The sequence below is a fragment of the Empidonax traillii genome, unplaced genomic scaffold (genome assembly GCF_003031625.1).
Source record: "Empidonax traillii isolate 1590-97213 ecotype Southwest subspecies unplaced genomic scaffold, ASM303162v1 scaffold8:size5222938, whole genome shotgun sequence".
Classification (NCBI taxonomy): Eukaryota; Metazoa; Chordata; class Aves; order Passeriformes; family Tyrannidae; genus Empidonax; species Empidonax traillii.
The window spans coordinates 124,951-197,039 of record NW_020955201.1 but is presented as its reverse complement, the minus strand read 5'-3'; the positions used below and the strand labels follow the sequence as shown (position 1 = coordinate 197,039).

Sequence of the window (72,089 nt, the reverse complement as noted above, 5' to 3'; positions counted from 1 at the left end):
CTTGTAAAAAAACCTATAATTTTTTGCTTTTGATACAGTTTTCTATTTTCTGTCTTAAACACCACCAGAAATAGCCAGGATCATTTCTCACAGTGCAGAATAGACTATATATATTGCAAAAACATGCATTTGATTATTATCCTCTTTCATTCCCAACTGATAATCATGTCTATTCTATGAAAACACAAAAGTAAATTTTAGCAGCCATCTAAGAAGTTTTTTGCAAAAACATTTGGATAATAGCTGTATAAATTATGCACATAAGCATACCATGAAAAGGAGTAATAAATGGATGAGTAGGAAGAAGAGAGAATAACAAGAGGGCCTTTAAGATAGGGATAAGGTCTACTTCTTTTAGGACTAATTATTTTCTGCAATAATAAGTCTTCCCCCAGAAATTAATTTGAGGTACAATATCGGGGGCATAGGCTACCACTAAAAGAAAATGGCATGCATAGTAATGGGTTCTAATATTTACTTTCTGACAAACTGAATTGCATGCAACCACTCATATTACTATTTTGATATCCTAGAACACTATCCTCCCTTTTTCTCCTTTTTATAAAGCAGCAACCTCAGAAGCTGAAAGCACAGCTGCTAAAAGACAGACGGTACAACCTGTGGCTTGAAATGACATAGCCTGCTTTAGCCTGAACTCCTGTCCTTGCCACTGGGAAACAGACACTGCACGCCACATTAAGTCTCCTGTGCTCTTACCTTTTCAGACTGTACTTTAGGTTGCTGTGTATCTGATCCAGCATTTTGGACAAGAACTTTTGAGACCTATGCAGAAGTTTTGACCTAGAATAAACTTCATTGTGTAAAACATAAGATCACACTTCATTGCCTGGGACTAATAGGAAAAAATAGGAAAAAAACCCCTCCACACGACAATCAAGCAGCACACAGGAGCCCTACACATAGGTAGCACTACAAAATAGCAATTAAAGTTGTAAATCTGTAGAAGTATTGAACACCTTGAACAGAGATAAAGCATCCCAGAGATCCCCTCATTTGCCTGTTTGAATTGTAAGAAAGAACTCAACCGACAGCCAAACACCCATCTTCACAGGAGTCAGCAAGAAGATTCAGTAACTCAACAGCCTCAATCTTCACCTCAAACTACAGCTTAAACGAAGTACATTACAGCTAATGGAGTCTAGATTTAATTTCAAAACAAGAAAACACTGAAGCTAACAGTAAGGCGGGGTTATGGTCTACTTAAACTCTCAGCCTCTCAACTGTGTTGAGGCTTTTTTTTTTCTTATGGAGGTGAGATACTTTATGTAATACCTTTCAGAAAAAGCTAAACTCAAAACAATCAGGAAAGAGAAGGAGCTGTGTTGTTCCCTGTAGAGTCCCTTGCAGGCTGCCAGTGCCATTTCATGGGAGCTGAACACAGCAATAGCTTGGTCTTTATTTGAGTGAAAGCAAACTTCTAAGTAGAAGCCCAGGAGCAAACACTTACTAGAACAAACTTCCTTCTATGTGCCCCAGAGCCCTTGAGGAAGATGTAGGTTTTGTGGAAATTATAACAAATTAGGATTATACAATTATTAAATATATAGAAAGAGACAACCTTACTAGCACCTGTCACAGTTCCTTTGTCATTAACCAAAAATGCTAATAATCACTAACTCAGCATTTCAGTGTAGACTACCAAGTTTGGTCTTCAGCCTTTAATTCGCATTGGGCTTAAAAGTCTCTGTGAATGGCTTGTTTTCACGGTCACAAAAATGTGTTATGTATAAGTGGTAGTTAATTCAAATGCATAGGAAATGCCAGTCATTTAATCTTACATAGATTAAAACTTAGAATATTTTTTTACAGATTGAAAATATCATGCTGGCCCAGTGTACCAAGCCCAAGAAATAGCAGTGCACTCCAAGAAATGGCAAGTACTCTTCTAATGGTGTGCAAAAAAACTCAGGAGAGATCTTTCCTACTGATTGTACTGATCTTTCCTGCTGAAAACTAGTAATGCCAGTTATTAGTCCTTTCACACTTTATCCTGGAAAACACCTGATATCAACAGTTGGGAAGATGGAGTAATATTCAAAATATAGGATGAGGGAAGGTTGTTGTTTAGGTAGAGACCTAAATTTTTAATTTTTAAAATTTTTTTTAATAAAGGTCTATGACTGAGTACATTATAGAGCATTTTTAAAGGTATGGTTCTCAAAAGAACAAATCAAACCTGAGTGGGGGTAGATGGAGTTTAAAGAGAGAAATTATATTTTTTATTCAGTCATTTTTTAGCAGCTGCAACTGATTATCAAGTACAAGTTACTTAAAATACAAAGTAAAGACCTGCAGCCTAATTCCACAGAAGTCTCATAACGAAGATAATGTATATGGTATTTTCTGTAGTCTGCTCTTCACTTCAGTATCTACTTGCCTCCAGAGCAATCCAAGGTCACTGGATGGTCAGCTGGTGGCTGTTCGAGCAGCATGCTCAAATCTTGCCCACAGTTCCCCATAAATTTCGATAAGTATACCTGAATTTCAGCACTAAAGAATTGCCTAGAAATCAGCTGTTAGAAGAAATTACAGCTGTTAGAAGGAGCTGCTGGAGATAACATTATTAATTTTTGACTATTAGTGGATTTATTTGCATCTTCCCCTTCTTACCTTCCCCCTTTTAAACAAGTTTCTCCTCCAATTTTGCTGACATTTGATACTAAAAGTCCTTCTTTTAGAAAAACTAGGTTTTTAGAAAAACTAGGTTTATCTCCTAAGTCTCAGACCACCTATCATTATGTTTTTGGAGCAGGAACTTATACTGTTTCCTTTTTAAATCTCTTTTTCTGGCAGAACTGAACTTAATTTGGTACTTGCAAATCTCATTCTGCAAGCCAACTTGTGAGTTTTAACAAAGCAGGCTTCCATCCAGTCAAATTTCAGACATGAGCTAGTATGTGACTACAAGCCAGATACTGGCCAAAACTGGCACATAAAACAAAGTAGTCAGAAACAAAATTTCAGAAGACCCTGATAGTCTGCTGATAATCAAAGGTTTTGCTGAACATCAGCATTCCTTCCTGCTACAGAGCAAGTATAGGCTTTCATACTCCAGATCAGGACTTCCTCACTTGCTTGCTTTCTTTCTTCTACTTAAATGTAGATTAAAAAGTAGGGGGCTCAAAAACAGTATCAGATAGTACTTTTTTCAAAGCAAGTAATGCAGAACAAAAGAGTTGCAAAAGTGGTGCTGTTCAAAAATTGCAGTTTCACCATTTTCTTCAGTTAAAGAAATTGTTCTGCTTATGAGCACCCAACAATTTCTGTTTCTCAGTGCTGGCATTCAGATACCCCTACTGATCACTCCAGTAAAAATATCTCCACCTAATCCTCTTCCTTCTTATCCACCATGCATTTAGAAAGTCAGAGATCTGCAAATTCAATACTTGTTTGAAGCTGGACTTCTCAAAGGAAAAAAAAGAAACCTATCATATTCAGCATTTGTGGAATTCCTGCCCTAAAGAAAATGAAAGAGCAGAAGCTGTTTTGGTGTACTAACGAGCTTAGGTGGAGCTGAATTGCAGTACAGAAATTCAGCAAGAAAGGAGTAAGAACCACTATCCAAAATAATCCAATAGGTTCAAAGAATAATTTGCCACTGTGAAGAATTGCAAATGAAATACATTGAGGCTGTGTGTTATAGAAAGGACAAAAAGGTTTTATGAACCACAGGGCCACTGATACAAAATATTTTTTAAAAATATATATTAATTTAAAATGCATTTAACTGTTTTTGCAGCAGCAAGGCAACTGCCAAAGAAAATAAAGTCTGTATTAGCCAAATCTGGTAGAGAAATATTGATAACATGTTGATAACATGGCAGGTGCAGTAATAACAGATATCAGATAATGGTTTGGGGGAAAGCAGAAAAAGCACTATGTGAGGCGAAAGTACAATAAAGAGGTTACCACATATACTGTCTAGATGTAATTTGGTATTCTGAACACTAAATGAACCCTGCAGAAAGGTATTCCCAAATGGGCACTGCAAAATAGAGGCAAGGAGAAAATCTTGCTATGTTCTGTAAATTCATTTGTTTATTTATTCTGTAAATTTGTGAGTTGTTTCAAGCAGCTTGGGGTAGAAAAGTAGGTGAGAAAGGAAATATATCAATAAATAAAAGCTAATAGCTATACCAGTGTGCCCATAATTTAAAAAAATTTATGGCAAAAGAGGGCAAACCTAAAAGAACAATCTAAGGGGAAAATAAGAATGCTTGGCATTACCAACTGTTTTCCATTTAATCACCCAGAATTTACAAAAACTTGTTACTCCAGGTATACTTAGGACATAACATGGCATTGTTTAACAACAAACTGCTTGCAGCAGTTGACAGCTTAATCTTGTCTGGCTGCTGCTCAAGCTGCTGCCTTTTTATAGTAATGCATTTGTTAAACTTTTTGAAAGCTGTGTGTGTCAGAATAGCACATCATGAGGCTTACATTTTGTCATTATGCATTTGACCCCAAGTATATATAAAAGCAAGAAAAACTATGCCTAAATATTATGGGAGAGGAGAAGATGGTCCTCTAAATTCGGGAAATAAGTATTTTCCTTCATGTTTCTAAACCGAAAGATGAGATGAAGTGGATTAATTAGCATATTATTCTTTCTCCTTGCTTTGTTTCACAGGCTAACTGGAAACCGGTTTCAAGGCCACTGCTTCAGGCCCTGTCAGACAATGATACCACCAGTCTCTTTGTTATAGAGCATGAGTCAAAGGCTCCTGTGAAGCTTGGTCTCTTTACAGATGGTGGAGAAGACGACACATGTGACTCTTGCCAGTCAGATAAACCTAGCAATAACATAGACATAAGCCTGAGGCATGAAGAAATCTCTGCAGAAGCAGTTACAAGCAAAGAAGGTATCATTTCCCTTACAGCACCACTCCTGAGTGACTACACCAGCATGGAGATCAGTCAGAAAGCCCTGATGAGTCTGACACTGAAGCTTTCTGAAACAGCTGCTCATCCTCATATAGAAATGGAACTAAGCAGCAAGCCTACACAAACTGTGCATAAGGTATTGTTTGCTCCCCAGGACTACCTCAAACAAAGCCAGGTAGTACTATTGCCATCTGGACCAGCTTTCATGGGACAAGTCAATTTAATCTGAAGCCTCTTCATAATTTTCCATACCATAAAATCAAGTTCAAAAACTTCTGGTACTTGACTGGGGTCATTAGGACCATATAGGGCAGTGAGCTTGTGACAATAATTGTCTCTACTTCAGGAAAATTTCTTGTGAAATATACTGATTACACAATTAGATTAGCTATTTCACCACAGTCATCTTGTAGAAAGTCCTACCATCTTACAAGGAACTATAGGAAAAACCTTCCAGTAAGGTACCTGTTGCTAGATGCTTAGTCCCAGGGCACTCAGGAGCCATTCAAAGCTTCCACTCTAAGCACAGTGTCTTTGTTGCCATCAGCAAAATTTCCTAACTACTATGAGAATTTTAAGATCTGATTTTCAGATCTCATAAGTTCTTCTTAAGTAAAATTACATCATAAATAAAAAAAAATCAGCAAATCTACACTCCAAAGAAGTTCTCCAGCTGTTTGAAGCTGGCCAAAGAAAACAGTGTAAAGCTTTGAAATTATTAATTATGTTTATTAATCTGTTGAGTGCTTTACATCTTAAGATTTATATTGTAGGTAAGCAGTATTATGTAAATGAAGATGCTGATAGGTTTCATTAATAGTACTGGAGTTTTTACTTGCATTAAATTAAGGTTATTTCTTCCTACATTTACCTATACATACAGAGAAACCCATTCATGATGGGTTCGGAGAGGTAGTTCCAGATATGATCTCATTCTGCATGTAATGATAGTACCTGCTGAACAGACTTCAAGAGCTGAATAGATAGTTCAGTTTGTGATCCCTCCAAAGATTTGATGGAGGAGGATAAAAGGGGAATAAAAGGGTGTCTTTCTTAGTATGCTCTCTCTGTGACTCCATTGTGCATCTCCACAATGCAAGGAAGTCTGAACCATTTTTCTGCCTTACAAGAACTTCTCAGTCATGAACTCTGTGGGTATTAATCGTTTGCTGTTATTGAAGAAAGCCTAGATTTTTATTGTCTCTAGCTTAATTATCTGTTTTACTCACTTCCCTTATTTACATTCACTCTTTCTTTATTTATATATCTCAATATGTCTTAGGACTGGCAGGAATTAACTGGTCTTTCACTGTTTTTTTTCTGAACACTTAGAATTCATTGTTCTCCCACATAGCAATGTACACCTTTTCACTCATGTTTGTTAAACCTGGTAATTTAAAAAATGGGTAACAGGAGCACTCCACAGAGACTGCAAAGGTTTGGACAGTCTTTTAAATATCTTTCTTCTTTTCTCTCAACTTCAATCTGGTGACTTTGCCTGATGTGAATTTAGGAGAATGCAAATGATCCTGCTGTCAGTGGAGCTATTGTTACTTGTAATATCTAATAGTGAGGTTGAAATGAAGTCCTCAAATACAATCATTATCGAGTAGTTATGGTTTGTCCATTTCACAAATATAAGAATTATCCATGGTCCTTACTTACAGTATTTCTTTAATTTCTGGTCAGAGCAACTTTTTTTCCTTGTGCAGTCAGTACCTTCAATAGCTTACTCATTCCTGTAATTATTGAAATCTTCTTTTCTTACTCTGTGCCTACCAAGCCAGTACATATTCAGTTACGGATGAAGTAAATAAGTAGAATTAAACCTAAGATTTGCAAACAGTTTCAGTACCTGAAGCATGAAACTCAATAGACGGGGCTTTTGACCTAGTGAACATTAACTCCACGATATTAACCATTGTTCTGACATCCTGTTAAAAAAAAAGTATATATCAGGATAGAAGAATTGTCCTAGAAGCACAAATGGCTCTCAAATAGAAGAGATGGATGTATTCCAGTTTCAGTGATAAAGCTCACAGTATATGCAATTCTTAACTAATCTCATTAGAGAAATATATAATGGCTGTAACGAGTACACATGAGAGAATGAGAGATACACGAAAAACCCTGCTGTGAAGATTAGATATAAACTAAGAACTATCCCATCACGATTTATTTTTTGAGAGCAAAGAAAGAACCTTTTGTGTGAAGAGAAATAGAAGAGTACACTTGCTAAATAGTTTCATCTAGCCAAAAAAGGATGCTTTGTTGGAATAATGTACCTACTCAGAGACATGGGATTAGGAAGCAGAGGTTAGGGTCAAATAGTTTTCTTTGGTTTGTTTTTTTTGGTTGGTTCTTTCATGGGGATTTTTAATTGTAATACCTGACCTCTTCAGGCAGTTTAAAAAAGAGTATGCATAATCAGTGTGACTGTACAGTGACTATAGAAGCCTTCCTCTACTAATAAACATGTAAAATAGTTTATTCCACGTGCTATAGTACTGTTCGAGTAGTTTCAGTAGTGTTCTTAGCTTCATTATTCTCAACTTCAATATATGTTATATTAAGAGTGAAATTGCAGGTATGAAGGCTCAAGATCACAAAGTCCAAGGCATTTCATAGTTATTTTTTCCTTTCTTTTCCCAGTCAAATAGCTCTAGATGACTACTGTTAGCATTGTTATTGATCTCACTTTTAGTGAGAATCTAGATATGATAAAAGTTTAGATACTTAACTGCAGGCCTGGAGGCACATAAGCATAGTGATTTATAGAATTGGGTATTATAGTGCAAGGTTACAATGTGTTAGCATTTTATACTTACAGAGAAAGGAAAGAAATATTCAGTCTCTTATACAGACTCTAAAAACATGTACAAGGCAAAGTTAGTACACACCTATTTTTTCCTGCTATCCAGAGTACAGGTTTTTTCTTGCATGGACATGAAGATGTTTGGTGGCGTTTTTTTTTAATTTTTGGTTAATGTTTCAGGTTAAAAATAATTAGTGTTTAAGAGAAAGATAAATAGGTACTCAACCTGGAAGAGGAGATTGCAGCAACCATAATACTGAGGAGGGCTTCTCACTCTGTATTAGTTACCAAATGAGTAATACTAACTACCAAGCATCTACAAATCCCCCAAAATCCTAAGCCTTTGGAGTAATTTGACAACCCTGAAAGCCACCTTTATGGCACAATGGTGTCTGCACTCGAGCAGAGTCCTCTGGAAAGCAAAGAGCACAGTGGTATCTGTCCATCGAGTCAACCCCATTTACTGCTACAAAAATTGTAAAATAATAGAGCACTTCATGAAAGACTTCTGCTTACAGAATATACTTGTCTTAGAGCCCTTGACTCTGTGTCACAGGCTTTTGGTTTGCTTGTTTCACTCTCTCTCTCTTGGTGGCACTGTGTATCTGCTGCCTGAATGACTTAACTGTGTCCTGGCACTGCATTGACTGAATTGGTATGAATCTAGGTAATAAAACTTGGGACAGCTTACGGCACTCACTTCTGAGCAATGTTTACAGAAGACTGCTGATAAGATTAATCACTCCATGGGAATGGTGGTGGGGTGGGAATAATCTTATCTTGATATCTATTTCACTTCTACAACAGAAGGATCAGTCTGATTAATAAAACTGAAAACAACCTGCTATGCTAGAAACGATCATTTGCATCGCCAATCCTCAGAGACCCCTAAAGTGCTTCACACAGTCATTGATATTGGAAAAGACCTCTAGGATTGAGTCCAACTGCAAACCTAACACTGCCATGTCCTTAAATTGTCTCCAGGAAAGGTGACACTTACAGTTCACTGGGCAATCTGTTCCAAGGCTTGAAAATCTTTTCTGTGAAGAAATTTTTTCCAAATATTCAATCTGAACCTCCCCTGGTGTAACTTGAGGCCATTTCCTCCCATTCTGTCACTTGCCTGTAACAACATACCAAGCCCCACCTCACTGCAGCCTCCTTTCAGGTAGTAGTGAAGAGGAACAAGAGAGCCTTCTTTTATCCAGGCTAAACAATCCCAGCTCCCTCAGCTGCTCCTTATAAGACCTGTGCTCCAACTTCCTTGCACAAAGCGTTCCCTGGGTGAAGGCTGAAACTTACAGAAACAAATTAACCAAGGAAATAATCTGGATTTGTTGAACTAGTAGACACAGGTAGGAAAAAGGAAAATCCTGAGGAATGATAGGCACAGCTACCGACAGGCCTGTCAGGGAAACTGACATGGAATTGACTTCGGTCCTTACTGGAGACACTGGAGTCTAGGCAGGCTGGAGAGCAGTAGACATGCTGCTTTATCTGAAAAATTACAGACTGAAGTCAGTTTTTGATAGATTGCTACCACCAAAATGGATAGCAGAACAGTAAAGTTCTTATGGGTATTCTCTGTCCTTTTCCAAACAGTAATTGCTATTGTTAACTTTGCTGATAGTGGTTCAAGCCCTGGTACTCAGCAATCAGCAATAATCACCTCTCTTGTGAATTGTAATTAAATAACCATTCTGGCACTGATTTAATTCGTTACTGGGTATCACCAGAATTGGGATCCATAAGACTCAGTAACGCCCTTTTGGCAAGACACCTGTTGTTGCGTGTTCAGTATCTGGAGGTTTGACGTCTTTAAATGAATTTGGCCATTGTGAAATATGTGTTTTACATTCAAGATACATGCTTTTGGAAAGGAGGCTACCTGTGTTTCTGCAATTTTTAGTTATCATGGCTGTGTCCAACTAGCTGTAATTGCCAGTGTCCACACAACATATATGTACAAGTTATTCATCTAGGCAAAGACTGTACTCAACACATGGGTCAGTACCTCATAGTTGTAAAAGCAGTAGCATATAGTCACATTGAAGTTCTAACTGGTTATACTGGGTCATATAAATGTTCTTCCAGTGCTGTAAAGCATTTGTGGAAAAACTGAGATAAAATTTACATCAAATGCATTGGCTCAATAAAAATCACATTGCTATTAAAAGATCCCATTAGGAAAAAATACAGATATTTTCACTACTAACATAAGAGATTTTGTGGATGCTGAGAAAATCCATAGCTCCAAAAGCAGTTAAAATAATTCAGCGGTATGTCATTCTATTCATTCTGTTTCGATGTTCATTCAACCTTCATCAGAAGATGCTTAGTAAGTAAGAGAAGCAAAGGTATGGCAGCATACTTGAATTCACTTGAGGAGAATTCACTTGAGGAGAATTTGCTTGAGGAATCTGCAGTTCCAAAAGGTGTTGTGTGTGTACTCATAAACACATTATACAATTGCTTTGATGCCATTTGCACTAAGAATGTTTCTTACTCTGACATTTTTAAGCATCCTCTCTGCAACACCGGAGAACCAGTCACAAGCATAACAGAATATTACCTTTTCAATTTCTAAGTGTTTTATGTTGTTGTTGTTTTATATGGTTTTTGTTGGTTGGGGTTTTTTAATAACAACAGGTTATTTGAAAGCTTCCAGGGACAAAACAGATGGTTTGGATGCAGGGAACAAAGGTGACAGACAGACCTCCAAGCACTAGGAGCAAAATGAAAGATACGGTGCCTGTTTTTCCTTACACCCTTCCACTTGCATTGTCTGTCCTTCCAGCAGCCCCAAAATGTCTTGGAACTCAAAGCAGCCGTGCTGCTCAGGTGGCTCGGTTTTGCACACTGGCATCATGGTACTCTGTCAAATGCCATGTTACAGAATCCAACCTTACAGTTCCCATCTCTTTTCTTTGCTGGCAAAACTCTCATTGCAGTCATAAACTGCACTGCAGTAAGGACTATAGATCTCTAATTTACTTTATTTTCTCTTTACTTAAATAAAAGCACCTTCCTGCTTGCAGGCATTCTAATTTACCTTCCATCCTCCAAAAGAAACAGTTCAAAGAAATACATTTCAGCGGCTGTTTAAGCGCATGTAATCAAATGCAAAGCTCCAACATATATCAGACTCAGTCCCCAAGGGTTGGTCCAAGGCATCAGGTAATGAACTGGGCATAACATCAAAGTCAAAACAAACCTATTTTACGTATGACTAAAAAGGTCCTGCAACATACATGAGTATCTCCCATTAACATATAAATAGGTAGAACACATTCCAGTGCCTCTTAGCAGATAAATTCTACACTAGGGCACAAAAATAGCAGTGGTATAGTGCTAAAAACAGTGGTACTTTGCAGTAGGCTTGTAACAAAGCACACTCTATGTCTAAACACACAGCATTTAAATGCTATCTGAAATGTTACTGTGATAGGTCAGGAGGGGATGCTCCAGTACTGAATTCTATATTGCAGTGTGGCATAGTCTAACTTCCAGAAGATGCTCTTCCTACTCCAGATTATGGCTTGAACACTTCTGTCTCCGCATTGTAATTCCCTCAACACGCCTTCAGGGGCTTGAACCTTTCTTGGAGATTTCTCGCTTGGATCATACAACCAGCCTGTGTTCTTAGCAGTAATGGCAACATTTTCAAAATAAGGTACCGCTACAGCAAATCCAAGTTTGTGATTTGGAAGGTCTTGGTAAGTGATACACCGAACAATATCTAAAAAGGAAGTTTTCCACCTATTGATTTTGTATTGTGTTGGAAAGCATTATTTTCAAAAGCTCTATTCCACCCTGACATTGTCACAACTTCCCATTATCTAAGCATTGAGCAGTGGCAACAGTTTACATGGTATAATCACACCCAAAGACATCTGATCACTAATGTTAGGCACTTCTCAAGTGCGTGCCTCTAGGTAAGATGACTGAACAGTGCTGCCAGCAGGCTTGGACAACTAATCACCTCTTTATGACAAGAGACAGATCAGGAATGATGTTTGACTGCTTTTATAGAGCTCTCGAGAGCTATAACGTGGAAGGCTGACACAGCTTCTAAAACAAAAACTTCTAGTTTTATGGTCTTTATAGATCTCTCTTCATCCCTCTTGACAAAAAGCATAAAGGAAAATATTTCTAATCTTACAGACAGAAGATGACACAGAAGCCGTTAACACGATCACCTCAAAAGGGACATAATACTCTCTCCATTTGCAGTTATGAGCTACTATTGGAAAAGAGTTACACATCGGACAGAAGAAAGTTATTAAATAAAAGTACTAGGAAGTGTATGTTTTATTATCACCTGCTGAATTACTACATTCCTTAAAACTAGAGGTAAAAATGATCAAAGGAATCTGATTTATTAAAATGAATTAACTTATGCAATACCTGCCATCTTTCATCCAGTCAAAAAACCACAAAGCTCTTTCTAATGCATTCAGTGAAATGCAATGACCCAAGGTCTAACACCTTCTTCCATTTAAAGATTCTGAAGTGTACTTTGAGCTAATTAATTTAGCACTGACACACTTTCATTGAACAAAAGTATTCTAAGCCCTAATACAAAATTAGAGAGTATTAAAATGACTTAATGCATGTCCTTCATTATCTGAGAAATGGCCCTATAAAGCAGCCTCTAGCTCTCCCAGGCTTATACCATAAATGTACAACTGCCATCTGTCCATCCTCTTTGGAAATTAGGAAGCAAATCAAACATAACAAAGCAAACATATCAAAGGTGAGAAGATTTTAGTGAATCAAAGGATCTCTTTGGTGATACAAATAGAACTTGGATAAGTGAAATGCAAAATATCTTCTGGCTCAACAGTTTTACTGGGCACACCAAAACAAATCCAAAACCATTGCATGTTTGTTACTGGATGATATATACCGTCTTTCTATTTATCCTCTCTTATGACTCTTAGTTGAATAGTAAGAAGACTATCATCTCAATATTGAACAAAGCAGATGAACAATTGTGGAAAATGTTACATCTCATGTGGACTAACGCATTTACTTTTAACTCCTCAATCCAGTAATCCAAAACAACTGTTCAAAATATTGCTTCAATAAAAATTGAGGTTTTTCTTTAGCTTTTATCTTTAAAAAGAAATGTAAGATTTATAGAGTGAGAAACAAAAGGAGAAGCACCATCTTCCCCAGGTCTGATGTAGAAGAAGCACACAAAAGAGGAAAGTACTAACACTCAAGTCTGCCTGTTTTCTTGAAAAAAGGAGACAAAAAAAGCCATGCACACAAACCCTTGATTTTAAAAGACCATCACTATTTTAGTCAATTTTCACTCTCCTTCTCTAAAAGAATTTCTTTTTAGTAGTTATGTAAGTAAAGTAGGCAGTATATAACAGGGGAAGTTAATACATGTTTTGAACCATTGTAGTCATCTAAGTGTTTCCCAGATCAGTTTTTCCCTGTTTTTTTTTCACATTCAGAGCAGCACCATGGTGAAACGCAGTTATCCAGACTACAGATGTGCTAAATCCCCTGATCAGTGGGAACTTAACCAGCCATAAGTCTCCTTACAGACATGACTGATCTCAAAAATCTCAAGATCAGATCACTGCTGAGAAGCAAATCTCAAACTTTTGCTCCTTAATCATTCCTGTTTATTATTTCACATTATACAAAGCAATAGAGAAACTTAAGCATTGAAAAGTGAATTTTATTATGAAAATATCCATGACATACATTGGTATGACTGTTAATGCCAGAAGCTCTGCCTGAACTCCTGATCCTACTCTGACAACAGTCTTCTATACAGTCAAATTTTTAATTTACTGTATGAAAGTGAAACTATAGTATTTTCCTCTGCAGAAGAAAATCCCCTATTCGCAAAGGGGATTCAAAAGCCTCTTCTGTAACTAAACAGCGATGATACATTCAATTACCTAAACCCTTATCACGTTTCCTGTAACATTCTCGCCAGTGTCAGTACAACAGACTTAAGTTTCTAACACTTGATTCTGGGACAGATAAAGCCTGTTAAAAAAACCCACAAAAACAACAAAACGCTTCACAGTCGCTTGCTGTTATCTCATCCAAATGTATTGGAAGTGAGTTTATGACAACATTAAAACTTTGGGACATTGTTTATTTATGAAAATAACAACTACGTAAGAGCATTTAACATTTCTTTACATGTACCATTTCATAGTTGCTACATTAATGCAAAAATATACTATACCAACATAGTACAAGTTTGGTTACCTACTAATTGAACTTAGAATATCTACATTGTTACTAGAAATCCTGAACTTAGAGAAGGGAAAAAATACATTTGCTGCTGGGGTGCTCAGGTTCCCCAGGAACCCAGACTGTGGTAAGTGCGATTTGTGTGTAACCAAGGAGACATAGCTCCCGTATCAGTGGGGAAAATACCAGAAAGGATGTACTGACAGGCTACACAAACTGTGAATGTTAAATTACTCTCCTGCTGTTTCTGGAACAGATCACTCATTCCTTTGACTAAATTACATTATGTAAATGAGTTATATTATGCAAATGTGGGCTTTTCAAAGTATCTAAGTGGCCCATGATTTATTCATCAGTGCAGCAGTAGTTCTAAATCCTTGCACTAGGGAAGGAGTAAGAGCTGTAACTTCTTCTAAGAAAACTGCTTAACTTACAGCCTCATTAATGACATCAATGACTGAGTGAAAGGAAGATGAAATTATTGTTTTGCCATTGCTGATATATCTTTCAGCCCAAAGATGACACTTAATTTTTTCAATGTGAGAAGAATAATTTAACTATAAAGATTAGTACAGAACACATTTGGTACACCAAGAACCTCTAATCTCAAATTCGGCACCACATGAACATAAAAAATGCAACACAATAAAATTTAAAAAAGTGTAAGTTGAAGCTTTTTAGAACAGAATACATAAACAGCTAAAGCCTCACTTTTGCTGTCCACGTTCTCCTATATGAAGCTCAACAATCTTAAAATTGACTGTCATGACAATTTAAAAAAAATTTTTTTCCCTCTTGGATAATAAGAGTTCACGTGTTCAGAAAACACCAAAATTGAAGTTTGCATATAGCTTCTCAATTGTAGCATTTATTTAAACAATACAGAATTGATGTGTAAACAGCTTCATCTCCTCAAACTAGCTGGAAAGTAGCTGCCTCTCTATATTGTCAGACAAGATTTCCATTGAAGAGAATACAGAAGAAAGCGACACACTAACATGCTCAGATCCTGCAACAGAACTTACTTACAAACAAGGCATTCTTGATAAAAATAAATACTGCATGCAATGACATTTTTTAAAAATCTAAAATTAAACAACTGAAAGTATGATTCTCATACATAAAAAAAAAATCCCCTTTTGTGTTCTTAGTTTTCAATATAATTTTAATTACACTTTTCAACATATAAAAATAAACCTAAAGTACAAGCTGAAAGCTTCTGTTCTGTTTACATATTAGAAAACAAAATTAAATTTTAGATTCTCTTTAGGCACTAACACGATCTACATATTTCAACCCTCCACACTCCAATCTCCAGTGAGAAAACTGCATCTCTCTGAACTAAGTGCCTACTGATTGCCATGATTTTAGCCATTTACTGATCTCAGCATTTATGTCACTAAATCAGATTTTTCACATTTAAACTTAAGATAACACCAAAGGCAGTAACTGATTGCTATAAAATGGAAAATACCACCAAGTGGCAGATGGGACCCATAATATGCCCAAATTCATTATTCACAATTCACATCCTGAAGACTGTTTTACAATTATGATGCAACTATAACACTTTGGATTCTTTTTTTCCCCCCTCTAAAAGTACATGAACTCTAATCTTCTTTCATTACAAACCAACAAAAAGACAGTGATGCTTCAGACCTAAAAGCAGACAATATACACATCACTATGACATTACTGCTTGCAGTGGTCATACACATGAATGAAAAAATAACAGAGTAATAAGGACAGGTAAGGACAGGTAAGAACTATACAATAATTTATAACATACAAAGCAGACTTGACTTATTATCCCTTTCTTAGACCAAAAGAAAATCCCCCCTCTAGTAACTATTACAAGGTATCACTACAAGCTAAGGGCAACAAAGAAGCTACGATGTAACACTAGGGTTTCAAAGTAATTTCAGGTATTTCCTTAGACGTAAGTGGGCCAGAGAACACCAGCAAGCAACGCAAAGGGTATTATAGACTACAGAATTTTCCTCCCGTGCAGCAGAGTAAAAACATCCAAGTGTCCACAGCTTCTTTCAGAATCCAAGCTGTGCACAGGTTGCTGCTGTCAGCCAGCTAAGATAAGGCTAGTTCAGATGTATCTGAAAGTGCCATCAAAAAAATGAGCAGGTGGTTGAGTAGACAGAATCCACACCTCACCAGTTTCCCAGGTATTCTTCAGATATTTCTCATTTCTAACCCAGTGCTTTTATCCCTTCTTCTAGTTCCAAAATATGAAAACCAGTAAGTATTCTTTACATACCATACTATCAGTGTTTGCAAACAAAATTCCATCCCTCACACCTGTGTAAATCCATTGACTTTGATGAATTTATCTAAGCCACAGCCACCTCTATCTTGAGCTTGAAATCCTGTTTCATCCACCAGCAGTTTTCTTCTGCTATCTTCTTCTTCCAAAATCCATGTCTGTTATCTGGAAATACTATTGGGAAGTAACTGTGGGCACTAACGGGAAGCTTACGCATATGTGCTTTACATGGTCTTTGCAAAACGGCACCACATCGTCACTTTTCTGGGCAGCCGAGTTTTCAAATAAAGGCTGAATCACATGAAATTACACAAAAAAACCCCAATATAGCTATTGTGAACTACACCGTTCTCAAAACCTCCACCTGATTTACTCCCATTTATAAAGCAGGAACCCAAATGATCTGACATAGCAGCTCAGCATGCAAGCTTGTTAATAATGAGGCAATGGACTTCCCACAGAAGATGGGACACATTCAATGGATAATGCGCGCAATCCTGTAGGAGCAAGCTGAAACTTAATTACTGTGCTACACTACCAGTTTAAAATGAACTACCCTCTGCTGAGGTACACATTTTATGGAGTAATAGTTCTCTAGCAGTGGCTTTTCAGGAAGAGGGGAACCATAAAACATCCTAAACAAATAGACAGAACTTAACAACCTCACAGATCTGTACAGTATTTACAAAGCAAAACCAAAAAACAAAGGATTTGAAAGAAAATAACACTTGAGGTGGGGAGGAAATGTGTGTGTGTTTGGTGGCTGGTTGCTTTGGTTGGTTTGGTTTTTTCCTTTTATTAAAAACAAACAAAAACCTTCTGTAAGGGAGCCATAATTCTCATACAACATAACAATATGCTGCATATTGCCTCACATATGTGGTAAGTTAGCTAGTAAGTTAAGGCTGCCATCCTTAACTACCAATTTCCAAAGGCATGTTTCTCAGTTAAGTGTACACAATCCTTTACATATTCTATAACCAATACATCATAGGGTTATGCAATTTCAGAATAACAAAACTCATGATAACAAACTAATATCTAAGCTAAAACATGATACACTTCAAGAATTCTAATTCTTCCCAAAGGAGAAACTGAGCTTTTCAAAGATACCATAACTAATGCATGTATATTTTAACTAATACCCACATTCTGAATCAAAGAAGCTGTGTGAATAAGACCAGATGGTCTAAAAATATTCCTTTAATAAGTATGTACCAACAGAAATTTCCCTATAAAATACTTAATCTTATTAGTGAAATGGTACCAAAGATAACAAGTATAGAAACAATCTCTTTGCTCTATGCTAGACATCATAAATAAGACAGTCGATGTTGTAAGACACAATCCTTCAGTCTTCCCATAAGCACAGAGATTTGTTATTCTTTTATCAGAATTATCTGCTTACCAGCCAACAGCATGTGGCCTAAAGATCATCAAATCTTCTAAAAAATGAAGTGATTAAGCAGTTTCACAATCAAAATTATTTGATTACCTTAGGAATTGGACAAATTTTTGTTCCCTGTAACATGCTCTCCTTCCCCCCACTGAAAGAATTAACTATGCAAAAGAAAAGTTTAACAAATAGAAAGCAAATAGCCAATATATTATTATTATTTTATTTCAACTGAAATAACACTTCCCATGAGGTAAGGCAATTAATTCCATTGCATTAAGTTGTAGTAAAAATAATCTACTCCACTTTAGGTATAATTATGTCTTAGAAGTATGACTTTTATGAAATCTCATGTAACCAATTAAATTAGTTCAGAGAACACAAGCCATGTTTTACCTTGACAAAAATATTTCGCCATTCTCTTCTTACACGCTTTCTTCCCAAAGAATGAAAAAAAAAAATCTTTACTATGTAAGCCCTGTGTAAATTTAACTTTCTTCCCCAAATTATTTATCCCCAACTGCTTTGCAAACAATTCCTTCTACATCACCCTACAGGTATTAGAGAAAATGATCAAGAGGTAACAATTAAGGCCATCCAAATGTAGATTACATGTCTTAAGGGCTTTCTTGATGCAGGTGATCAGAATACGGTTTATGTTGAGCTACTACTTTTGTACAGTGGTAATCCCCATACTGCACCTTTGCTCTCATTTATAAATCTCCTTTAAGAATAAGAAATAAAAGTAAAATGGAGCTTCAGTATTTTAACAAATGAACCAAACAACCGTTCTGACAAATCACTTGCATCCTTGTCTACAGTATAGTGGTGGCAAAATAGCAAGAGAGATCATACAAGGTTTAGCTGAAAATGTGTAACAGCACATATACATTTCTAGAAAATATCACATTTTAAGAAGGCACTAAAGCTTCTGCTTGTGCTCCCATATTTTTTAACCAAAGAAAAAAAATTATTTCCTTAATGGCACCTGCAGCTTAACAGACACACTGCAGTACATCTCAAAACAAAGCTTTAAGTTCTGATAATACCATACTCATGTGCTCACTTCTCTAAGGACAAAGAAAACAATGAAACAAACCAATCCCAAAATAACCTAGTAAGATAACCAAATATCTGTATCATGGCAATGTTCCTTACAGGAACAGAAAAAGAGCATGCATTGTTCAAATACTTGAAAAGAAATATTAATTTTAGGGATATTAGTAAAAAAAACTGTTTTAAATAATAAACTCTAAGAATCTCAAGCAGTGAGCAAATAAAAAACATACTAGTTCTTGGGTATTTAACATAAGATAAAACTGTGTTTATGTTTAAATCCCTTTCCCTACAGTTGTCATTTACAAGGAAAGAAGGTGTGTACATTTATGCACCATTTTCAAGCACATCAAACATTACACATTGGGATTTTTTAACCCACAGGGCAAAACAACACAAAAGTCATCTACAAGCAGTATTTTAAACAACCTTCAATGCATATCTTCAGCTTTTTGGGGGAAGTACAGGTTTACATCTTTCAGTTTCTACTTATTTGTAACAGCTTATAGCAAAACATAACATATATCATTTTACAAGTAAGTACAGCCATCATGGAAATGTATGGATTTTCAGAGATGAATAGTTCTGATGGCATCTGCCTTTTCATGGTATAACGACTGGTCCGTGCTCTCTTGCTTTACAGCAAGAAGACAACAAAGCTATCACAAGAATTGTAGGAACTACTAGTACTATCAACACGGTCACATTGATTGCTTTGACATTTTCTTCCTCATTCTGGGAAATAAGATGCTTTGGATTTCATTCCTTAGTTGAATCACAAGTTCATTCTTTGCTTTAAACCTCTTCGATTTTAATTGAGAGGCTTTCTTCATTTGGTTGACAGTTTCCATTCTGTTGTAGTTTGACTTCATCTGTCCTTTGTGTATCTCTATTGTCTACTTCCTTGTCAGTTTCTGAATTCTGATCCTCTTTGTTATCTTTCTCCTACCAAAGATAAAATAATTTTACGAAAAAATTTTTCTTAGTATTCAACGATATGACTTCCAATCAACTCTTGGTGATTTTATTGTCTCAATTTTTACACGCCTATCCTGTCTCTGCAATTTTTAGAATAGCAGGTGTGAGCTTCTTTGCCACTTGTTTTTTTAAAATAAGCTTTCTTTTCAATTGGTTGAAGTTAGGCACTCATACCAACCCGTCATCCAAGAAATCACTGCCATAAAGTGATGTCTTTATTATCTATATTCTGAAAAAACAGAATAAGCAGCACCTATGAGAAACAGCTCCATAAATTAAGATTTCACCACATTTTTAAAATAAAACAGGACTAAATTTTTTCTTTCCTATTTTTTCAGGTATCTGATGCATTTTAACAGAGTTCTTGGGTAAGATACTTAAGCTTTGTAGAGTCACATAAATCAGCTGTTTTATATAACATTTGTATAATTCTGAGCACAACAAACTACTCTTTAAAGCATGCTGGTATTCAAATTCTAAGATTAAGCAGTTTGAAGATGTTTCTTTTCTTAACTGCAGCACCTTCTCTTTTGCAGGGAAAGATATCGTATCACTCTTCCCCAACCTTTCAACTCTTACTCCTGCAGAACCCAATCCATAGACCAGGACCAAGGCAATGAGGGACAGGCTGAATTGCACAGTGAAAGTTTATTTAAACAATGTTTTCAGCTTGACAGTCAAGCTGCCCCTGAATACTGCTTCTTAGTTACACGGTCTGCCTGCTCACAAAGGCAGGTAGCCAGCCAATTCCTAAACATAAGGAAAGAGATACAAAACCAACTGTTTCTATATTCTACTACAGGTCCAGTATAGTTCTAACATGGAGACTTATCAAACTGTCCCAATCACCCCCAACCGCAGGTCTCCAATTAGCAAAAACTAAACCCAAATAGTAATAATTTCGTAAGGAAAACAGAAAGAGTAAAAGAACGGTGGATGAAAACAAAGGAAAATGAGGGAGGGAATTTCAATAATGGCTTCACTGCCAGCACTTTAGTCTGTTGATTACTTGGGTGACACAAGCTTACCTTCAAAGTAGTGGTGCTTTTGTCAGATTTTTCCTTTCCCTCTTTTTCTTTACTACTTTTTTTCTTGGAGGTGGAGCATTCTCTTTCTCTTCTTTCAATATTTGTATCTCTTTCTCTTTTTTTTTCTTTCTTGTTTCTGCTTCAGAAAATTTTTAGTCAAATTAGGATTTGATCCAACTTCAAACTATTTGACTGTCAACCTAAACTCTCTGCTGTGCATTTAAAAAAAAAAAACACCTAAAATGTAACAGAAAAAACTTTCATAAAGGCAAGAGGATTTTTTGACTTTAAGAGAGGTTAAGAGTGCAAGTGATCAGTACACACTGGTATTTGCCAAGAAAAAAGTAAACTGATCTCTATCAGATGAAGGGGTTTTATCATTTTGAAGCAAATTCGTACTGCTGATTGATTTGAAACTCTCCCACTGAACGCATACCAAAGCTGAAATCCATTAAGGTTTTGGGTTGGTTTTAAATTAAAACTGAATCATATTGACTAACTGCAATCATGTGAGATGATAAGTGCAAAGGCAACAAAACAAGTATTATAAATCCTGACTTCTTTACTGATCATTAACTTTTATGTTTACATCAAACTGACCTTCTGGGGGAAGGAGTTCGTGAAGACTTTCTCTTTGCTGTTTTCGATGTTTTAGGAGACCTGGAAGGACTTCTACTCTTCCTTTTACGCCTTTCCCTACAGGACCAAGAAATTCAAGATCATCAAAATCCCAAAAAAATAAACTCAGAAACCAGATAAAAGGAGAAAGCTCATAAATGATCTAACATATCCACTGTGCAAATATCCCCAAATTTAACATTATAAATCTCCAACAATATAAGAACTGTACAAAGAAAAAACCGTTTCTGGTAAGTGCCAGTTTGGTGGGGAAGGTAAGGGCTTAAAGTAGAAAATAAGGTTGTACCCTTTCAACTATTATTTTTTTTAATCATCACATGCTCGATAACAATGGAAACACACTGAATTCACTAATCCTGTATTAACTAAGAGTTTCCTCAGTCAGGAAAATAATTCAATTGAATGAAGTGCCATATTAAGATAAAGGCATAACTTGAGCAATTTGAAACTCAAAATGTAACATTACAACCTGAAGACCACCGAAACTTCAGGTTAACCTGACTGAAATTTGATTTATGAATGAAATTTAATACATGGGCTAGAATTCCTGTTGGTTCAGAAGAAAACTGTTCACAATTAATCCCAAGCTGTTGTCAAAATCAGAATGAATGGGCAAATATTTATTGTTTTTCTAGTGCTTCTTGCTCAGCAAAGAGAATGCTATCATTCTATAATGCTCAGAAGAGCTTGTATGTTACAGAACAGCTGTTTTACATAGCTGGAGTTTGATCCTGAATAGAACAAAACCTTAAATAACTGGTTGCAAAATCTCCAGCACTCTACCAGCTGCCAAGAAGACAATTAACTCTCTCCTAGCCAAAACCAAGACAGAGACCTTCTGAAGCTGCACCAGGACCAGACTTCTTAAATATTTTGTTCAATATTTTTAAGTTTGATTTCCTCTCTGGTAAACAAAAATATAACGTTGCTGGGAACATAAAGCAAATAAACACAATCACTGATGAGTTGTTCACTAGTTAATAAACATCTCATTTTGAAAATTTCCATATTTATCATCACTTTTTTTCAAATAAGGATATCAGAAACTGATCATTCTGATAGTGTTCTCCCACTTTGGCGACATCAAGTACAACCCTGCTTTATTTTGCTTTCCAGCATACATAGCTGTGAGTAACCAAGTACTTCAGTAATTGTGTTCAAACTAGAAACTGTTTCTTCATGAAATCTAATTTAAATTTTCTGCTTTTCTTATTTCAAGTTGAAGAACTACAGCTGTGTCTCACCGCATTTGTTCCGACTTCTATTACACTTGTCTTTAAAAAGATTTTTGTGCACCTGTTTCATTAGTGCTCTTACACAATACTAATATAGCAAAATTCAGGAAAAAGCAAGTCTGAATACTTGCAGAGTGATACTGTGTCTCCTAATCATACACAGAAATAACACTGCACCTCCTCTGGTACTGCTGGCTCTGCTAGCCTGTCAGTTGGAAAGGCAGTCAGATCCTACTCTTCCCCTGGTCTGTCTCTTCCTTCAGCTAGGAATCACATCTTATTTCCAGTACTTGCACACTGTCAGCTGCCACCTAGTTCTTAAAAAGTTCTGTATGCCCTATACTTTCAACTCTTCTCCAAAAAGATGATGACTATTTGTCCAATATTTTACGCTCATCAACTAAATGATCAGCAGTCAGTGCTGTACTGTAAATCCAGGCAACTGAAATGCCAATTTCTGAATAATCTTCTCCAGAAAGGTCTGTAACCATTGGCAATGTCAATCACTAAAGTAAAGAGGGTTCTCTAACAGCAAGCTGTGACTCTGTAACCCAACCTATTCACAATTACTTTTCAGGGATCTGAAGATCACTGAGTCCAACCTATCCATCCCCCACCTTACAACAGGGTAAGTGAAGAGTAGGTTATTAAGACCCACATCCAGTCGGATTTTTACTATCTCCATGGATGGAGGTGTCTTTGCAATTCCTTAGGGTAACTAGTTCCAATTCGCCCAGAAAAAACACCATTTAAACATTAGAAAAAAAGCCTTTTTTCCCCATATATCATTATGGGCCTACCACCTCTTAGCCTGTCACATGCCTCCACAGAGATAACAGGCCCTGTCTCCTTCACACTCTTATAAGGTATACATACACACTGGGAAGATGCTCCTCAGTCTTCTCTTTGCCAGGCTAAACAATCCCAGACTCCTCAGTATCCTCCTGTATGACGCATGCTCCAAGCCCTTTTATCAGTTTCACTGCCCCTCACTGGACTCACTTCAGTACATCTGTATGTCTCCTGTACTGAGAAGCCCAGAACTGGATACCACATTTTAGATGTGCCCTCATCAGACAGAGAGGGAAAGAATTACCTTCCTTGACCTGCTCACAACACTGCTGGCCTTCTCAGCTGCAAAGACCCGCAGGTTCCTTGCTGCCAGCCAGCCTTCCAGCCAGTCAGTCCCCATGCTGTACTGCTGCAATGATGTCATTCCTGCCTGGGTGCAGGAAAGGTCCTTTCTCTTTGTTCAACTGCATGAGATGACTATCAGCCCATTTGTCCCATCTGCTGAGGTTCCTCTAAATGGCAGAACACTCGTGCGGTGGACCAGCCTCTCCCCACAGTTGGTTCTCTATTGTTTGCAATTTGCTGAGGGTGTAATCTGTCCCACTATCTAAGCCACCAATAATAGTGGTGGCCAGTTCAATCAGCACTGGCCTCAGTACTGATACTCTAAGGACAATGTTATGTCTGAAAAAAAAAAAATTGTACATCCATACTAAAAAGTGTATTTTCTCATTCTCCACCTTCAAAAGAACACTGTCCTTGTGTAGCAATATCTAGTATAAAAAATAGTAACTTCATACCAGAGTAGGGGTTTGTTCTTTGACTCCACTAGAAGAGATGCTAGATTAGAAAATTCTAATTTTCACTAGAATTCTTCGCTCAATTACTTGGCACTGTAGCCTTCCATAACAACTTCATAACCAGTAAGACGCTTAATTGTTGCAGAATTTTTGGTAACATCCAGCTAACATGCTACTTGATATTGGGACCCGGGTTTTCCACTAATGTTTTTATATAAGCTACATATTGTGAAAATCTAATTCAACTGCTGAGGCCTACAGACAGAAAATATGTTTTCAATGCTAACAGAAGCACCTCTACTCTATGTAGATCTTCAACCCATTAAAATAGGAAGCTGCATATGCTTAAAGAAACAGTATTTTGCCCATAATCCTCCAAAACAACATGGACAATTCATATAACAAAAACAGAATACTCAGAAAACACTACACCATTTTTTGCCTTCTATGAACTCTGCACTCATGAATTTTGAAGACTATAGGAATTCTGCTTTTGTTTAGTGAAATTATTATAATACATAGAACTTTTCCTAATTCATCCAGCATTTCAGTATCTCAAGGTAACAAATATAACTTGGTACTTAAATCTAACACAATAGTACTGAACTCCATAATTCCTGAGGTATCAGAAAGCACCTTATCCACCAACGCTTCTGAACTCAGCTGCAATATTTTTAGATTATGCATGAGTTTGACCATTTAGAGAGTGATTATAAAATCACAGCCTCCTTGTGCTGTACTGAATGTAACCACGCTTTCACCTAGTTAAGCTTGCCTCAGCTTCCCTGCAAAAGCTACATTATTGTTTTTCTGTTTCTTTTAACTTGAACCTGGCCATCTAATCAACTAAACAAGGTATCCTTATCTTCCAACTGAATATTCACCTTGTGAAAGGTTAGTCAGCCAAGTGACTTGCCTGCCTCCTGCAGTTCAGCCATCCAGCCAGGAAGCAGCAAGTACTATCAAACAACTGTTTGCACAATCTGCTGACCAACACCATGCTGTATGTACGTAACAAAAGAACTATGTAACAGTGACTCAAATTTTCATCAGGGCAAAGATCATGTGTGATGCTGGTCAGAACTTTCACCTGTTTGCAATACACAGAAGTGGCACAAGAATCACCTACTTACTTCCTCAACAACCATACTGTATGGTTATGTGAAAATCAAGCATCAGCAGCCCAACATGAAACCATGTTCCCTCAGGTATCATACAGAGCTTTTTGTAATAGATTTTACTTTAAAGGAAAATCAGAAAACCAGAAATAATACAAATTTATTCAGTAAGAGACATGGTGAAATCAATACATAAAATTAGGATGGTGCCTCACTGATCTGACAAATCAAAAAAAGCACGAAAAATTCTAAACAAACCTGCTGGAGCTACGAGATCTTCTTGAAGAGCTATAGCTTCTTGGGGGTGTTCTGGATCTCTTATCTTTCTTCTTTTTATCATCTCTCTCTTTTTCTCTTTCTCGCTCTTTCTCCTTATCCCCATCTTTTTCTTTGTCCCTGTCCTTCTCTTTGTCCTTATCTCCCTCTTTGTCCTTAATCTTCTCTCTGTCCTTCTCTCCTTCTTTCTCAATATCTTCTTTTTCTTTGTTCAGGTCTACCTCTTCCTTGTCTTTTTCCTTCTCTTTATCTTTTTCCTTTTCCCTGTCCTTGTCCCTGTCTCTGTCTTTGTCCTTATCCTTGTCCCTATCTTTCTCTCGGGCTCTCTCTCTATCTTTGCTTCGCTCTTTATCTCTCTCCTTGTCCTTGTCTCTGTATCTCTCTTTATCTCGCTCTCTTTCCCTGTCTTTGTCTCGGTCCCTATCCTTCTCCTTGTCTCGGTCTCTCTCTTTTTCTTTGACCTTTTCCTTGATCTTTTCTTTGTCTCTTTTCTTGTCCCTGTGAAAAGCCAAACACAAACCCATTAATTCATCTTTGAACTTTCCAATTAAAATTACAACTAACTTTTAGTATGCATTAAGACAAAGTCTGAGTCTCTGTTGAAAAATAGTAACTCTTCAATATTTTAATCTTCCATCCTTGTTTACCATGAGCAAAAGGTTATATAGCTAGGGTATTTTGGAAATCAAATTGGAGAAGGGGAGGCCAAAATCAAATCAAACCACTATCTTCCAAGAGATATGATGATGTTTGGACAAAATATGTCTCTTCACCTCACAGTTATGAAACTATAAATACATCAATTTTCTGTATTTTCTTAGGAGTAAGACAAACTCTACAATCTGTAAATCCATTCTTTACTTAAAAGTGTGTCCACATAAAATGGGCCTCAGATTAACCACTCCCAAATGAATAAGACCAAAGTCTTTATTCTACGTGTTCTTGCACACAGATATCCTTGAATTGTTTTGAAGTCCAACAACAATAAATATATAGAAATAAAAAGAAAACAGGGATAAAATTTCACCAGATTCCCTCAAAAAGAAAATAGAAGATCAAAACTCAATCAAGACAATTCAACCATCTGCAATGTCATTAGGAATTTGAAAAATATTGAGAAATTGATAGTACAGCAAAACCAGAAGCAAGGAAAATAGCTTCTCTGGGACAGGTAGAATGACAGACATTCATAAAAAGAACAGTGAGGAAAATTCCAACCCATGTTCTAGTCATCGAGTCAAACAAAAATTTATTAGCTCACAGTTTTGGCTAGAAGATTACATTTTAGTGTATAGGACTACTTGAAAGTGCAAGACTCCATCTTTCCTCTCTAGCACAGAGAGAAAAGAACAATTGTTCACACAGAGAAATTGGGAGAAAGTACAAGAGGAGAAGTTAACTAGCAGGCCTTTACATGTCAAAAAGAACCAGACTAACAGAAGTTGGTCTGTCTACTGGTATTAGTATCTATACTAGATTCTTATAGATTCTAAAGGAGATTTCTTCACACATGAAAGATCCTAAGTTCCGCCCTCACCTTCTCTCAAACTGAGGAAGCATTTGACTCTATCTTCTCAATTACTAATGAACAGTAGACTGTTGTATGCTCTGTGACCTGTCAACTTTGATTCCCATAAGGTTCTGGCAAATCCTTCTTCAGGAGTCTCAAAGAAGGAATGCATCATAAAGACAAAACAGCATACAGTTCCTGCAATACTAAAGAACCTCCCAAGAAGTGTGTTCCAGTTAATTTATTAGAGATTTCACTGGACTTGCTCCTTCCAGTGAGCAGATGTCTCAAGAAGCTCCAGACAACAGCAAAAGAGAATCAAAAAGACCCACCATTAAAACTCAGCTCATTTTCAGTGAGGTCCACAGATCTGCAGTTCTCAATTACCACAAAACTTCTTCCCTCAAAGAACAGTAGGCAACTGCATAATGCAACTACAAAGCTCCCTTCAAATGAATCAGGGGAATTACAGAGATGAAACAGAAAGAAAGCACCAAGATTTCCAGTCATAAAGCTACTTCCCTAGGCACTTTTGGTTTGAGATTATTCAGTACTTCATCACTCAGAAAATTATGTTATTATCTTGTTGGAATTTCACAGTCCAATAATTTAGACAACCAGACATAAAAACTAATAGGTTAGATAAAGTATAGACATATTACATTCTGAAATATAAATATGCCATATAACAGACACGTGCATTTGTTCCTGCTGTTTGGCATATGATAAAGGCAGAGGTGAAAAACAAAAGATCATGCACAAAAACTTCATACTTGTTCTCAGAATATGGGATACCAAGGTCATTTTGAATTCAATCTTCTCAACACATACATATCGAAAAAGCATCATCCACTTTTTTGTGGCTTACACAAGCTACACAAAATATTCCTTATCTATTGGTTATAGTTTGAATTAGAGTTACCTATTTTCAGTCAGCTGAGATGTTGATATAAAAGCAGACTAGATTATCAAAGTTCAGGTACCTCAGTGTGGTCGTTTAACTGCAGGCACCATCCAGGCTACTAGGAAGAAAATTATCCTAGCCAAGATCACTGCACTCAGCACTAAAATTTACTTTGTCATTTTTCCTACAGACAAGATTTTACATTTTACGATCATCTAAAAGGTTTGTTAATTTTTTTTTCCAAAAGCTCTATACTGCGAGCTAACAGTATCATTTCATGGAACAGAACTCACCGAGAACGAGAGCGACTTCTTGATTTCCGCCTTTCCGAAGATCTAGACCGTTTTTTCAGGGGACTTCTGGATCTGCGTCTGTCCTTGTGTCTTGAGAGAGATCTGTTGCCTGATCTACTTCTATATGAAGGATGTCAGAACAAAAATATTTTAATATTGGAATCTCATAAAAATGGGGTCAACCAACAAAGGAAAGTTTACATAAATCTTGCTTGACCACATACTACGATATAAATAATTACACTTTAGTAACATACGGTCTCAACAAACATTTTGCAAATATGGATGCTTTTTGCTTCACCAGATGCACATACTCTCCTTTGAAACAACAGAACATTGAAGTTATACCCATGTTTCATAACAATCTCCATGAACATTCTGGAAAATATAAATCAATATAATTTACAACAGCTGTCCTTGCAAAATGACACTGCATAAAAAGCTGCGATTTGCAATTTTTAACAGCTTGTAAAAATAATTAGTTACAGATTACTTCCTTTCCAGGCTCAGCCACTTATTGAAGTCTTTGTCAGTGAAGTAAGATGGCTTTGGCCACATCAGTGTTCTCCATTCTTACAACTTAAATTAATAAAAACCCCAGCAACCTGGGATTCAGCATTCAGTCAAGTCACTCTTTCAGTTAAGAGGATTTGTTAGCATGGATTGTAGTTGTAAGAATTTCCAGGGAAAGAGCACTTGCTACATGATAAATAAGGAACGTAATTAAAGTAGAGATACTCTGATAAAAAAACCCCACAATTAAAGTCTTCCGTAGATCTGATGAAGAAAACACCATTTTTAGATTTTTTTTCCAAAATACTCACTGTTTTAGGAAAATTGTTTTCCCCAGAAAAGCAAAAATAAAGAGCTGAATCTGCACATTAAGTTTCATAACTTAGGCAGATTTCAGCCTACTGAGAAGACTGGTCCAGAAGGTACCTTGGGAAACAGCCCTTGAAAACAGAGGGGTCCAGGAGGGATGGACATGCTTCAAGAAGCAAGTCTTGAATGCACAGGAGCAGGCTGTCCCAGTGTGCCCAAAGGCAAGCTGGCAGGGAAGATGGCCAGCCTGGCTGAACAAGCAGATTTTAAAGGAAATTAGGGGAAAAAAGAGAGGTTACTGATTATGGAAGAAAGGGATGGCTATTCATGAAGAGTTTAGGTACAGAGTTAGGTCATGTAGAAAGAAAATCAGAGAGACGAAAGCACAATTTGAACTTCATCTTGCCACTTGTGTTAGGGATAACAAGAAGTGCTTCTACAAATACATCAGTAGCAAAAGGAGGGGCAAGGAAAACCTCCATTCTCTGTTGACATGGAGGGGAACATAGTTATCAAAGATGAGGATAAGGCTGAGGTACTTAACACCTTCTTTGCTTCAGTTTTCAACAGTAAGACAGCTTGCTTTCAGGACAACTGGCCTCCAGACTGGCAGATAGAGACAGAAAGCTGAATAGCCCCCCTGTAATCCAGGAGGCAACAGTGATCTGCTGAGCCACTTGGATCCTCACAAGTCTATGGGACCAGATGGGATCCACCCAAGGGTGATGAGGGAGTTGGCAGAAGAGCTCACCAAGCCGCACTCCATTATTTACCAACAGTCCTGGCTCTCTGGGGAGGTCCCAGATGATTGAAAGTTGGTGAATGTCACGCCCATCCACAAAAAGGGTCAGAAGGAGGACCCAGGAAACTACAGGCCTGTCAGCCTGACCTCAGTGCCTGGCAAGGTTATGGAGCAGATCATCCTAAGTGCAATCATGCAACACACACAGGATGGACAAGGGATCAGACCCAACCAGCACAGGTTTAGGAGGGGCAGGTCCTGTCTGACCAACCTGATCTCCTTTTATGATCAGGTGACCTGCCTGGTGGATGAGGGGAAGGCTGTGGATGTGTCTGTCTGGACTTCAGCAAAGCCTTTGACACCGTCTCCCACAGCATTCTCCAGGAAAAGCTGGCAGCCCATGGCTTGGACAGGGGAACTCTGTGCTGGGTTAGGAACTGGCTGGAGGGCCGGGCCCAGAGAGTGCTGGTGAACGGGGCTGCATCCAGTTGGCGGCCGGTCACTGGTGGTGTCCCCCAGGGATCAGTGCTGGGCCCAGTCCTGTTTAACATCTTTATCGATGATTTAGATGAGGGGATTGAGTCCACCATTAGCAAATTTGCAGACAGCACCAACTTGGGGGGGAGTGTTGATCACCTGGAAGGCAGGAGGGCTCTGCAGAGGGACCTGGAAAGACCAGAGAGATGGTCTGATTCCAACGGGATGAGCTTCAACAAGGCCAAGTGCCGGGTTCTGCACTTTGGCCACAACAACCCCCTGCAGCGCTACAGGCTGGGCACAGAGTGGCTGGAGAGCAGCCAGGCAGAAAAGGGACCTGGGAGTCTGGATTGACAGGAAGCTGAACATGAGCCAGCAGTGTGCCCAGGTGGCCAAGAAGGCCCAATGGCATCCTGGCCTGCATCAGGAACAATGTGGTCAGCAAGAGCAGGGAAGTGACTTTTCCTGTGTACTCAGTGCTGGTGAGGCCACATCTGGAGTGCTGTGTCCAGTTCTGGGCCCCTCAGTTCAGGAAGGATATTGAGGTGCTGGAGCAGGTCCAGAGAAGAGCAACCAGGCTGGTGAAGGGACTCGAGCACAAGTCCTGTGAGGAGAGGCTGAGGGAGGTGGGGTTGTTTAGCCTGGAGAAGAGGAGGTTCAGGGGAGATCTCATCACTTTCTACAACTCCCTGAGAGGAGGTTGTAGCCAGGTAGGGGTTTGGTCTCTTCTCCCAGGCAATCAGCAGTAGAACAAGAGGGCACAGTCTTTAGCTGTGCCAGGGGACATTTAGGTTGGATATTAGGAAAAAATTCTTTACAGAGAGTAACACTGGAATGGGCTGCCCAGGGAAGTGGTGAATTCTGTCCCTGGAGTTTTTTAAGATGAGACTGGATGTGGCTTTTAGTGTCATTGGTCTAGTAACGGCAACGGTGTTGGATCAAGGTTGGACTTGATGATCTCAGAGGTCTTTTCCAACCCAGCTGATTCTATGATTCTTTATAAACACATAACTGGATACTCTGGCTGGGAGATTAAGGAGCCATGAAGTTTAACTTATGAAAGACAGAAAGATCACATATATTTTATAATATATAAATCCTGAAGAACTGGGAGGTACAAAAAGTATCAATTCTACCTATCTTCTGCAGCTTAAGACACACCAAGTAATATACAACAAGGGGAAGCCATTGTTTACCTACAGCTTTGTTCTGCTTATCCAACACAGAAACAGAAACCAACAAAAGGTCAATTAATGGCAATTGAATGAAAGCACAATCTTGAATAAATTTTAAGTCATAGAGAAGAAAACAATGTGTTTTATATAAGAGTGAAGAGGGAAGCAGTAAGGACAGATTATTGTTGCACTTTTAAAGCCTGTACTTGTGCCATATTTATTTGATAGTATGATTGATGATAACTCCTTCTGGCCAGCTTTTTTATACGTAAAAGGATCCTAATTGCCTTGTTAAAAGACGTATGAAAGGATGCAACAGAGCTACTGCTGCAATAAGGACAACACCTTTTTAAAAGTGTAAGGAGTCATTCCAAATGGAATCATTCCAAAATAATTTCTTTTTTAATACTTAACAAAGCCCAATATCTTTAGATTGATTACTTAAATGCTCAGAAGACATTCCTGACATTGCAAGGAGATGGATCACTTCAGGAAGAGTTTATAACTCTCACACAGGAACACTTGTTTCACTCTTAATTGGTATATTTCAACGATGATCTAATAATTCTCTCTTATCCCGTATTCCAAAGCCTGGAGTTCTTCAGATCTGAAGAAATTTAGCAACACCAACAAAATCTGAAGAATGAAGAACTACCCCTAAAGCCTTTTTCCTCTATTTTTACAGACCACAGTTTGACATTTACAGGATGGTAAATAAAACCACTGTATTTATTAACTCAGTGTTTAGAAGTTCAAGACAATATAAATTTTTTACAGCCAGCCTATCTACTCAGGGTGTTACCAGTAAACTACATGCCCAATCCACCAAACACAAGTTTCTTTTTAAAAGACAGGTCACAAAATAGTATTATGCTACATACCATAAAAAGAACAAAGAAACCACAGAAATTGTTATGTTACATGGCACAAAAAGTGTCTTCCAGTGTGTTTTAACTGAAAGTAATCCTGAAAATACCTATTTAGAGGGAAAGGATATCTGTTCAGAGACAAAGTTCCTGGTAACTGATCTGCTGAGTGCAAGATGGTAATCTTTACAGTCTCTACTTGTCCTGTAACTAAGAAACCTCAATAACCATCACCAAGCAAAAAAATCCCAAAATGATCTTAGTCTGAAACAAAAAACATACCTACCTGTGTTTTGAGTGTGATCTTTTTCTTCTAGATCGAGATTTTGAGCTAGACCTGGATTCTGAACGAGAATGGGAACGAGATCGACCACCTTTTCTTTCACTGCTCTTTCCAGACTCTGAGAGGAAAAAACCACTTTGCAGTGTAAGCTCAGAACATTTAAAGATCCCAGTTAACAATCTGGCACAAGTGGAATGTACCACATATAGTGCAAGGGGCCTACTCTCTGCACATCTTCCTTCTTTGCACATATCCTTCAGAAACATCCAAGAAAGTCATTGCATATACTCGTTGAGTGCAGCCATCCTGCAGCAGTACACATAAACCAGATAATTATAAACAGCTAGCTCTACTAAGAACAGGATTTATGTTGCTGCCACAAAGCACAAAACATAACAAGTCTTCCTCTTGGCCTATTATTTGATATAATTATTTTTTAAAAGAACCTGAGAAGAATAAATTTAGAGAGTATAATTTTAAAAACAAGCATAAAATATGTGATAATTAGTACTGTCTACACTTTTAGATATTTCAACCACTGTACAAAAGTTTTGTTCCTCAAACACTGTTTTATGCGAGGAAGGAATGAACAGAACAGGGTGAAAATGACCCAAAAACCAGGAAGTCAACAGAAACCTTAGCAGTGATCTCACCATGGTTCAGACTACAAGAAGACTACAGAAGCTGTTGCTTAACAGTGAAAAAATGTTAGAGGTATTTTTATTCCAACTCTAAAACACAACAGAAAACACTCCTCCCCAAAAAACCCTCAAGACTCCACCCCATCTAACCTACATAAGACAACATTTGGGTTTGCTACTACAAAGAATGGCAAAAAGTTGCTAATGAAAAGAAGTAGGATCTCAACAGCATGTGTAGTAAGTTGAGAGCTTTTATGCTACGGTTTTGCAATCAAGTTTAAGTCAGCATGAATCAGCACTGGTATGTCTGTCTAACCTCTTAACACACAAACACCTTCCTCTTTGACTCTGTGTCTTTGTCAATAGGGAAGGAAACAATCTGGATGAAAACAAGTCTTCTACAACATGTAAAGTTTTATTGCAGATTCATTTTCTGATCCCATCTCCTATGAGGATGCATACAGTCTTGAGCCAGCATGAAAGAGACAAAATTAACCTGCTGCAGATAAGGAAAGCACAATATTACTGCTTTCAGAACAAATGCTGATCATCAAACTATGGCACTTGTGTACTAGAGGAGAAGAAAAAAAATATAAAGCATTTTCTTTTAAAAGTTTCCAAGTACTCTGAACTTAAAAAGTGTCATCAGAGTATTGATTTGTAAAAATTTGTAAAAATTTGTATTTTTGAAAACATTCACTGAGCATGTATTTGAAAACAACATGTGATGAAATAAAAACCTTTATTCCACTACTTTGTCGCATGAACAGAATTTTGATTACTCTTCTATTTTTTACCAACACATACTGAATACCTTTGAGTATCCTTTTCCTGTGTCTGAAAATGCTCTTAAAAGTGTGTGCCAAGGTACACAGAGAACATGTCTGTTAGCTAATGAACACAATATACCTACCTGGCTCAATAGCAGCAGATATGAAAGACTGGGCTTCCCTTACTCTCTTCATCACTTCTTCCAGCTCCTTAGCAGCAGCTTGTGGTGTCATTTCGGGAGGTTTCACTATTGCATTATTGGAATGATTTATTCTAAGGAAAAATAAAAACATTTAATTCTTAAAACACTTGAAAAGAAAAAATGAAAAACAAGTAAGAAAGAAAAACATCTCATCTTCCATGTATGACAAAAAACTTTAAAGTTCAGCAAAACTACAGATTTGTGCTAATGCTCATTTTTTCCAAGTACCTGAAATATCTTTTATTACTTTCAAATCCTACCACTTTCAGAAAAAGGCAGCATAATATTTCTGTGTTACAGTATTTTTAGTAGAAGTCTAGGAAGCTATTTCTCTATTTCATATAAAATTTCTATGCTAAAACCTACTAATTACATACATATCATACAGAAAACTTAGTACTAAGGACTTTGCAGATTCTTTCACTATATATTCACTACCTCAGGATTAAGAGAAATATATTTTACTCAATGCTACCCACATTATTCTAAGGGAAATTTATGCCAAACCTTGAAATTGGAATTGATAAGAACGTTCCAGTTTAAAATTAGGTTCTACTACTGAAAAACTAGTTACAGCATTTTCCTATACATCAGAGTCCTACATGTATACGTAAGGATACAAAGAAATCTCTCATTCAGTAGTCATATGGATAACTAATTTCTTACTTCAGTGGCCTGTCTCCAAACATAACTCCATTAAAGGCAAGAGCTCGAGGTACAGAATTTTGGTCAGCAAATTCCACAAAAGCAAATCGTGTTGGTTGAGTCTCATCACCTGCCATTCGCACAAATTTGACTTCTCCAACTTGCTTGAAGAATTCAAGCAGTTGATCTGCTGTTGTAGTCTAGAAAGAGTCAAAAAGTAAAATATATAACAAAACCAGCTTATACCATATATCAGGTAGTCTAAGAGCTACAGATTTTGGAATGATATCTCACCATTATTACACAGATGGTATGAATTTAGTAATGTCACACTCTAAAAAGGATGTGTTTTTTCTTCCATTAATCTAAAGAGTATTCTATGATTTAAAACAGTACATCCACAACCCCTTAGTTCTTCATCTAGATTAAAAAAAACCACATTTGCACAGAATTTTGCACTTTTCAGGCAATTCACCTGAAATAACTGATGAGGAATTTCCTTATACACCTGCAGCCAAGCCGATTGTGACTTTGACTTTTGATCAATTAAAACAAAAATATCCAAACAATATTAAAAGACTTAGTTTTATCTGGCTTTCTATTATTTTTCCTTTTTTTTTTTTTATTATGATCAGTAGTACTTTTACACTCAGTAGTTACTTTAGCATCAAAAAACTCCAAAATGTAATACTTATACTGCTATAAGTCAAGAGTAAGTATTTTTCAAATAATTCAATCAAATGCTGAAAACACAAGTTGCTGACCAAAAGGTATTTATGCTAATTTTGCACTTTCCACTAGGACACATCACTCCATCTTACTAAGCAACTGCACAGTGCTGTGGGAAACAGCTACCATGATCTCATGACTTCTGAGGCACTGCTAACCTAACCCAACTGGACATTTGATCAGCACACACAACTGTTGAGTGTGTTTCTTGAATTCAGCTACAGTGTGACTTCTCTGACAGAACGAATTCCAGAGCCTGGTCTGATCTGATTGGCACAGGAGCATTCAAAATATCATGAAGAGGCAACAAAATTGAGGGGGTTTTGTTTAAATTTGTGTTGCTGTTAACTAATGTAAAATCTTAAACAGTTAAGATTAGAATTCATAAATTACAATTTCACACCTTCCATTAGTATTTCCACAACACAAAAACCCCAAAAAGCTACCTGGGAATTTAGGTTTCCAACATAGACCGTTCTCCTGATTTCATCAATTTTGGATGGATCCACATTTCCCATAATTGGCGGTTGTGGTATTTCTCCCAGTGCTGTAATGTTAGGGTCCAATGCTGCTGCTGGTATAGCCCCTAAAGTGCCAAGTGAAACACCAAGCTGGAAAACACAAAAACAGAATACAGTTTGCAACCACGCACTGGCTTCTTAATACTTGCCTGCCTTGACTATTTGTGTCAAAATAGATCTAATAAAAATAGGCAATACTTCAAGATCACAATACAGCAAGTTTTTTTACAGTACAAAAATATACCCATAAATAACCTTCTATAGTTAAGATTTGCTGTGGATTATCAGTTAACATCTTATCAAAGAGGTCTGGAAAGGGACCAGTGTATACGTAGTGCATCAATCACAAAACATATAGGTTTGAATATCTAATGCTTAGATTGAGCAAGATACCTTCAGACACTGCTAATGTTCTTGGTTTTTTTGACACAACAAGTATTTGGACTAGACAAGGAATGGCTTAGACCTTGCCCAGCAAGGATAGAAGGGAATTTGCAATGCTAGTGCTGACAGGTATCAGTCCATCAAAGGGAAACATAAGGCACTTTTTGGATAAATAAATCATGTAGGACAAGATTAATTACAGCTGAAATGCAAAGGATATTGCATCTAATTCAGTCTTCTTTCCCTCACTCCTAGAGGAAAATATATCTCTCATGTGTGGAACTGAAAACAGCAATCTCTCCTGGGAAATGTTAGAAAAAGCCTCTTAAAAATCACTACAAAGTTGGCCTACTGAGTTCCTGGTTTGAATTTTATTTTCACTACCCAAAAAGCAACTGCCTTTCCCATAAACAGATTTTCTAATTAGCCATGAGTAATTTTTTTTTATGTAACAGAGGAAAAACTACTCTAACTTGAAATTTTCCGTGAGTAAACTATAGGAGCTTGCTGATGTCAAGAAAGGCTTACAGAGGCAAAGGTGCATTGAGCAGAAGTAGCATTACCAAGATGCTACTTTTCGTAGTGAAAAGATTGTTAGACAGTTAAAAACTTTGCTGTAGAGGTATCAAGTAAAATCATCCTACTGCAGCAGTTCAATATTCTGAAAAATGGTGTTACTATAACTATTATGTTTTAATAAATTTTTAGGAAGTGGATAGCACTTCCACTTGACCAAATAAATGGCTCAAGGGTAGGACAACAATTAAAATGGATAACAACCAAAACCAGTATTTACCCACTGTTTTGCAAAATAATAATCTGAAAGAAAAACCCAGAAACGTTGTGCACGGACATCTGATGAATCCTCATCAAGCCTTTAGCACCACAGCTAAACCCTCACTGCAAAATCCATGGATCAGATAGTTCTTGTTCTCTGAACACAGGAAAGGCTATAGAGTACAGAGGAAACCAGAAATTAGACAGCTACTGAATTTTACTTACTGTAGTCAAAGGGGTTGGTGTAGGTATAGGAAGCAACCCTGCACCAGGCATCAGACTTGTCATAGTAGGAGCAGGCGCCAAGAGAGAGAGGGCTTTGGCTTCATCTGGGATTTTACCTGAAGAAGCAAATGACAGCATTACACAGAGTTGGAACACTAAACAGATGTTACTCTATGATTTTACAATTACCCTTGCATTTAAAAATGTAATAAATAACAATGAATCTATCTACCAGATCCTTACAAAGAAACAAATAAGAACTTAAGTTTTTCCTTTACCCTGCTCTACTAGGAAAAACAAAAGTGAGAAAAATTTCAAAGACTAGCAATCTCATTAATGGATTATTATTTTAAAAACTGAATAATGTATATAATTATTTAACACTTTGAGCTATGGGTCACCTGTACTGGAAACTTAACGTTCATGAACCAAACGATATCAAGCATGGACGCTTTCCCAGGGCGATGTTTTCGCGGTGATCGAAAGTTGTTTTACACATGACAACCGTTCGTGTTGGCTGCATCACTAATAGCACACAGAACATCAGATACAGAAAAGAAGAACATTTTTTAAAGTTTAATCCCCAGAAATGGCAAATAACCGAATCAGCAAAAGAAAGAAAAACAAAAAAAGAAAAAAACAAGTATGTGCTAACTGAAATTTGTGCTCTTCTTCATTCCTCTGGTGCTACCTACTTAGAATGTAAAAATAAGCAAAACATAAAATAAAAAACCTACTGAACTACAGTGACTGCATACAATACATACTACAAGTGAACCTGAAGGTGGAGGAGAGAAGAGCAGAAAAAATTTAGATTTGTACTGTCCACATTCTAGGTTACCTCAGTTTATGTGAAAATTACTTTAAATTTACTGAGACTGAAGAAAATCGTAACTGATCAGCTAAGTAAGCTGTTTTCCCAGAATATGTATTCCCTGCTATTTCAACCTGATTATAACCCTACTGCCACGTTTAAAGTTTAAGTAACAACTAATCTGAATTAAATGCAGGTTTCATTCAATGTTAGTCACAATTAGACTATTAAATGAACCCCAAAAATCTCAAAAAATCAAGATTTAATAGTCAAAACAATTAGGATTACAATTAAACGTACACTTTCAATTTGAAATGCAAAGGGATTTAAACTAGTACAAACATTAAACACTAAAATAAAAACCTACCAAAAGAAGCTCTAATTATACTAGATATCTATGATGTGTTCAACATTACTGGCATAACTGTACATTTGCTAATCAGCTAAGCCCTTCGCTATTCCCATATGGATTATAATACAGTAAATGCTCTTATTTAAACATTGTTCTAATCATCAAGGAACATACAAAAGCTGTGCCAGTGGTTTTCACTGCTTTGATTCAAACTGTGTATGTTTTAATTTATAAGACCTCTGAATTCAAAATTAAAAATATACAAATACTTTTATCAAAAAGTAAAACATGAGGTAAGTTTCAAAACACCACACAGTTTTAGCTATGTGAGCTCCAACTCACCCCGCAGCAACTTTTAAAAATGGAATGAAAAAATTTTTGCAAACCTGTTTTACAGATCTGCAGGAAAGACTGGGTTACAGTTGGATATGACCAAAGAACAGAAAAAAATCTAAATTAAATTGAATTTATATCTAGCATGGGTAGAACAGAAAAGATAAAGTAACAGTACCCATTTAATTTCGTGCTTCCTATTTACATTTATTTTATTTATGTTAAATTTTGAAACACCTTCCTCCTTAACATGTAAGAAACCACTTGATTTTGCTATCTAAAGAAGAAAAATAGGAAAATTGTTAGCACTTAAGAATTAACTGTGCAATAATGAATTCCAGGGCTTTTTAAAAAAAACATGCATGAATCTAAGCCACCATCACAATGTTCAGCACTCTTCACAGATCTCATTTTGAAGTCAGGCATGCAATGAGAGGTGTATCTAACTGCTCAAAAGGTACTTTGCTGCATACCCTCCCTGATATGTTGCTAACTAAAAGACTTTTGAATACACAGTTCCAGCAGCTGTGCATGCAAATTAGGCATAGAATTATGTACCAGTTCTTCTGCAAAACTACATACTGAAGTGTTTTCAAATGACTAATGAACCAGAATTTATCCTGAACAGTGAATATCTTGCAATTCGTGCACGTTTCTATGGATCATGAGACATTGCACAAGTAATGGCAGAAATGGCTCCTGAAGTGGTGTGTCTGCATGTTAATTGAGATCCTTGGTCAGTAATGTACATAAGCATATGCCTAATTCAAGTATGCACTTACATACAGCCAATTCAACACACACTTAACCAGATAAACTTACAATTAAGCACTTAGCTTAGGCAGTTAGCCCTTTTAAACAGGAACTGAGTTAGGCACATAACTAAGAAGGACAATGAGTCAAGACTGAAACAGAAGCCTAAACTTCAGGCATATGCATCACGGCATTGAAATAACTGGAACTACTAACAATTTGCTCTAATGTTGTTAAAGGAATCCACTGAACATTTCAGTTCCGTTCACCATTATAGCAGCTCAAAGAATGAATAGCATGCATATGAAAATTGTCAAGTTTGCAGCATTATACCCAAAATACTTTGGTCTTTAGCAATGTAAAGTTTTAGAATACAAAATCTCATCCATCAGTTCAACACCACAATAAAAGATTATTTATTTTGTTTTCAAGAAAGAGAAAGGGTCTATCTCTACAGACAGAACCCTGAAAATTTGCCTGTATATTCAAAGATACTGCCTTTTTGAAGTATCTTTTCCAGATTTTAAAACCAGGCCAAAATTCTATGGAACACTGTTGTGCAGAAACAAAAATCTACAATGTCTTGAAAATCTACTTCCCTGGTTTTTAAACAGTTTTGAAAAACAACCTAATATGCAAGACCAAATACCCTCATGAGTTACAGGCTTTAAATCTTGGAGTTTTATCTCTGTGAATTTATTTATAAAATGAAATACAAGCTCACAAAAATACAACAAAATACGTGGGCTTTGACACAACAGATTAGCATAATTTAGTTTAAACATGGTATTTAAAAGCTGACTTTTCCATTCAGTTCTGAAATGAGGTGAAGATATTTATTTCCTAATGAGGGAAACAGACAATATAAATATGCCACATCTATACCCCATTTCTTAGAAGCATTTCTGCTTAGTAAATTACAGGTTCTATGATCAATTATTTATTGATTCTTCACTTTGCAAAGGAATCTGAAAGCAAATGTAGATTAGCTCCATATTGCCTACAGACAGTTGTGATTGCTATTTTTTTTGTATCATCAAAGTCTTAAGAGCCGTAGTCAGCCTATTCTATACCAGAATCCATTTTGATGAAGGCTGAATAGAAGTACCTGCGTCAAACAAGTACTAATTACAGTATTGTTCCTCAAGCACTCAGAAAAAACTGATTTTCTACTCTTTTTAGTGAAACTACACAGTTAATCCTCACCCCAGAAAGTGCGTCTGCAATAAGTTTGCTCATTTTTTAAAAATACTGTTCACGTCTACTCTAAACATAAGAGTACTTATTTTCCTTCCATTTTAAATCAACGGAACGTGTACTCTTACAAATAAAATACTCTGTGTGATCCAGCTCATGAATCTTAGCGGATTTAGCAGAAGCGAATAAAGAGATGACAGCTACTGGCAATTACCTCAACTGCCAAATCCAACACAGATCATCAAGCAAAGCTCTTTTCAGAGTGAAACCAATAGATGCCAATGCAGCTGGCTGGGAAGAGCAACGCCTGAAGACTAGACACAGCACCTTGTTCACCACTTCTGTTTCAAGGTTTCCATTTCACAGGAAGTAAAAACATCATTTAGGGATGAGAACCATCTCAATCACTCCAGCATGAACTGCCAGGGCTTCTGAGACTGCGAGATGATGGAGAAAAGACTAATTTTCTGACTTTTTTTTTTTTTTAAAAAAACCTCTTTTTCAAATAATTACCGCTGCAGCATGTCAAAAATGCAATATATACACACAAACACACACACACACACACACACACACACACACACAGAACTGATTCAATCTTCTCACAAATAACAGTGTTTAAAGACAATGTGTCTCACATAACACATTCCAACCAAAATTTCAGGCTGCATTTGTACTTATGAGTGGTAAACAGTCTTTTCTGAAAATTACAAAAACAAAAGGATGAAATCTTCCTGTCACTGACCTCACTGCAGCAAGGTTTCATCAGAAGTAAACACATATTTCATGACATTCAATATTCATAGAAGTTGTTTCAGAAATAATTTTAATCTCATGGCACTAGACATAAATAATCAGCCTTCTTTTAAATAGACATTGCAACCTAAAATAAAACACTCTGCTGAGGAAAAATAGCAGAGAAATATTATGACTTTACTTTCTAAAGTTGGTTTCTCCAGAAGTATGAGTCTCAACTGTCCCTTTCCAAGAGGAACTCATAAAACACAACATATGAAAGACTGTACCTCAAAACTGACATATTTTTCACTGTTCCTGCCTTCTGACACGATGTGCTAATCTGCTGAATTTAGATGCTTAAATGTCACAGCATTGAAAATTAATCATATTCTAAGTTCTCTGTATACCATCCACCATTCATAAGCAGTTTTGGGTCAACTTCAAGATCAAACACTGTGAACCCTTTACAAACATCATTTTCACAGAACTGAAGTACTAGTTCACAAGTACAAGGGTAAGAGATTTAACGGAACAAAACAAAAAAGGGACAAAATAAAATAAAAATAAAAGAAACAAAGGAAAGAAATCAAAATAAAATAAAAACAGAGACAGGGCGTCCATCTTCAGCAGGCCAGACTTCGATCTCATTTCCCCCATGAAGGTTTCACTTGGCGGCAGGTTTAGTGGCATGGCAAACAATGCCTAACTCAGGCAAGTGTAACAGGTCTGCCTTGGCCAGTCTAGTCATCTAATAATGCACAAATATCACACAGAGAAAACATACAAAACCAAATTAATAGTCAAAATCCATCTACCAGATAATGTGGACATAAAATTTAGAATGAATAGGGTGGCATCTTTGTTTAGCTTTCAACCTTTGTGTTTTCAAAGTATATTTAAAGAAAAACCTACCAATACACACACATAAAAAGTCATAATTTGACAGCTTAGTAATCTTACTTCACTTACAATTACATTTGTGTTAAATTGTTCATTAAATCTCATACAATTAAGACTGATTTCATTCTGTAGTGATTCCTTCCTCATACATCCTTGATTTACCACTGTTTAAATACATTGTCAATTTCAGATTTTTTTTTTTTTTAACCAGGTTTTCAGAGTTCATTTTACCTCTATTCTATGTTCAACTTAGCGCACAAAATGTTTTATTATTGGCACTGTTGGACAATTACATAATTTTACCTCCTGGCAGAATAAAGCCATCGCTACTTTTAAAGCCTGTGATCCACTCCACTGGCTCCACTAACAATGCATCATATTATACATATTGAATCAAAAACCTTGAGCTGTGGTCTCCAAAGTCATATTTATTCCACACAATAAACTCATCAGAAAGTTAAATCTTTATAATTCACATATTTTTTTAAATGAGTGATTATAATAAAAAGTTACATGGAAACAGCATTCTCTCATTAAAAAAAGAAGCTACCGCAAAGCCCAATCATTTGTTCACCTAATTATACATACATTTCTGTGGAAATGGAGAATGATTTTGAAAAATGACATTTTAATACAGTTTCTCAGAAACGCCTAATAAGTCAGCTACAAATAGAGTCGGAACAGTATTTGTCAGCACTTTGATTTTTTCTCCTTCCATTCATTCTCTACCACCAACAGACAGAAGAAACGTAGCTTTACCTGCCTGGTGCCATATCATGTCGGGTAGTGATCTCATAGAAGAAAAACACCAGAGGTGTGTTCACTCATTAGGCAACAATCCTCCCTCTCTGGCAGTACTGAACCAATGTTATCAGTTTTTTGACAAAAAGTGAAACTAAGATCCTGAATAAACCTTAGTCAAGGTATTTAGGGGCAATTTTCCAATTGGGGATTCTGATCCCCTTAGCCTATACACAGTTGCAAGTGGATACAGCCATATTCTCTTTGTGGTTTTAGAACAAGTTCAAAATATGAAACTGAAAAGGCCCCAAAACAAGGCACAAAAGCAACTAAAAATCTAGGCTTTACAAAGACAAATGTGTTATATGCCCCTAGTAAGAAGGCTGCAAGAATAGACAGGTCAATTGTAGGTCAATTTGGCCTTTAGCGAAAAGTACTTAGAGGGTTTGTGAAATTTTGAAGATTTGGCAGAGTTTGCTAAGAACATCCCAGATGATTATTACAGAGGCACTAATCTCACACTATCTAGATCATTACATGGCAAACATGCCAAGAAACAGTACTCTGGGACCATCATTAACAAACTCAAGGAAGTTAACAGTATTTTTCTGAACTCCTGCAGTTAGAGATGTTAATAAGAGGTATTTCTGGACTTGCTGCAGTTCATGGTTCAACCATTCTATATATTGTTCATGGCAAAGCTACCAAGTTGAAAGTGAAGTCAGGTTCACTCCATCAGCTGGAATGATTCCACCCCAAAAAGGCAAAAGGGCCAGACCTAAACAGTCAGATGCTCGATTCCACAATGATCCCAATGAAGTCAATGGGGCTCTGCTTAACTCCAACAAGAAGGTCTACTATAGGACCACGCTTCAGGTAACTGTATTCAGATCTAGGATACTATACTAACAGTACTATCTTGTATTCAATACATTCATGAAAGTGTGGCCTCACAGCTAGGTAAACTAACATTTGCCAATTTAGTATTCATCAAGCATTTTATTTTATTAAGAATTTTAAGAGCATTTTATGATGGAAGCATTCTGTACAGATTACTGCTTATTTAAGAAGATATCTAAAACCAAAGAGAAGTACTGGTATAGATAAGAAAAGCTTTTCATGACACACAAAATAACATTTTCTACAGTAAAAAGAAAGATTGCCTCTAAAAAAAAATAGCTAACAGGTAAACATTTATATTCAAACACTAATTATCACCATGAATGCTAAATATTTTAGTTTAGATGACCCTAAAATGGCCAAATGCATATAGCCAAATGCATATACTGCATGTCTACAAGAAAAAATGGGGATGCACTCTAAAACAATGCAAAATAATCAGTGTCTTCAAAAAAATCTCAAGTCAACAAAAAATCCACTACACCAAAGGTGATACATTAAGATTCAAACTGCAATGTTATTGTGCCAGTAAACTGTCTGATCGTTTCAGAGCTCCATTGACTTCAGTGAGCACTCTGTATAAGAATAACCTTGCCAACACAAACCATAGTGAATTCTTTTACTTTTTTCCCCTCAAAATATGCAATAATGATGGGAAACTGAATTATCATAATTTAAACCAACTACCTTACTGCTAATGCTGAATTTCAATTAAATCTATATAATTGGGTTTTCCCATTCAATTTTCAATTTTGATTCAAGACTTTTCTCTCAAAAAGCAATAAAATAAAATAAAATAACAACAGAGTACTTTTTACACAGAAAGCTTAAAACACTGAACAGACACAACAAAGACCAACAGTACAGAAGAATGTCTAAAATACCAACCTTCTGCGCAGGGAACAACTATCAAAGCTCTGTCAATAAAAACCGTGTTAGTTAGATGCTGGGCCACACCAACACTTGATGCTTCGCGAAACTTAATATAACATACTTTGGAGGAAAAAGCAAGAGGGGCGTTGCTGCAAGATAAAAGGAAAAAGAAAACAATCAGTCACATTAAATAATTGCATGCATGTATTTTTAACTGTTACTCCTTAAGGGAAAAAAAAAAAATTTTAGACTTCCTAGAAAAGTTAGTCATAACAGAAGAGTATAGAAATCTACTAATTTGTACTTACTATGCCACTGAAAAAAGCATAGTGAAGCACCTCCTTCTTTTTAATGAAAATAAAGCTTGTTGAGGAAAGTCAAACAACAAACCCTGCCATTTTTCAGTGGGTTCTTCAGATACTAGCCTGTAATAACTAATATTTTTTCTTTGGTTTTCATAAAAGCTGTTTTATTAATTCTTATTATGATAAAAGAAATTCTTAAGAGTTCTTTCAAATATTGGGTCTTAGTTGACTAATATAACAAAATTCCTTTTTATCACCTGCCCTAGTTTGGCATATTGTAGCCCAAGGCAGCACTAGATAAGGTAGGAGCAACTCACCATTTGGCTACAAAAGGGAAGAAAATTTGCTTTTCCATTAGGCAGTATACCAACCGAGAACATGTAAATATGTAATCTTGATCGAAACCACAGAAGTTTGCTTTAAAAACGGATTCCCTAGTCAAGGTTGTGACCTTTATCTGAGCAGCTTATTTCTTCACATGAATGAAGTACAGGTGACATTTTTAAAGAGAGTGTAACAGGATATTGCTGGAATATTAGCAATTTCCATTTGAAAAGACCATCTGCCTTCTAGCAAAGCAGAAACTCATGGAAAATGCACTGCATAAACTGTTTCAACCCTGGTCCTGCCTCAACCCAAACTGAAAAACTTGTCAACTTTCTGGAAGTACCAGCAGCAGTTCAAGTTTAACCCAACCCATTCTGTAGTCCCTTCAAATTCCAAAGCAGGTACTTCCAAAGTTATTTCATGAAATTAATTAGATTTCAATACTTAACAAGTTCAAAACCTTTAAAGGTATTATTTCATCCTATTAATTGCAAAGATAAACCAGGAAGTTCAGAGGCATGCAGACTATATGTTTCACAGACAGTATGCTTCTGGGTACCAGAACCGTAACGCCTAGGTAAAATATCTAAAAAGATGATGAAATTCAGAATGGCATTCAGAAACACTTATCATGGAAAATTCTGTAAAGACACTGAGGAGGAAAAACTAAACAGGGCATGGGAGAGACAAACATGAAAGTTAGCCTCATTCAATTTAGGAAAAAATTACAAGATGACTACATTTCTTTTACACACTTTGTCTGTAGTGGCCAATGTATTCAGGACAGAAATAATTGCATAGAAGGGCTTCTGAGCCAGCTGTAAGGTCTTGGATCAGATCAGTTTCCAATATCAGAAGTGAAAGCAAGCTATGACTTTTTCAGCACTCACCAGAAACTCTGTTGATGACAAAGCCTGTTTATGGCTACGGGGGTTTTTCTATTTGGTTGGGTTTGCTGGGGGAGGGGAACCCAAGGTGGGCAGGAGGAGGGGGTGTTTTGGGTTTTCCTGTTGTCACTGTTTGCTGTTTGTTTGTTTCTCTGTAAATACATGTCAGTGTTACAACTCAAATGGTTGAAGCCTTCACTGAAGATTCTGTGGTCCACACTGTTGAAGAACCACAGAATCATAGAATCAACTGGGTTGAAAAACACCTCCGAGATCAAGTCCAAACCTTGATCCAACACCCGTGGTTATTAGACCATGGCACTAAGTGCCACATCCAGTCTTAAAATCCTCCAAGGACGGTGAACCCAACACCTCCCTGGGCGGCCCATTTCAATGTCTGATTACTCTCCCTGTAAAAATTTTTTACCTAATATCCAACCTAAACCTTTCCTGGCAGAGTTTAAGACTTCTAACATCGCCCAAGTTTTTCTCCTTTTTTTGTTTTCATTGCCAACTCAAGAACATAATTCTGTTCCAAGCAGTTTCAGGCCCCATAATAATCTTTATAAATTTCAACATCTACAAAGCCAGCTCTGTGTCGTGGTTTTGCCCACCAGCCCATCCCTGGGGCTGAAGATGGTTTTGTCCAGGTAATTTCCAGACAAAAAGGCCAATCAAAAGTCCAGTAACACCTTTGCTAATTACATCTTCAAGAAAACGGAAGAGAAGGTTGTTGGCGCAGTTGAAATTAAAAGCAGCAGCCATGTAAGGGAGAGGAGTAGCGGGCCCGAGTAGGGCCAGACTCCCTCCTCCCCTGGCTTGGGCCGGGGTGGGGGGAGCAGGTGCAGCACTGAAGTCTTCCCTTCTCTCTTGTAAGAGAGTGAAAAAAAAAAAAAGTTTAAAAGACGAACTGCTTGGACAGAAACCGCTGTGGAAGAATTCCAGCCGAAAGATAACGGAGCTTCCAAGGTCAAAGCTGGCAGCTGAAGCTGCAGCAAGAAAAGTAAAGTGCGAAAGGGGGGGGCTTGTTTCCCCCCCCTTTTCGCTCTCTCTCTCTTCAGCAGGGAAAAAATTGAAAAGTAAACCCTGCTACTTCTAAAAATTTGTTGGAGTAAGGAGACCCCCCATACAGCTGATAGAAGAGTCTGTGGATGTACCAAAGAGAACCAAAACTTCATGAAAAGGACTGAAGTGAGACAAAGTCCTGGTGGAGATTTGTAACCCTGAGGGAAACCTGTGCTGGAGCAGTGATGACTCAGGTGAGATACTGAGATCCGTGCGTGTGTGGATCTATACTGCTGTTGAAGATTTTATAACCCTGAGAAATCTCATGCTGGAGCGAGATGGCCCATGTGAGATGTTGGAATCCATGTGTGTGTGGATTCGTGCTAGACCCATGCCGAGAAGTCTATCAAGGACTGTTCTCCCATGGGGAGGGACCTCCATAGGGAAACAGGGGTGAACTCTTAAACCATTATCCCCTGTAACCCTGTGGAAGAAGATCCATAGTAAGCAAGTGTCCCCTTGCAAGCCTATGGAAGGAAGACCCTTCGGGACCTGAGTAACCTCCAGTCTTCAGTCTTAGCCCAGGAGGGGGTAAGCCCAGTCCTGGAGGCCAACACAGAGCGAGAAAGAGAAAGTTCCAGCTGCAACGAGAATACTGCTGCTACTGAAGATCTATTACTAGAGAGAGAGGGAGAGAGCTGGCACTCTGAAAATAGAGAATGAAACTATTTCTTGTCCTTGGACTAGTATAAAAAGAGAAGAAGTATTTCTGTATATATATAACACTTCAACTTGAGTAGAAATTGTTGTAGATATAATTCTTTAATTTTTAATTTATTAGTGGTTTTTACTTTCCTAGTAATAAATATTTATACTATTTTCCCCAATTCCTGTCTCTCTTTTGTCTACAAAAACTTACTCTCAACTAGTAGTAATTGTGTGGGGGGTGGAAAGCAAAATTAACCCAAAGCAAAACCACGACACTCTGACAAGTGTGTTAACATTCGTCCTCCTGTTTTACTTGGATTTAAATCACAAAAGCTACGTTCAAAGTATGTTAAAAAATATTCATATCTGGACACTACTGCAAATGAGGTTCTACAAAGAAGTCTTGGTACCAAATCTTTTCTGAGGGTTAAGAAGGAGAAATTCTCTATAAGGAGACCATCTCTGCTAAAAGCACATTAATGATGCATCTACATCAAGGGAAACTATTAAGATCCAAAAGAGCTAAAACTCTAGAAGGTTTCAGAGTGATTGAGTCCCTTTTAGGAAATGAGCCTCTGAAATCTCCCCAGCAGCCTTCTTAAGAAGTCTTTCCTAAAACAGAAAAGTCCTATTCTGTTTTAATTCCTTTTGTTGCTTTTTTTTTCTGCTAACCTTTTCTGAGGTTGGACTGAAGGAGTCATAGCCTTCTTCCTAGGGTTAAGCAGCAGTGACACCAAAAAGCAATTTTACATCTCTGATTGAAGTTTACTAAAATCCAGTTTCTTTAGGAAAGAAAAAAAAAAAAGGGGGAAATAAATATCTAAATAGTTCTCAGACACTTCTGACATTTTTCTTTTACTTTGTAGGAAGATAGCAACATTCCATCTCCCACTAACAATCAACTGAAATATTTCCTAAGACTCCTATTCAGAAGTCTACAGTAAAAAAATGGAAGAAAAAACTGGCCAAATTTTCTTCAGAGGAGTGATGTGTGGAGGAGACAACAAAAATTAATAATTAATGGTATAATTATGCAGAGGCCCTGTGTGTTTTGCCTCAAAGGCCTCATCTATATTGCTGATACTGCATGAGGTAACAATGTCTATCGACTGGACCACAGAGGTGACAAATCCATGTCCCTTTGTTGAGTTAAGTGAAGGTGGCCTATCCACCTGTAAGGCACAAGTGAGAGTGGCGCAGTCTAGTGGCACCCCTCAAAGCTAAACCAGGTTTTACTCAGCCACTAGTAGTCACGGACAGAACACCGTTAGGCTCTGAACTAGAAGAGGCCACAAAGCCCATCGCCAAGGTCTGGTATGACATGTGTCTCCACCTCTCAATGTCTGCTGGGTTGCAATCAGAGTGGAGCTTCCTCGTGGCAGAACACAAGAGGTCAATCCCGTCTTGCCCTTGACTAGGGAAGGGTTACAACCAACTAGCCCATTGTCCAACTTCAGGTTAAAACAAAAGTTTATTTTGAAACACTTGAGTGTTCTAGCTTCCAAGATCACTCCAGACCATGCAGAAGCAAACTGTGTTCACAGCAGGACTTTGCACACCTAATGGAGTTTGTGCCTCCCTGCTTTCAAACAACTCATTCTGCAAAAACCCAACTGTTGCTCAATAAAGTTGTTCAACATTTAACTGTTCAAAAATCCTCTTTCTTGAAGACTTATCCTTATAAATGTGATTTTGAAGGCCAGTCTGAGACACAGACTTCAGCTGGGTCACAAGTGTATCACAAAAGCACAGCTGGGAATAGGAATCTAATTACAGGCATCACTGATCTCCTCACAGGCTGAAAAAAAATGCCACACTGTGGGAGTAGCTAGCATACTGGAGAACATACCCAAGGCAAAAGACCTGTCACATCCTGCAAACCAGCTTCACATTTTAACTGTACTGCAAACCGAAAGGGATCAATAAAACTTTTTGCCTGGTACACCTTTGCTTCCCAACCACTTGTCAATGAAACATTATTTCCTAAATTTATCACAATGTTTTCAAACATATTTTCAGAAAGTCAACAGGAGGCACCTCTTTTTTTGTTTCAAAAAAAGGACAATAAATAATTAATTTTCTCCCAAGGTAGTAATTTGAAAGTCAGGTGAAATGTCCATACCCGTCAGGAAAGGAAACCTGTATTTCTAACAGTTATGCATAAAAACTGTAAATAAACCAAGAGTAAAATACATAATTACAATCCCACATCCTGTCTCTTAAAACTTAGTTAATCACGAAGAACCAAATTTTATAGCTTTACAGCCCTGACATTCCCAAGCTAAATCCTACTGGGGTACTGGATTTTATTATTTTACATGTATATACGTACTCTGGCAAAACTGCACACATCAGCACAAACATTTTTTATATATGAGTGTCAAAAAAGTACCTATTTGACTAAAACCTAGTGAAAGATAAGAGCAACAGCTGTAACAAAACAAAACAAAAAAATCAGTCAGGAGAAAACCTATATATAAAGAATCAATTGTGGAACATCTACAAGGCAAAGCCCCAGAAAACTGCATAAAAATCCATCATATACCTAATAAAGCGCTTAAAAATCAGTAAGGCTGCTTTAAGCATATTACGTACGTATATTAAATAGTTAATTTTTGTGAATAGCTGGCATTCAAACATATTCAGACAAAATGTAGCTATATAAGCATTGATAAGCACCAACTTTTTGGCTATTCAGCTTTGTAAATCGAAATTTGGTCAATCTTCTTTTTATTAAAATTCAAGTATGTGGATGCAAATTACTCCCTCTCCTTTCTGCTACTTAATTATTGTAACAAAATACACAGTTTGAAAGGGCATGTCTGTTATTCACTTTCCAGTACAACTGCTGCCTAAAGAAAAAAAATATTTATTTTCCTCCTCTTTTCTGCTGATTACCACCTACTCGGGAGAAGCAGCACTGTTATGCTGAGAGCCTCAGCATCTCCCACCTCAGCGCATCCCTCGCGAACCGCTACAATTTAGGGAAAGGTAGAACATTCATGATTAATTTACTGCACAAATCTTATGGGGAGCACCTCCGAGCAGAAGGCAGAGAAGGTTCCGTCCGTCTGCGGAACCTCAGCTATTCTGGCTTCTGTTCGACCACCCCCATCTTGGAGCAGAGCCCTTCTAACATCATCATCTAACATAGCGGGGGGAAAAAAAAGAGTAAGGCAAGCGGGCGAGGGCGGGCTGACGGCTCCCTGGCCCAGCCGCCCTGCACACAGCCCGACCGAGGAGAGGACGGCCAGCTCCACTGGGTTTCCAGAAGGGAACAGGCCCGGCGCCGCCATCTTAAGTGCGGGCGCAGCTCCTTCTCCGCCGGCCCGGCCATAGAGAGTGGAAGAAGGCACGTGACCCCCGCCCGGTGCCCGCACTCAAGATGGCGGGCTGGGCCTTCTGCTTCTCCCCTCCCCGCCGCCCCCCGGCCCCTCCGCGCCTCCTTCTCCTCCCGAGCCTCCGTCGCTGCGGAGGCCGGCGCGGGCCCCACTTACTCCGGGGGATAGAGGCGCAGCTCCTCTATATCTCCCAGGAAGCCGAAGAGTGTCCGCATCTGCTCGCTGGTCACGGCCGAGGAGAGGTTGGTGACCTGGATGACGGACGTGGGGCCCAGGGGGAAGCCCAGCGGGACCCCGATCCCGCCGCTGTTCATCATGGCGGCGCTTGCTTGGCCGCTCCGCGCGCACCGTGGAGGGGGCCGCGCACCGATGAGCGCGCCGTCGGCGGAGCGACCCCGCGGGCGGGCGGGCCCTCTAGCGGCGCACTCCGTGCTCCTGGCGGAGCGCCCCGGGCGGAGGGCGGCCCCTGCCGGCTGGGGCTCCGGCTCGCACGCGCGGGAAGAGCCCTCGCTCCCCGAGAGCCCCTTGGCCCGCGGAGCCGCTTCCCCCGAGCCGGCCGGGCCACGGTGTGCAGGGCGGGGCTGCGCGGGCCCCGCCCAGGAAGGGGCGGGACTGAGGGGGCCGCCCCTGGCCTTGCGCGCGGGGGCGGCGCCCCGGAGACCCCGCGGTGAGCGCGTGTGGGGGCCGCGGGCGTTCCGAGCACCGGCAGAGCCGGTTTCACATTTATTAAAGGCTCTTCGGTGGCCAAGGGCGGTAACAGACAGTTGACTCTACGGCTAAAGAGGTTGTAATACAGTAGGTTGCTAATGCTTCTATTATATCTTGACTGGAAATCTGTCCCAACTAAATTGACTTTACCTGGAGCTGTAGTTGGAAGTTCTCCTGAAAAATTAAATTGGCTGGAGAAAAGGAGGCCGAGCACTCTGTGTGTCTGTGAGCTCCATTAAGGATCAAACTGCAATCTTCCCTAGGTGATACAGAGCTGTGCATCTTGGCACTGAAAGGTTTAACGTTTCAGACAGTTTGCAAGACTTTCCATACCCCAAACCTGAACTGAGAAGGGACTGAAGAGTTTTTGAGGTTATCTGGTCTGAAAACATTCTGCAAATTTATGATACTTCCCTGAGCAAGTAGGTCAGTTGTTACAGAATGTCCACAGATAAGTTCTGGGTATTGTTTCTTTTATTCAGAGATCTATTTTATGTTAAAATGCCTGTGAATATATTTAAGGTAGGACTTCTTTCAAAATTATAATTGGTGCACTCATAGTCTTTGTCTAAATTAAATCCATATTCAAACAGTAAAAAATTTAAAATCTAAGTTAAATCCTTTCAGCCGTTCTGGTAGCTTTTAATTAGCCCAAATTGAGAGACGCTTAACTGGAGAATTCCAGATCTTTTGTTAAATACTGTGCAAAATCAGACTCTGGTATGATTATTCTGTATAGTTTTCTTATGTTTTCACTAACCCATCTCTTTCAAAGATGGTTAGCAGAGGTAGAGAAGCAATTACTGCTTTGAACATTCTTATGCTTCCTCTTTGCGTCTCTCAGTGGAGGGTACCAAAATCATTAGCTCTAAAATTCACAAAGAAAAGATCTGTGATGTACAAACTGTCTGGGATACCATTCTCCAGGTAAAGCCCTTAATACTACATAGGAAATTCTGAGCTCCTGATCTGCTTTTTGAAAGCAAAACAAGCAAAATGCTGTTTAAATTTTGTACTTGTTGGCCCCCGAATGTAAAATGGTGAAGTCTTAAAATAAGAGCAACTACTAATCTTTTGTCTAAGGTTGTATTTCATGATCTTCCCACCAGGATTAAAAAGCATTTACTAGGAAAAGTTAATTGCAAGTACCAGATGAAAAATACTGGCAATTCAGAAGGAAGTTACAGTAAAAGCTATTTTAGATGATCACGAGAAAAGTCTTTTTCCTTACAAGTCACCTTTAGAGCAGACAGCGGGCGGTCTGATAGAGGTAGACACCTGTGTGGAACTTACTGCACTTCAGGGGAAGAGAATGGAAATCATATGAGGTAAAATAAAGACGTAAGCATTAGAAAGCTTTCTTTAGCCTTCTTTAAATGGAACCTTAAAGACTTCAAAAAGAGCTAACAATTATTTGATAAAAATAAAATAGTTCTAAGTAATTTATGAGAAGTAAAATTTAACTAATCCTGCAGTATTGGTAAAATTTGCCTGTGGAAATCCAAAGTTCTTGAGACTACTGAGAAAGTCTGGAACAAGGAAGAGGTCCCCATGGTCAAGGAGAATCAGGTTAAAGGAATTGTTCACAAGGAAAATCACTAGACCTGATGGGATGTTCTATGAGTGTTGAGGAATCCAGTGAACATTACTGTGAGAGCACCCCTGATTAACTTTGAAAGGTCATAGTTTTTGGGGAGGTGAATGTCACATCTAGATTCTCCGTAGGCAAGAAGGAGCACTGGTAGAACTACAGGCCAGGCACTTCAATCCTTGGAGCAAATCATCCAGCCAGCCATTTTCAAACATGTTAAGGACAAGAAGGAGACTGGGAGTTGTGAGCATGCATTTATGAAAAGAAAATTATGCTACCACCTGGTAGCCTTCTGCAGTGAAATGACTGGCTCCACAAATGAGGGTAGAGCAGCTAATACTGTTTATCTTGACTTTAGCAAGACTTTTGTGACTCTGTCCCATGCCATGACGTCCCATTAAGCATTTGTCTTTGCTCTTTCAGAAGCAGTACTAGAATGCCACGAAAAGCCAATATGTATATATGTATAGCCTTTTTACTTCCATACACAGTATCTTTACATCACCTGCCCTATCATACAATTGAAATTCCAGTATTTTGCACAGATGAGTGATGCAGAACACAGGAAACAAGTATCTTTTTTACAACATGAATGTTCTTTCTCTTGTGAATTAGTCAAGAAGAGTAATCTTCAAATGCCAGTCTCCTCCTCCTACTCACAACGGACTGACTGTTTAAACTGACTGCTGATTCTTTTCTTCAGTTTTGCCCAAAAATGTGTTCCAGGTTGGGATACTCTTCTACCTCTCATAATGAGTCAAGAACTTTACTCTATGTGTAAATTCATGCACAGATGCTTGCTAAGTTCTGCTCATGGCCAAATCCTCAGTTCTGATAGTATGAACTGATTGTTAGTAGCCAGAGCACACAGTTAACATGAAATCTGAAATCAAGAGCATGTGTTTTGCCTATAGTTATTTCAACACATTTTATTATGCAATAAAACTGCATGTGAAAGTAGGACTTTTGAAATATCTAATGCAAGTCAGATTCACACCTCAGTTTAAACTTGTTCTCACTTTCAAATACAGACAAATCATAGCATTTCACAGACAATAGCTTTTATTCTAAACTCCAGCAGATCTACAGTGCTTCCAAAATGCTAGAAGTTGCTTTCACCTCCTTTCCATTGTGACACCATTCAGGTTTATCAGTAGCTGCTCTCTTTTTGTAGACACCTTAGTATAATTTGTGGGTTTTCTTCAAGACGACTGCTGTGTAGAACTGAGAAAACATCTTACAGAAAACAAACTTAATTCTGCGAAGTAATCCTCAATCCACCATGGCTCAAAAATTATATAAAATGCATTTAAAAAGAACTATTTTTCACAAAATATAAAACCAAATTTATACACCTTCTGAGAAAAAAATATAAAAATATTTTTTCCCAGATAATTTTTCCTCAGGGAGTAATTGTTTGCCCCAGATGACAGTTGATCTAGAAATCTTAAAATCCTACCTATATTGAGATTAACAGATGAACCATACATAGTCAATGTAAGCAGGTAAAACCCTTTCAAACCTCCTGCCTCTGGATGACAGTCGGCAGTACAAACTGGCATTGGTAAACTGAGATTTCTACATCTGCTTTTTATCTGGTTTAAGGCAAACACATGAAAAAAAATTAGTATTGTTGTATTTAGCACAGCAGTATCTGTTAGAAGAGTTGCATTAGCAGGTATATGAGTGTTTTACAATGAAATTCTTCTTCCCATAAAATTGCCTAATTAAAAAATGGAGTAGCTTTTCTCATCTTACAATTATTTTTAAACTTACTTCAAAGTAAAATGAGGGACTTAGCTCAGAACCTGAGATAGTATTGTTATCTCTGAATCTCCAAGCACACATTAATAGAGGAAGAGCATCGCCGCTATTTGGAGACTTGAAGAATGCACTGAAGTAGGTAAAATTTGAGAATCTTAATCTGAGAACAGATTCTGCATCTAATTACTGTTCCAGAGCAGCATTTCTTCAGTCATTTATAAAATCTAGTATCTGTTTTCCAGATAACACTACTTGGATTATAGAAGCATTTCATTTTTCAGAAAACCCTGTTTTAAGCTGTATCCAAGCCTACATATCAGTAAATAAACTATAAGTTTTATGATACACTTTTCAAATCAGAATCTGTGAATATGTATGTGTAGGGAAAGCAAAAGACGATGCAAACATTCAGCTTTTAATTTATTTATCTTTTCAATTACGTTGAGTGTCTGCTGAGAAATCTGGTACTTGCTGTTTTTCTGGCAGGACATACCATTGCAACTGTTTGGATAGGTGCCCACTCTTTCTGGAGGGAAAAAAGCATCTTTTTCTTTGCTGTAGGAGATGCAGCATGTATTCTATGTAAGGGGAAGATGGTTTTAAACCTCAGGAAACCCTATCTGAACAAGATTATTCAAAGGAGTTGGATAGAAAATTCTGGAATTAACTGGGAAGGACTTCCTCTCCTTCCCAGACAGAGTACAAGCAGGACAAAAAGTTTTCTTTGTGGCATAAAAATATAGTAGAACCTTTATAATTGTGAAATTTGAAAACATACCTGAGTATAACTGTGAAGATAAACACTAATGCTTTATTTACAGTTTCTGTTTGAAAGTGGAATAAAATAGGCATGATTCAAGTTCAGTAAGTACTACATATGAAGAAAATTTTTGGTGTCTTAAGATAACTTAAAATATAAGCACATCATGATTAATTCTATAATAGATTAATTACAATCTACAGTTAAAATAACACCCCACGTTGCTTACTGCAGAGCCAGAAAATCAGTGTATTTTCATTGCTTTGAAAATTAAAATGCAGCAGAAAAAAAAAAAAGTTGTTCTGAGGTTTTATCTGTTGGAGGCTTTGCAGCATGGTTTCTAACCCTTGCATGCATCAACTCCAACCTCATCAGTCATTTCTCATTACAGTTAACAAATGAGACAATTTTACACAATTACTGCATTTTTCCCATGACATAGCATTATGTCAGCTAACCAGCTGTTACAATCTATTTCAGTATTTATTAGAAAAGCTCAGTTTCTCTGTGGCAAAACCATGGCTTTCAACTGAAGTAGTTTTTAGCAGCAACATTCTCAGCAAAAGTACCTTTTCCATATTCAAAACCAGTTGTTGATTATTCTACTGTGAGTGGAAGTTCTTGCAGACAAAAATATGCTAAAATGTTGATGTTACGGGCCTTGGCACAATACTTTCAAATCCTCTATTTTTCCAGTGCTTTTTTCCCCTTTTTGTTGGTTGTTGCGGTTTTTTTGTTTCTTTAGTGTTTCTTTCACAAATCATCAACATTAGCAGTTAAATGAGAAATTCTCTGCAGAGCATCTGCTTCGCCTGCTACTAGTTTCACTATTAAGACAGTCCTTGAAAAGCTTGTTCAAAGAGGTATTTTCATATCTGGCAAACAAGAGTGAATATTCTGCCACAGGTTTTTTTCATTAATTTGGACAAGCCTGAAGCATAAACAGTTCAGCCATTTGCAGGTCTAACCATGCCTCATGAGATGGATGCAGCGCAGAGCCATATTGCCCTCTATATTATGCTGCTGCAAAAATAGATGTTACAGGCTACTGTGATCACAAATTCAGTTCCCAGTGCTCTGAGGTTCAGGCCATGCAGAAATGCATCAGGCTATGTCATTTCAGCAACATGAACTTTTAAGAATTGTTCTCGGCCACCTCACGAACCTTGCTAGCACAGTCACATGTTCTCTTGCATGCTCTTCCTGCCTCTCTAAAACTTTTAATCAGGTACTTATATAAATATGAGGGGTGAAAATGTTCCCACTCAGCCATTACAAGCTACATGTTAACTGCACCTTTCACAGCTCAGTAACATTTATGCATAATTGCAACTTACTTTTGACAGGCACGAAATCCCGTGCAGAGTATTTCTGATGTAGTCTAAAATATTGGTTGTAGTGCTCATTTTATGTTTTCCTTGAGGCCAAACAGCTGCTACTTTTTCCATGCTTAATGCTTTATCCTTAATACAAAGCAATAGTTCAAACTGCAGTATGGAAATACAATCACATTCTCACAGACAGTATCAGTAAAAGCCAATACAAGAAAGCAAAGAGCTGAAAATCAGGGAGTGCAACAGTGAAGAAGGTCTGAACTACCAGGAGGGGTGATGCTGCCTGTACTTGAAATGAGTTCCTTAGAAAACAGTAGAAGAGGGGCTGGAAACCCTCCAAAAAACTTCAGGGTACCTGCTGCAGCCAGAGCTGTGGGCCTGGGACAGCTCTGTCAGCTTCTGGTGGGTGTGGTCAGCAGCCCTTGACACAGGGTACCTGGAGCCTTTGTTGCAGCTGCCCCTGGCTTGGGGGAGAGGGTGATGCTACCAGCCTTTAGCTGGTGCTAGGGAGGTTTATGTCAGAGCTTGCTGGATCAGAGGAAGTACCTGTGGCCTCTCTTGGACCTTTCCTGCAGGAATTGTGTTGCTAAGCAGAGGAGTTACGGAACTCAGCAACTTGTGCAGCTCAGGGAGAGACAGGATCTCCTCAGACCCTAGAGCTTCAAGAGCCCTGGACCTCCACCACAATGCAGACCAGGGCAGTCTGTCATTAGCAGAACCACAAGTCCAATACCAGTGGAAGGCAACAGCTGGAAACTTGTCGCTTCCAGCACCACATGTAAGGCTCCTGCTTAATAGTGCACTGGTAACATTTGGTGTAGCAGAGCCCCAGTTTCAAGGTAGTCTCATAGATGCTGCAATAGAATCTTCTGCACACATTCCATAACTGAATTTAATCTGAGGCAGCAGAAATACAACAACAAAAATACACTTTCTCTTTGAAAAAGTGCCTTCAGTCATAAGAGCACAAGTTGGATCCAGCATTCTCAGGTGCTTGATGAAAAAATAAACTGTTGAGTTATGAGATAATGTCCAAGTAATGAATAGATGTAGAAAAGCTAAATAAGGAGGGGCCTAATACTCCAGGGTCATCAGGGCTGTAACCTGTTATAGTTAAAATCAGTTTTCTGCATAGAGAAGTAGGAAGTCAATATGATAGTGGTATGCCAGATCCACATACGCACAGAAAAAAGACTAAACAATTTGTGTTACTACATTGTTGTGTGGTTTCCAAGAAGATTGGATGTAAAGCTGAATTTAGCTCTCCTGTGAAATTTTGCCTAGCTCTTCAATTTCTTTACCCCATAACCCTTGCACACCTCTTCAGGACACTCCTAATTTTAACCCTACTCACTGACCTAGGATCCGCTCTCTGCTGTCAAAACTACTTAGCTTGCGACTGAAGTCCTCGCTCTGTGACAGAAGCCACTTTCTGCCCTATCTGATTTCATTGCAAGACTGGAGTACATTATCTCTGGCTGATCTGGAGTTCATTTCCCCACAGCAGGCCTCATAGTGCTGTGCTTTGCATTGGTAGCTAAAGAGGTGTTGATAACACACCAGTATTTTGGCTACTGCTGAGCAGTGCTGGCACAGCATCAGCACTGTCCCTCCAACATTCCCCCATCAGTAGACTGGGGGTGGGCAAGATCCTGGGAGGGAATATAACGAGGGCAGCTGACCCAAACTGACCTAGGAGTATTCTAGGCCATATCATGTCAGCTCAAATATAAGACCTAAGAAAAGGAGGAGGAAGGGAGGACACAATATTTGTAGTGTTTGCCTTCCAGAGGCAACACTAGGTGTGCTGAAGCTTTGCTTCCCAGAAGTGTCCAGACATCACTTGCTAATGGGAAGTACAGAATAAAATTTTTATTTTCTCTTTCCCTGTATGTGCACAAACTTTTACTTCTGCTTTAATAAAACTGCCTTGATCTTAACCTATGAGTCATTTTCCATCTTCTTTTCTCTCCTGTGCACCTGGGGAAGGGGGACTGATAGAACAGCTTGGCAGGAACCTGGTGTCCAGCCATGGTCAATCCACCAAATGACACTATTCAATAAGTCTTTCTTTGTTGTGAATAACCCAGTCTTGCAATGAAACCACCTAGAACAGAGGTGTGGGCACTGAGATGCACAGAGCCAGGAACGCAAATAAGACTTTACTAATGTATATTGATAGAGTACATCTACAGACACTGTAGAAGAATAAACTAATGTTATGGAGAATTTCCTCCAACTTAAATAAGTCAATTTCACACAGCTTTAAAGAGCATTAGTTTATTATCTATTCTCCATGTATTACCTCAGAAACAGTCTAATTATATACAAAAATTTGGAATGTTGAATAAATGCTGATCAATAGAAACATTACATAGCTGTTGACAAGGGAATAGTTCTAAACAAAAAATGTTTGATTCTGTGTGTTTCTTATTGCTATGTTTGTGTTCATAGAATGCTTTCAAGTATATACACACTTTTTTAACTCCAGTTGAAAAAAGAAACTAAAAAATATTTACATAATAAATACGTGGGAGACTTCATTTTTTCATTACATCAGTTGAACTGATTCTTTAACGAATTATTAGGAATAGAAAGAATTAAGAGAGTTTGCATGAACTCGTTGCCTTGCTGAGTAACTTAGGCTGCTGATGGATTTTATTCTATCCAAAATGTAGTTTATGATGCATTCAAAATGAAAAGTGCTGATATTGTCTCTCCTCCTGCTGAATCACGGCTGGACTAGTTCAGGAGACATTTTTCTCCCACTCTTTGTAAAATCATTTAGTTTGACATGTTTACCTTCACACATTGACACTGACAAAAACACATTTCAATCCAGTGAAAACTCGAACATTTACTGAGTAAAATCAGCAAAATTCATGTTTTATTAGACGGTTATTTGCTAACTGACGGAAGACAAGCTTTGGCCAAGTATATTCACAGGAAGTACTAAACCTCTTGATATAAATCTCTACTTACATAGTTCTACCACAGCAAAACAGTTTTTGGTAGAATTTTCCTGTGATACATAAACCTGAAAATTAAGTGACACAACAACATTTAAAACTTCTGTTACCATTAAAGCAAAATACAATACAGTATAATTTCTCAGTGGCATATTTAAATGTACTGCAAAATGTATACAAAGTCAGTCCAAGATCAGTAAAGAATCAGTTCTGCTTTTTGGACTTTTCCCTTCTCAAAGATACAGGTTTTGTAGAAGACCAAAGTAATTTAGGACTTGTCCGTATGTATCCCCATCAAAAGGCAGTGTGTGATAAAATAACATGATTAAAAATAATGAACATGTGATGCAAACATTTTGCATTTTCAATAAAAAAATAGAAACTAAACAACAACTAAACACATCTTAGAAGCGGAACACTGAAGCCTGCCATTATAGAGCTATGTTTCTCATTCTTTTCTTTGAAGATTACCAGCACACAGAAAATAAGTGAATTTTATCAAAATACAGCACATTTCTACTAATATATCCAAAAAATCATTTTCTATGTAAATATTACTGAAAATCAAATAAAAAGAATTAAAATATACAAAGAGTTGTTAAAGGGTTTCAATTAAAATTATTAGAACTATACACAGTACAATAAGCAATAGTTAACATCTTTGAAAGAAGTGCAATAATATTGAACTTATTAAAAAAGTACTGCCTGTTTATTACCGCTAGCTATGTATAATTTCTCTCTCTTCCAGCTCATTGTCCCAAAAGTAAAGGAAGCTGGTGTTTTTGCTATCTTTATTAAAAGCATTTACTTTTTGGGTTGAAAAAAGCGATTATACCTGTCTCAAACTACCAATTTGTATGTAATTAAAAAGGAACTGCAATAACTTAATATTGCTCTAATGATGGCTAATCATTAGCCCTGGTTAAAAACAGTTATCGGTCTACTATGGCACTTTTCCCTGGTCCATAACAACCGTATGAATTATCACTGCAGGTTATGCAGTCTCTATTCAATTACAAAGGAGAAAGATAATGTTTCTGGTAAACAAAATTAATAGAAGCATAATTGAAGATTTTATACAGTAATAAGGAACAAAGGCAGCCTGTGGTAAATCACTATTACATTAATGTAGTTAGAAACCCTTTAATGACTCTGAAGTGTCTAGTTCACATTTAATGTTACCTGTAGGAACAGCCCTTTAAGAAACCTCATTACCAGCTGGTGGGTTCTAAGTACATCCTCCCTTTGCTTTCCATTTCACCACAGCAATTCACCACCACTGCTCAAAGTTTCACAAACTTGCTTTGGTTGCCTAGCTCCATGCGTATGGTTTCTTTTTTGATTAACAACGCAGTGCAAAGGCCAAACAAAATCACGATGTCTTTCATAATCCTTCCTGCACCATTTGCTTTTGTGTCTGTTTAAATATATATTACAGGCAACAACCTTAAAAACTGGCCATTTCAGTTTCATTTTTAAAATCTATACGCTTAAAATGGAGTCCTGTTTATAAAGATAGAAGTATCGCCATTTCCACAAAATTCAGGATTTCTATGGCAGAGAAAAATCTCTGGGCACATTTCCACAGTACTGTTGAAAAAATTATGTATGCAAGAAAACCTAACTAAACATAAATCACATGTGGCAAATGAGTATTTTATAACTACATTAAGAACAAATCCTCTATAATATCACAAATTTGTAGTTATAGTCTTCCTAAAAAAACACCATAAGCTTTTATTGCATTTTCTATTGGTAGATGTACACTCCAGAACTAAACACTTTTTCTTCTTTCCTGATTCCAGATTTAGATAGCAGATAATTATTCCATCTGACCTTTATTCTGTCCAATCAGCACCACCTTCCATCTACCCATTCATCTATACAATGTGCACATAGCAAAGCCAACACTTCATATCCCCATTCATATCTACAGAAGTGGTTCAGCGTAACACATTAATATCTGGTGAATAAAAATAAAGGCAATAAACAGCTACAGGACAGACAGCCCTGCCATCTGTCCATTGGCTACAACTGAGGCTTCGCAAGGCCTTGCACAAAGTTTAGTAATGTGTATGAATTATCCAAAAATAAACCTACCATTTGTACAAAAAAACAACACAGGTTTGTTCTTGGAGGAGTGATCCTTAGATTGCTATAATGCTTAAAAACAAGTTTATTCACCATACGCATTTCTAAAATTATTTCTTGTCTGTTCTATACAGTGGTTTTTCCCTCTTTAACCACGAGCTCAGTATTTCCTGTACAAATTTTGATCATAATTCGAGTTCTTTTAATGTATAAAAATATGCAAAATATTGTTTCTCCTAAGTCCTTCAATGATTCCTGTTGGCTTATCCCCACAATCAAAGGTACTTATGAAGAAACTTCTCGTACAATGATGAGTTCCACTGCATTCTGAAAAGTCTTTAGCAAAGATACAGCTTGTCCATGATCAATATTGATGAAGCTGTAGCCATTAGCCTAAAAAGAAATATTTAAAACTCAAAATGACAGTCTCATATGCCATGTTAGTGAAACAAAACTCATACTTTGTGTTAGTTTATTTAAGCTTTAAGATTTAAAATAACCAAATTCTAGAGAAATGCAGAGAATGAAACATTGCAGATTTGCAGATTAGTTGAATATGTACCTGTATGCTACAAAACCCCTGAACTACTGTGTCAGCCTTGGAAGAATTTTGCAAATTACCAAAGGAAAACCAAGCTTTGAACCATTAACATCACAGATCTAATTTATCAGTCTTACTACAGCCACACCAAAAAACCCCTAAACCTAGTACAAATTACACATCCCATTTTAAGTATCAGAATATTAGAAATGGCATTTATGATAAATTAAAACTATTGAAGCCCATAACAAAAAACATCAATAGCATTGGGAGCCATTTTAGGATGTGAGACCCTTGGAGGTCATCCCCAACTTGAATGTGCCTATGACTCTCTAAACGACATTGTTATTGTTGGACAAGTTTGTCTTGGCAAACAAAGGCAGGCCTAAGTGGCCTTAAAAAAAGAGGGAAAACATGGCTATGGCTCAACTTCTCAGAGTACTACTACAAATTCACATTCAGTTTGGGCAGTAAAATCTGACAGAAGGACAGATTTATCCAGTTTAAACTGTTATTGCTTCCAGCTGTGCATCCCACCTTCCTCCCTGAGCTGCTTATGTGGTGACAGAGTGAACTTGCGATGTTCTATGTGCCTTAGCTGGGCCACTTTGAAAGCTGCAGTTCCTTATCCCATCACTGAACACTTGCTGTTGTTACCAGCTGAATCCTTGGTTATAAAACCAGTGGTTTACAAATCTTTAGGGTTGCAGAGGAAGATTTAAATAGACTGTTCATAAAGCAAAAGCAGCAACAACCGTTCCAAATTCTCATTTGTACAGAATGTCCTAGCCCTAGTCTTAAGTCTTACTTGCAATTATGTAGCCACTAGTCGTGTAGAATATTTTTATTAGAAATGGATTAGACATGCATTGTAATATGCATGCCCATTCCATGTTTTACAGAGAACATTGCAAAATCAAGCATAGCAAAGGCATTTTGGAAAAGATGATATTCAGCAAAGAACCCCACAAATTGTCTGAGTGGTAACAAGGCAGAGTGGAGCTGCCATTACATCATCACAGGTATACAGAACATGTTGTTACACAAAAAAATTCTCTTAGTTAAGAGAAAGGAAGCAGCCTCTAATTGTCTAAGCATGAAAATGCAATTTCACCTTTAGTTCTTTTTCAAACTATGAATTCCTCATTAAACAAAAATTAGAAGAATTAGACTAAGTTTTCAATTTGGCTTTGTTTTAGAAAACTGTTCACAGGATGTTGTGGTTTCATCAAGATACTAGTGGGGAGGGCGGTGTTTGGTTTGGGGTTTTTTGTTTGCTCTGTTTTTAGAAAACTGAAATGCATCACAGTTCACTCCACCAACATTCTCAAATTACTAATGTGGTGAATAATTATTTTTGACAAGCTTTGCAACTTTAAGGGTGGCTACAACAATGTTCAAATGTCCCCTTAACCCATTTCCTTAAGAAACTGTTCATTTCTCTGATCCCTCCCCAAATAGCTTAATGAGTTCACAAGACAAATTCAAACAAATCTAACACAGGAGAGGTCTGAAAGGTAGAGAAACAGACTAAAGAACGACCCAGCTTGCAGCCCAGAAGCCATGACTCCTGAATGGCCAACCTGCTTCGCTGGCAGCAGACAGGCAGCCAGGAGGTCCCTGCTGGGACCAGCCAGCTGAGAGGCAGCTCCGGCATGTCCAGACTGCCAGTGGGGGAGAGGCAGCAAGGTCTGGCAGGAACTGCAGGGTGGAGAGGGATTAACAGCAAGGTGCAGCTCTGGAGAGGAGGGGCTGTGAGGGGCAACTGCTGGTGTTCAGTCAACACATTATTCAGAACACTGCATGTGAATGACCATTAAATGAATAACTGAATGACAGTAAAGCTTAATGAAGTGCTCATGTTCCACCTCAAATTACATGTTTTGTCATTCTTTTTTGTTGTTTTGTTTTTAGAAATATAAAAAATGGTAATTATCTAAAAATTAAACATTCTGCTCTTAGCTGCAAATTAAGAGTAAACTGGTGTATTACATAGGCCAGTTAATTAGGTGATTACAGTACCTGAATTATTTTATCCCCAGGCTGCAGGAACTTAGATGCCGGTCCATCTGGCTGCACTCTCGTTACAAATATTCCCTTGAAAAACAGCGGTGGAAAACATTTTGACAATTTATTTATGAATAGCAGGACAGAATCAAACAGATGTAATTCAAAACATTTTTTCAATTTTTCACCTAAGTAGGAGAGAATGCAATTTTATTCTGCAGGTCTACTGTTTTGATACTGCCTTCCTTTTCTGATTTTAAATCCAGAAGAATTATCTTTAAAGGAATTCTAACTTGCCTTGGCTTAATTTGGCAGATGTATATGTCAAAATGTATATGGCAGATGTATATTTCAAAATTAATTATCAACCACCAGAAATACAGCTGTAGGCTGTGGTCTCTTAATAGGATTCAAAATTGTACCCTCCATAATTCCCTATCACAAATTTGTTGAGTGATTACTGGAACTGTGCAAGAACCACTCTGCTAGAATAATCCTCTGTGCTGTCATGTGACCACTGTAGTCACCCTACAACCTTGATTTTCCACATCATTTGTCCTCAGTTTTCTCCCTTCCAATCCAGGAGGTTAGTGGTTTGAGAAATACATATACTTTCTTTTCTCTCTTTGCTAAACATAAGAAACACTGTAAATCAGAATGCTCTTACAAAACATTAGTATAAAATACTTACATCATCTTCTGGTCTGAATGGATTCCCTCTGCCACCAACTCCTCCTGATATACTAAATCCAAGTTCTGGATCCTTGTCAATTCTCACTCGAATCTAAGTAGTTATAACTACAGTCAGATAAACTGGTTTAAAATATGCATTTGAAGCTACTATCATGAAATTATTACTAAGGAATTCAGGTGAACAAAAGCTTTACCAAGGAAAAACCCAAACAAACAAACAAAAAACCAAACCAAACAAACCAACAAAAAAAAAAACAACAATGCACCACTTCAAGAGAGTATTATATCTCATTATTTTACTGCAGAATGAGATTACAGTACAACAGCATCATGTGCCTAAGTTTTACTCCAATATCACTATTATAATAATCATATTTCACTTGGGCTTTAAATTCAAATATATTTTGATATTATGTAAATTATTTTAACACCCCTAGCAAATATATATGCTCCTATGAAAGAACCTATTCCTCCTATTTCTTTGCTACCTTAGCTGAATTTTAAAAATCAAATATCATTCCTACTTTCACTCTAAGTTCTAAGTAACCAACGCTGTCTTCTTTCTCTTGCTAGAAGAGTTGACTAGAAAACTTAGTTTACACAGTAAGTGGACATTCTCATTCTAGCAAAGAATTTAAATGTAGTTCTCAGTGTTTTCTCAGAAAACCCACACAACACAGAAAGAAGGTTACCACAATAAAAGAGCTATTAAATGGTATAAGAATTTCTTATATGTACTACCTCTATTATAAATAAAACTGATAATTATCAGGCACGCATAAGATTGCTCACACTATTTTTTTAAGGGACTTCTATTTGTGAATGTACATTCCTACATTTGCAAGGTTTTGAACCATTCCAGATGCAAAGTGCTCCAAGTTGTACAGCTACTTTGTATTTTTTTCAGTTACTACCTAAATAATGAATTAGGGAACAATAAATATAGTTGAGAAATAAATTTCTAGCTCAGTAAAAAGAGGTAAGTTTAAGTTTCTGGTATATTCTGTTAAAAATCTATCACATTTCTCTCAAAATGGGAAGGAACATGTGATTTGAGTAGAATTGCACTAAGATAACATTGTCTTCTGCTGGAGATAAATCCCTGTGTGATTTCTGTCACCATTTACAGAGAAATTGTAATAAATTAAAACAATGTAACTACTCTGCCGTTTACTGACAGATGTCATATCACATTAGATTTTATTCTTACCTCTTGCTTTGCCAACTCATGGCTTTGTCTGGGAGAACACTGGGATTGGGTATAGGGAGGCTGATGGGCAACTTTCAACATCAGATAATCAATTAATTGCTCTCTAGATGGATGTCTCGCTACTGATGATTGAGAAGGGAGATGATGGACTTGGCTGTAGTTTGCCTGAAGTCTCTGAGGCTGGCACATTTGTCCATTTGTCAAAGGCATCTGAATAAAATATGAATACTCAGTGTCATACATTTTGTAAGCAGCAATCCTCAATTCCTCTTTTATTATTTCAATACTTCTCACACTTGACTGTTCTTAGTTTTTAGTAACATTACTAAAATTCTCCTGGATAACATACAATTATACTCCATCTTCTTCAAAGTTATCAGCTCTGACATACTGAGAACAAATATGAAAAACAAAAACTTTCTTTGAGTGCTAATCTATCAGAACAGACTAGACAGCCTTTGCTTTTAGCGCTTGTTTTACTGAGTTTTCCCAAACATTATTTTCTAGCAGTGCAACTAACAATATTGACACTTGGTTGGTATCATGACAGTTTGCACTTTCCTTGCATAAAATTCAGAGATTTTGTAATGATTTCCAGTAGGTCATACAAAAATAAAAATCCTTCCTAGCTACCAGACAGAAACTATGTGCTCTCCAAGCATCCTAAGGTGACCACAAGAAAACCTTCTGAGCAAGTTTGTATCCAAGCTCAGGATTTTACTATCAAAATTGCAGTATTTCCAACAGATCTTATTTCTGTGTTAACATATGTCACTGATTTGATAATACAAGCAGCAGTAAGGCACACAACTGTCAAGACATACAGTGCATTCAAACTATGTCACCAGGAATGATGCTGGAAGTTACATGTTTCTTACTGAAGTCTCAGAGTTACTGCTCAACTCTGCAGCTCCTTTCCATTATGCCTCATGCTCTTAGTCTAATTAGTCACTCATTTGTCTGTATGAGTCCAAATATTAAAAGGTTTAATCAGATTCAGATTGCTTCTCTGAAATCATCTGCCATATTCCAGTTTCCACTTGCAAGTACTTGTTTGGCTGCAGATTTCTTCTTTCAAAGCACCTACTAAAGAAAACTAAAAACTGTCTCCCTTCATATAGTTAACTAAGTTTTGTTTTCCAAAAAAGGATGCTATTTCATTTATACCAGCTTTGAACCCTGGGTATTACGTTTTAAAGAAGCCCTAGTTCCAACTGCTATCCCAACATAAATTTCTGCTATTAATAAAAAATACATCCATACAAACAATAGAAAATAATATCCTCTCCATGAGGACATGCACAGTAATTACCTGAACAGCTATTTTCTTCATGGTGTCTGAAGGAACATCTTTGAGACTAAGCGTAGCAGATGAGTAATTCTGCTGTCCTGAAACAAATACTTCATCCTGGCATTGGTCTCCTGGAGTAGATGCCTGGGGATGCTTTAAGCAGAATGGAGCAGTAAAGACAGCTGTCTTCATATAATTCTAATTTAAAAATTCTGATAAAATATGTTAAGGGATTTATCATTCTTTATCTTTTTTTATTAACTAGTATATTGTTTTTAGAAAATCTCACTAGCCAAGCCACCACAAACCCATAAAACATTGATGAACATTTACAAAAACTCTCAACTGCAGAGATGTCTTTAATCACCAAGAAGCTGATGAGGAAAGTCAACAAATCCTTATTCAAGGATTAAACTTCTTTTGACTTTATCCTTCTCACTATGGATACCATAACATCACTCACGATGCTAAGAGTTAAAAACTAATTTCCTCCCATTTTCTTGGGATTTCTTACTATTAATTTTCTTGAATGCCCGCAGTATCTTACAGTACAGTTCATATAATCAGAATTTCATTTGAGGGAGGAAAAAGCATTGTAAGATTTTGTTCAAACCTTTATCAACCTAAATTAAATTCAGGATGGTAATCTCTTGTTCACAAAGGTACAACAAAACCAGACAATTTTACGTGTGTTCAGCCATCTCCAAAAGCCAGTTAAAAAACTCAACTTCATGACATTAAATTGAAAAGCCTTGCAGTAAGTTGAAGGCATATGAAGTGAAGGCGAAGTGTGTAATGCCTAAAAAAAAATTCCAGCACATAAATTGTATCTTATTTTTACAGCATTGGACATATGTGAAAGGATAACTCTATGAACTTAAGGACCCCCTCAATGTTTATTCTTTCCCCCTCTACATATTGCAATAACCTCCTGTAGGTACTCACTCGAACAACGTGCACACCAGAACCTCTTCCGTCTGCAACACTCAAGGCAACACTACCCTGGCTGCCATGCAGATCCCTAGAGCTGCCATAGTGAAAGCTGCTAACTGCAGCATAATTGGAATTAAAGGACCGAGACAGCATGCTCTGAATAAAGAGGGGACAGATTTAACACAGAGATTAGTGCAGCATGCATAAACCACAAAGACATGTTATACATGTAATACAAACATATTCCATTGTCATGCAAGATAAAAACCATGCAAGAACAGTATGCCTGTGATGTATAAAACACAACTCAGTGACCCTATTTACCTTTATTTACTGTAAATCAGCATGCAATCAGCAGTTAACATGCAGAATTACATGTAAATAAAGTAATTCAAATATTCATGTGTCTGAAAAAAATAACAAAGGTGCTTATCAAAATTTTCACGTTTTCCATAAATTTCAACATATGCAATATGTTGTAGGAAGAGAAGTTGGCAGTCAAGAAAAACACCTATGGAAAACTATCTAATTACCAGTCATTATTTTGTCTTATCTCCCCACATATACTACTGGTAAAGTACAAATAAAAATTTACATAGAGATCTGACTGACTGGATTTTCTTGCCACCCAGTCAACATTAGCAATTCCAGTAATACTTCATTCAAGAATGTGAACAACCCTCATTTAAAGGAGAAGAGGCTTGAAGGAAACTGAGACCACCCCTGTGCTTCTGTGGGCAGTCAAACAGGTAACATGACCTCAAGGACAGAAGTGATAGTAGTTTGGATTTGAGCTTCATTATCCTGCAAACTGGCCCCTGCAATATTGTCAAGGCAAACTAAAAAAGCAGGAGACATTACCACCTTGCCACTGTGGATTTTTGTAGCTGTAAGAACAAAACAGACTGTGCAAGGGAAGAAATAAAAAATCCTTCATATTCCACCTGATAAATGAAACAAACCTATCTTGAAAATGTGACAAAACCATGAAAAAATATGATCCTAGGAAAAGATACACCACAAAGCATCAAACCTCAACAAATTCAAAGTTGTCTAATTTTTCCAAGTTAAAGAAAGAAATATTCAGAATAGGTATAATTTGACTAAGATACAGCAAACATTTATTACATGAATAAATATATTTTGGCATTTGCCTACTACGTATAGTAATGTGACTTTGAAAATAGTCACTAGTCCTCAGGCAGACATCTGCTCTTTCATACAAGCTTCATCTTGTGAAAAAACTGGTTTAATAATCAGTCATATGCCTCTGCATACTCACATTCCCCAGATGCTCTCGTACCACAGTCTTTGGAAACTCCCTTGGAAAACAGTATTTACTGACAATACTTGGTTTTTATTGGCCAAGGCTCTTGGATAATTTCAATGGCATAGTCAGCATTCTTTTGGGAACATCTTGGGAATTGAAGTGACGTAATATATTTACTTAGGTAAATTTAGACAATAAATAGTGGAATTTATTTAGGAGAACTGCTATTAGATAATATTGTTGTAATTTTAAGACTCACTGGAATCTGTCATGACAATCCATGAAATTTCGCTGCTGAAGAGAAACTAATAAAATTGAAGTATCTGCAGGGAAGAAGACTCTAAATTCTACTTATCTTGGAATAGCCTTAACTGGTAACTTACCTGCTAAGCTTAAGTATTATTCCTTTTAATATTCCTTTTAATTATCTGTTTACTTATTCATTTAACAATGCTTAGCATCAACTGCAGGCTAAAGGTGGGCATAAATTACCCTTTGAGATGATATTAAATGTTTAGAAATCTCTTCAGTTTTCATTCCCAATGACCATTGGGAATTGTCAGAAAAAGTTTGCACAAGGTATTCTCAAAATGCCTAAAATTACTGGTCTAAGCCTTTTGGAGTAAAAGCCCACAAGCAGGGGAAAAAAACCATCTGACAGAATTTTAGGAAGATACCAGTTAATCTCAGAGAAAAGGTTAAACATTAGAAAACTGTTCTTCAGTCACAAGGGGAAAAAAGGCATGAATTTAGGTCTCTTCCATAAATAACAGCATTCCTATTGAAGAGTGGAAAATTACATGTAATTTAAATTCTACTATCATAAAATGTTTGCAGGATCTGAACTTTAAGTGTTTACATACCAAATGCACAAGAATTTTAATCCCTTTAAAGTGTGATGGTTTGACTTCTGAACTCCGCAAAATGTCACTCTAACATATTGATGGTTCAGTAGTTCATTCAAAATAAAGAAAATACAAGTAAAACTGAAGTCAAAATTTAAAACTAACAACTACTGAATGGGTAACATTCCCGTAATTTAATCAGTGTCAAAATATTCTTCAGGTTATGATCTTACAAACACTTAAGCACTTTATTTTATGTATTCACAGACCCACTGAAGCTACTGTCCTTGACACACTGAAGCAAGATTAATTGGAGAAAATCTGAGACTGTATCAATTAAAATATTTTTGCATGAGAGGGATACGGTGTAAAAAAATGTGTTCAAGAAAAACTT

The 72,089-nt window shown here is 37.4% G+C and overlaps 3 protein-coding genes across 8 annotated transcripts in view; 1 reads left to right on the top strand and 2 right to left on the bottom strand.

Annotated features, from left to right (window-relative positions):
* The window catches only part of LOC114056716 (interleukin-31 receptor subunit alpha-like), a 28,017-nt gene extending 22,426 nt beyond the window's left edge, over positions 1 to 5,591 (top strand). Inside the window, exons 14-15 of the mRNA XM_027882143.1 lie at positions 1,831 to 1,894; positions 4,655 to 5,591. Of these exons, the coding sequence (XP_027737944.1) occupies positions 1,831 to 1,894; positions 4,655 to 5,137 (547 nt within the window). The 3' untranslated portion in view covers positions 5,138 to 5,591. The remainder of the gene's footprint in view (positions 1 to 1,830; positions 1,895 to 4,654) is intronic.
* A 13,545-nt stretch (positions 5,592 to 19,136) lies between these two features.
* Positions 19,137 to 52,190, bottom strand: SREK1 (splicing regulatory glutamic acid and lysine rich protein 1). The gene is made up of 12 exons (XM_027882156.1): positions 51,845 to 52,190; positions 45,131 to 45,264; positions 37,515 to 37,630; positions 36,054 to 36,218; positions 34,900 to 35,078; positions 34,174 to 34,304; positions 32,623 to 32,737; positions 28,255 to 28,374; positions 25,530 to 26,045; positions 21,288 to 21,383; positions 20,688 to 20,823; positions 19,137 to 19,626 (listed from the first exon to the last, which is right to left on the bottom strand). The coding sequence occupies exons 1-12, from the start codon at positions 52,003 to 52,005 to the stop codon at positions 19,477 to 19,479; spliced, it is 2,019 nt and encodes a 672-aa protein (XP_027737957.1). The 5' UTR covers positions 52,006 to 52,190; the 3' UTR covers positions 19,137 to 19,476.
* Positions 52,191 to 60,109: 7,919 nt separating this feature from the next.
* The window catches only part of ERBIN (erbb2 interacting protein), a 109,376-nt gene continuing 97,396 nt past the window's right edge, over positions 60,110 to 72,089 (bottom strand). For 4 of the 6 annotated variants that reach the window (XM_027882132.1, XM_027882087.1, XM_027882114.1 and 1 more), the window contains 6 exons: positions 69,593 to 69,736; positions 68,669 to 68,800; positions 67,357 to 67,566; positions 66,145 to 66,237; positions 65,469 to 65,543; positions 63,191 to 63,298 (listed from right to left, as the gene is read on the bottom strand). In XM_027882132.1, the coding sequence (XP_027737933.1) occupies positions 63,191 to 63,298; positions 65,469 to 65,543; positions 66,145 to 66,237; positions 67,357 to 67,566; positions 68,669 to 68,800; positions 69,593 to 69,736 (762 nt within the window). Of the gene's footprint in view, positions 63,299 to 65,468; positions 65,544 to 66,144; positions 66,238 to 67,356; positions 67,567 to 68,668; positions 68,801 to 69,592; positions 69,737 to 72,089 lie in introns of all 6 variants that reach the window. The other 2 variants (XM_027882096.1, XM_027882104.1) reach the window with 1 other exon arrangement.

Excerpts from the sequence above, each read along its gene's own strand:
- SREK1 (XM_027882156.1), bottom strand. The coding sequence starts at position 52,005 with ATGATGAACAGCGGCGGGATCGGGGTCCCGCTGGGCTTCCCCCTGGGC. Across the intron at positions 34,305-34,899 it reads TTTGGAGACAGGCCACTGAA|AATAAATCATTCCAATAATG; the intron begins GTAAGAAATTAG and ends ATTTTTCCTTAG. Across the intron at positions 26,046-28,254 it reads AGAAGTCGCTCTCGTTCTCG|GGACAAGAAAAGAGACAAAG; the intron begins GTGAGTTCTGTT and ends GGCTTTTCACAG.